General features: G+C 41.1%; 3 protein-coding genes across 4 annotated transcripts in view; all 3 read right to left on the reverse strand.

Annotated features, from left to right (window-relative positions):
• Window positions 1-11,263: 11,263 nt before the first annotated feature.
• Window positions 11,264-37,768, reverse strand: LOC125455755 (EEF1A lysine methyltransferase 3-like). 2 transcript variants are annotated; one of them, XM_048538169.2, is made up of 3 exons: window positions 37,725-37,768; window positions 16,793-16,904; window positions 11,264-11,723 (listed from the first exon to the last, which is right to left on the reverse strand). In XM_048538169.2, exons 1-3 carry the CDS (start codon window positions 37,764-37,766, stop codon window positions 11,338-11,340), a joined length of 540 nt encoding a protein of 179 aa, XP_048394126.1. In that variant the 5' UTR covers window positions 37,767-37,768; the 3' UTR covers window positions 11,264-11,337. The 2 variants fall into 2 exon arrangements, with proteins under 2 accessions (XP_048394126.1, XP_048394125.1); XM_048538168.2 differs by lacking the exon at window positions 37,725-37,768 and adding an exon at window positions 18,971-19,596.
• A 13,881-nt stretch (window positions 37,769-51,649) lies between these two features.
• LOC125455869 (EEF1A lysine methyltransferase 3-like) lies at window positions 51,650-59,298 on the reverse strand. Its single transcript, XM_048538396.1, has 3 exons — window positions 59,128-59,298; window positions 58,054-58,165; window positions 51,650-52,053 (listed from the first exon to the last, which is right to left on the reverse strand). The coding sequence occupies exons 1-3, from the start codon at window positions 59,296-59,298 to the stop codon at window positions 51,650-51,652; spliced, it is 687 nt and encodes a 228-aa protein (XP_048394353.1).
• An 8,849-nt stretch (window positions 59,299-68,147) lies between these two features.
• Window positions 68,148-72,089, reverse strand: part of LOC125455870 (EEF1A lysine methyltransferase 3-like) — a 7,403-nt gene continuing 3,461 nt past the window's right edge. The window contains exons 2-3 of the mRNA XM_048538397.1: window positions 71,203-71,314; window positions 68,148-68,560 (exon numbers count right to left, since the gene is read on the reverse strand). Coding sequence (XP_048394354.1) covers window positions 68,148-68,560; window positions 71,203-71,314 — 525 coding nt within the window. The remainder of the gene's footprint in view (window positions 68,561-71,202; window positions 71,315-72,089) is intronic.

The following is a 72,089-nucleotide window of genomic DNA, read 5'->3' on the forward strand; positions in this document are numbered from 1 at the left end:
TTACAATGTCCAAACCACCTAGCCTGCATATCTTTGTACTGTGGGAGGAAGCCAGAGCGCACAGAGGAAACACATGCAGACAGGGCTAGAACATGCAAACTCCACACAGTCACTAAAGGCTGCAATCAAAACTGGGTCCCTGGTGCTGTAAGGCAGTTGATCTTACCCTATCTAAAAAAAACAGCCAAACAGAAGAGAAACTCATCAAGCAGCCATGAACTAGCAAAAGTCTTCCATTCAATGAAATAATTTCTGCCATGTCTCAAGTAATGAAGCATATCACTTAATATTGATGGAAACAGTGAGACTGCCATGAAGGTTCTAGCCCCAAAGAACACACAGTAGTCACCTGGTGTCATCGTAGCCCTGCAGAACGCCACTGGTGCCCTCAGCTAACTGTAGGAGTGTGACCAGCAAGAGCAATGCACTCCAATGAATGAGAAGTAGAGCAGAGTCATGATGTACTAAAACACTGTCAGACTTGCAGCTTGACATCTCTGTGTTCTTCACATGGCACCCTAAGCATTGTTAGAAGCTCACAGCCCCTTTGACTAAATTCCCTCTGGCAGCAGTGGTCACAGAGAAATCTCCTACAGTGAGGCATCAGTCCTGAAAAAAGCAGTCGTTCCAGGCCTAAAGCTGGCAGACACCTACCACAGTAACCAAAGTAGGAAGAACAGCATTCTTTCCCCAGCACATTTGAAAATGATGAGAGACGCAGCATGCCACTGTTTCTAGTATGAGTGAAATTCCTCCCCACTTTACACACCCAGCCTTCTGGACTCTGCATCACTGTGAAAAAGTTTGATTTCATACAGTAATGTAGGTTTATAACATCAAACCAAAAAGACATTCTGCATATCACCCTAATGAATAATGCAGCATACAAATTTTAGTATCAGTCTCATACTAAGTATGCATGCTACTTGTCCCGGGCTTACAATAGTCCAAACTCAGTGTTCAAAATTAGATGTCAATTTACTGTTCGTAAAAAAATGCCAAATAATACTGAGGTGTGTGAGAAGTTATATTAAGAACCAACTTCAGATTGTCAGTCAGGCTTAGTGTGGTGAAGAAACTATATATATTAACTGACAAGGCTCTGTTCCTTCAGCCAGAGGGAGCATGGGCACATATGTCACCTCATTCCTTAACAAGTGTTTCCTACTCAGTATACTTCATAGCTAAGGTGAACTAACAATTATGTCTGTTACACTCCTGAGGTTTTTTTAAAAAGTCTCACCTTGTGTTGTGAAATTGTACCACCACAATTTTCGTATTTGTCCTGAAAAGATGGGGCAAATTTTCCAAATTTGCCTTATAAAAATGTCTACGTAAATCTGGTGACTGTATTGTGCTGCAAAATTTTATTTGCGGTCTCAAGACTGATGAAAATTGTTACATCAATTGCTTTCTATGTTTAAAGTATTTATCATGCAATAGAATTGGACCAGGTGAATCACTTCCTGGAAAAATAATATCACAAAAATAGGTGACTCCTGTGCTCTATTTTATTTGTCAGAAAATGCCATGATCAATCAGTCAAACTGCCTTGCTTGAAATTTAAACAAAATCTGGTAGTTAACTGCCATTATTAACTAACTGGCGCACTCTCTATAGTAAATATCGCTACCTGTCAGAGTCCACTTGTCAACCATCAGCGCTTTTTTCTTACACAGTATAATCAGCTTCTGTTCTACTAATTGATTATTCATATGGATGGTATTAATTAAAACTGAGTCACATGAAATGTCCTTGTACTTTATTCAGGCTTTTATATACACAAATGTGGATCTCATAATGTTTCATCTTCAGGGGTGCATGATATTTAACATGAAGTGATTAAGTGGCACTCACAGCTTGAGATGTGGAATTCTTTGTGTAGACCAAGGAGAAATGCACAGAAAACATATTTTAAATGATAAGGCACTGACACACAATCCTTAGAGAAACCGACTTTAAAACAATGAAAGCGGTATTGGTGACTTGGAGGTAAAAATTATAATTGAAGATACTGAAGAAATATCCACAAAATGTACAAAAGTGAAGGGGGAGCTGGAAAATCTTTTAAGTACATGCATTACCTGTTGCTAGTTAAGCATGAGCCAGTCTTAAGCTTTATCATCTGTGTAATCAACTTGCAACTTTTAAACAACACTTATCGGCTTATGTATGGTCTAACTCATCTCTTTTAAACATATCAAGGTGTGGAGTGCAGTGTTAGGCTTAAAAACAATATCTCCAAATCAGATTGTAATGGGTTAATTGTTAAGGGCAAATTAGACTTGGCAATAAGCAATTGAAAGAAAACACACGAAAACCAAGCTTAGTATAAAGTCAGCCTGTTTTGGCTGGAAAGTAATTGCAATGACTTTGCCTAGCCTTGGGAATAGGCTGTCATACAAAGAACAGAGACACGTGGACCTTTTTTTTGCCCAAAGGAATGCTTGGGAAATGTATTCAGAGATCAAAATACAGCATGTAATATCAGAATAATAACAAAACTGGGGACTTTGCCCTGCCAGAGGACCTTTCAACATTGGACTGGGCTCACAAGACTGACATGGTGGGAACTGTGATAGAACTCCAAGTGCCAGCCATCACCCAGGAGTGTCCGACCAGCAGCAGACAGTGTGACTCAAGTGAATATCTCTGAAGTAGTTTAGGCTAATAGATTCAATCATTAAATTACATATATCTAAAGTAGATTAAGCTAAAAAATTTGCTTTGTATCAAAGCACACATGTCTTCGTGTATTCATTTCTATCAGATCTTTTATCAGAATCCATTAGGCACTTTCAACTTAACAATGCAAACAGTCATGTGACAACAATTTTCCTTGAAGTGCTAATTACTTGTAATCTGTGCCCTCAGATTCTCAATCCTTCCACTACTGGGAACAGCTCATCTGCGGGATTCTGTCCAATTGTCCTTTAATTTTGGACACCTTTCCACTCATTCCCCTCTTTTCCAAGGAAAACTGTTTTAACATCTCCAATCTACAGATGTAGTAGAAGTTTCTGGAGAAATTCTACTGAATTTGTTCTGCACCATCTCTCTCGTGCCTTCAAATGAATCCTCCCCATCTTGATGACTTTGTAGTGTCAACACAAAGATTGGTAGGCAAGTATGATGTGGAAAGGATATGGGGAGTTTGCAGTTGGATATAGTTAGTTCAAATGAGTACGCTGAAATCTACAAAATGGATAATAATGCAGGAAATTGTGAAGTTGTTCTCTTTGGCAAGAAAAATCATAAAGAGGAGCACCATTTAAACTGGAAAAAGACTTCAGAATTGCAAGGTACAGAGGGATTTAGATGTTCTAGTGCATGAGTTACAAAATGATAATATGTAGGTACCGCAAATAATCAGGAAGGCTTGTTGGATGCTATATATTGTCAAGTGAAGAAATGAATGTGAGAACTGAGATACTGACCTTAAGTTGGACAGGAAAATGATGAAATTTCATTTCCAATGTTGTGTACAGTTTTGGTCTCCTTACTTAAGGAAGAGCATAAATGTGTTGAAGGTGTTTCAGAAGAGGTTTGCTATCATGACATCTGGAATGACTGATTGTCTTATGAGGAAAGATTGCACAGCATGGGTTTGCTTCCATTGGAGTTTAGAAGATTGAATGTTGTATAAAATCCTGAATGATCTGGACCAAATGGACATGGAAGAGATCTTTCCTCTTGTGGGTCAGTCTAAAACTGAGGATGGCTGATTTCAAAGTAGGTGTCACCATTTTAGGATGGAGAAGAGGAAATTACTTTTCTCTCAAAAGTGGTTTCGGAACTCTGATCTGAAGTGGTGGATGGGCTATATTAAGTATTTGGAACAGAGGCGTAGATTAATTCCTGCATTCAATGCAATCAAAGGTTATCAGGGTAGATAGATATTTGAAACATAAAATTGGAACATAAGTAGAGTGGCTTGATCTAATTGAGTGGCACAGTCAGCTTGAAGGGCCCACATTGTATACTTGCCTCTTTCTTTGCATTACTGAACTTGTTGTGGAATTTGAGATGTCCAAATTTGACGCTTGGGTTTATATTGTGTGATCAGCCTGGCTATTTTGTTATCCAGATTTGTATAGCAAATTAATGTAACTGAGTGGTTTGCAAGAGAATTTAAAAGGTAATTAACAGGCAACTACACTGTTGTGAGTTTTGGAGTAACTGAGCATGAAATGTAAGTGAACGAGATACATTTTTGCAGTGAACAGAGAGTTATATGGTGCAGCTGTACTTTCCAATGTCCTTTCCCTGACTGAATTTTGCTATGTGCTTGTGATTTGACCTCACAACTCAAGGATCATTAGTGCAGTGCTTACATTCTCGTCAAGTAACTATGGCTAACCCTTTCTTTTCATTAGATGTTTTAATCGGTTAATTCGGTGGAATGGATCACTATGAAGAGACACAGAATAGAACCCTTCAGAAACTTGCATAACTAAAGTATTTTGAAAGATCAGTGAAACGTTTTGGGTCAATAGTAACAGCTCAATGTGGTTCAAGTGTGGAATAGAATTTCATACAAATGGATGCATGTTAAAGTGCTGCTGCCTGACAGATTTACCTACATATCAAAAGTTGCATTTTGATTCAGGCTGTACTCCTTCCAATTCAAATCATGACTGCTAAACAATTATCACTTCTGCTTAATTCTCTTCTAGGTATACCCACCTTGAATAAGCTTTGTTGTTTGCCGTAAGGGGATTTCTGTTTTAATCTTTTAGCTTGTTCACTTTGATGGAGCTCCACTCCCAATAGTGTTTATAAAGTATTTGCTAAAACTCGCTTTCACAGCCACATCTCTTTCCTCAGTGATTGTCACTGGCTTGAAGAGTAATACTAAACTCAAAATGTTAACTTTACTTCTCTCCACTGATGTTGCCAGGTCTGCTGAGTTTCTCCAGCATTCTGTGTTGTTATCATTCATTCATGTTTACATAAGAACACCATTCATTTGGATTGGTGGAAGTAGGACACCAAATCATTGCCGTTTTCAAAGGATAGAATGACACAAATGCCGACTTTATTTGCTACATGTTTCCAAAATGATGACTGAGTTTCTACTGATACAACTATGTTTGGGAATATATTTCATGTAATAATCAATATTTGCAGAAGAAAACAAAACTTGATATCAGGACGCATTGCAAATTTCTTTAGCTCAGTCCACAATAAAAAAAAGACGTTATTTTCTTTTTCTTTCTTTCTCTTCCAACAACATTGGTTTATGGAAACTGACCTTTAGACTCCTTTCTATTGCTACACCTTACTTAGTTCCATTCTTCTTCTGATTACTATACGGGACATTCCCTTCCTTAATCACATATATCTCTGGGAAAGTATATTTCTCCGTTATGATTTAGGTACCCTCAAATATTGCAGCATGCATTCAAAACTTTGATTTGAAAAGAACAATACATCAATAATACCATGCACACAATGTTTTGTAAGGAATACCAATAGTCAAAGTACATGTACTACAATTGGGTTTGAAGCTACTGGTTGTCATGAAATTTCCTGTGAACGAAATAGCGGGAGGGGAGAATGTCAAAAACAGCATTGTGTTATGGTGATATGAGAATCAAATCCATCATATAATTCTAATGCTGCTGAACCAGTATGTAAATCCACATCACATTTAAGATGTCACCTATAACTGAATTGGTTCCATCGTTCCTTCAACATCACATGTGGCACTCTCTTCCCCAGTGAAAATTTAACTTTCCACACCTTTTTCATGCCAATTTAGGCTCTTGCCTCAAAGCATTATGTCAAAAAAGCACTGAAAGTAAAAACATTCTGTGGAAAACATCTAGCTCTATCTTGTGCGACTATCCCATTACAAAATTATTCTCTAGTCCAATCACAAAAACAATACAACATAAATTACCAGCATTCAACCACTACCCCTCATGTCCCAACTGCCACCTATTTTCTTAACTCATATTTCTTCATCCTGAATCCTCACCTCATTTGTAACATATATTAATGATTTAGACGAGGGAATGAAATATAGTATCTCTGCATGTGCAGATGACGCAAAGCAGAATGGGAGGGTAAATCAATAGGAGAATGCAGATATGCTTCAGTGTCACTTGGACAGGTTGACTATCTGGGCAAATACACAGCAGATGAAGTATAATGTGGATGATTGTGAAGGCATCCAATTTGGTACAAAAAGCAAGAAGGCTGCATTGATAGATCAGGAATGGGGGAGGTGAAAAGTGATTTGGTTTTCCACATATACTAGTGACTGAAAGTACGTATGCAGGTGCAACAGGCAATGAAGAAGGTACTTGGCATGTTGGCATTCATGGTGAGAGGATTTGAATACAGGAGCAGGATTGTGCTGCAATTGTACCAGGGGTTGGTGACTGCATCTGGAGTATTATGTGCAGTTTTGGTCTCGTTATAAGAAAATAGGAGCAAAATTAGCTACTCAGCTCCTCAAACCTGTTCCACCATTCAACATGATAATGGCTGATCTACGGCCGAACTTCATATATCTGACTTTGGCCCAAATCAGTTAATATCTTTTGTTATCCCCTCCTCCACCATGGTTGAAAATTTCATGATTGCCAAATTAGAATATAACAAAACTCCCTTTTATTAGTAACTCTTCAACTCTTACGAGGCACACAAGGAAGACATTGTGTAACTATTTGACTAGAGTCTACATACTAACCATGCATGGTCAGGTTCACTCCAATGAGTTATTGTCTTCTCATATTCTGGACTCAGCATCTCCATCTTGTGATGGTAGGTCTTGAGTTATCACTTTTGATGTCTACAATGTGGCTTATTTTATGTATTCTCCCCAGTGTTTTAGACTGTTTGATGTCATGCCTCCCTAGCACAAGGCCTTCATAATTCTAAGCTCATTTGGCTCAGGATCCTGTTCGCAGGAAACATTTGTTTCCATGTTCCTTTTATCAGCCTTATACTACCAAGATTGAAGAACCTTCAGCATTAGCCATTTTCCTCAGTCAGTTGTCTAGCTTCATGTCCCCATTTTCGAGCAAGCTGACTAAATGTCTTCGTGAAGTTAGTATTAGTTCCGATCATGCATCATAAGCTTTAATTGCTAGCCATGGAGCCACAGTTATCCATAAGAGCGCACGTAGCTTCACAAAAAATGATCTCACTTAAATTTAAACTTAATAACTGAGCTGGCGTCAACTACCATTTGTTGAAGCTAGTTCCAAATTTCTATCACCCTTCAAATGTAGATGTGCATTTCTCCTGAATTGTCTGCCCCTAACTGTCAGACTCTGCCCCCCGGTTGTAGAATCCCCAACCAGTGGAAATAACTTATCCTTATCTCTTCTCTTGTTGATATCTTGAAGACTTCAATCAGATTATTATTTCACCTTCTGGATTCTAGATAAAACAGACCTAATTTCTATAATTGCTCCTCATAACTCAACCCCTGAAATTCAGGTATCATTCTTATAAACTTAAGTTGCACTCATTCCCAAGACGAGCATATCCTTCCCAAGCTGTGGTGGCTGTATCTGCTTATAATAGTTCAAGTGGAGTCTAACCAGGGTTTTGCATAACTGCAACGTAACTTCTCCATCATTGTTATCCTGTCTTCTGGTTATAAAGGCCAGAATTCCACTAACTTTCTTGACTATTCTCTGAGGAAGGATGTTCTAGTTCTGGAGGAATTGCAGTAAAGGTTTACCAAGCTTTTGGATTTCAGCACTGGCATGTGAAGAGATATTGGATAAGTTAGGGTTGTATTCACTGGAATTTAGAAGAATGAGAAATCTATAAATTTCTAACAGGTCTAGACAGGGTAAATACAGGAAGGACTGCCCGTAATGATCTCAATGTCTAGAACCAGAAGGAAGACAATTTGTTTTCACCCAGCCAGTGGTGAGTCTATGGAATTCTCTATCACAGAAATTGGTTGAGACCAAAATATTGGATGGTTTGAAGAAAAAGTCTTAGGGATAAAGCAGTTAAAAGGTATGGGGTGAAAGGAAGAAAAGGGTACTGATCAGCCATGAACACTTTGAATGGAAGAGTAGGCTCAAAGGGCTGAATGGACTCCTCCAGTTCTTATTTTCCATATTTCTCCAAGAATAATTGTCATGCTTTGACAAATGTTTTGTTACTATGATGGACATTTGCTCATTGACATATCCAGAATTCCTCTTAGTTTTGTTAGCCAAACTTAGGATCCCTCAAGATTTCCTGAGCTTTGTCATCAAAGGTACATTTGTCAGTTATTTTATTACCTCCCTCTACCCCTTCTTCAAGCTTACTTTGTTCATGACACCAGTTTCCTACTCTTTCAATCATATTCCAACTAAACTGCATGCCACCCTTATTTTAAGCATCACCCACATGCTGGATAATATTAAAATGTAAATTATCAACTCAGAGTTTTCCTCTTTCCTTTCCTTAAAAATGTTAACTTTCATCTTTCTATTTTGGCACACTTCTGCCATCTTACCAATCTCCTTTCCAAAATCTGTATCACTCTTTCCTATGAATCAATCTTTGAGCATCACAATTACATTTTCACCACCATCTCACCATATGAATGATTTTAACCACCTCCACAAAGATGCTGAATGTGACTGCAATTAAATGGTTCTATCACTTATTATCTCTATGGCTCTTGACATTCTTTCCTTGTGCATATGTTGAAGCCCTTGCACCCCAAATGCTTGAGCACTAATACACAGCCAGAGGATTTGTGTAATAGTTCCTCATCCTTGCATGATTATCCCTAGAGTCCTATAAATTTATCATTGGACCCATACTCTTTCTCATCTATTCCAAAGCACTATCATTGACAAAATATCAGGTTCCACTTGCATATTGATCTTACCCAATGTTGCCCAGTTCTAATCCACCACTGTCACTCTCCTTCCTTCTGCTACCTCAGTTGTCAGTAGATCTGACTGTCACTAAAACTCAAATAATATGTAACTTCTTCTAATTAATTATTGAAAGAAAGAAGGAGGGTATTTTCCTCAGTCCCACTGTAAACTCTGATCCTACCATACCAAAGTCATTCTACTCAATTAATTTAAAACATTTTTGCAACCATATAGTCTTTCTTTCACAAAGGCCACCAAATATAGTTACTGTTAATGTTTTAGATACATGGGCCACTGGCTGTAATTCCTGATATCCAGGCAGCGAATAAGACAGTGAGGAAGGACGGAGACAAATTGAAGGATATGAGTGGATGCCAGATACGAGAGAGAGAGAGAGAGATAGATAGATACTAGATGCAAACATGTATAAATAGAAGTAGATGGTTCAGTAAAGTAGTTTGTAAGCATTATGTTTAGACGGTAAAGTACATAGTTTATTTAATAGTTGCAAAGTACTCTAAACTAAATAAAAGTTAAACTTATATCATTGTGGAAAAAATTGAAGGAAAAGCAAGAAATGAAGTGGTGCTGGGAAAGGTACTTGGTATCTGAAGCTTCTGATTTTATTATCAACTTGTTTCTTGGAGAATGGGGATTGTTTGAGGGATGGATCTTGATTGCAGTACGCTCAGTGGAAGAGCTTGATTTGAATTGTTCAATAAAATGGAAATCATTGGGTCACTAGGGGTGACAACGAACAGTTGGGGAAAATTAGGGAACGGGATTGGAAGAAAGTCGAGGGTAATAATTTCTTCGTAACCACAATGGAAATTCATCTTTTAGGTAGCTGTTTCCTTCAGAACAATATGCTAAAGCCACCCCACCTCCTCGAAAGTGAAAGCGGTTGGAGGCGGTTGTGGAGACCTTGGGCCGGGAAGGGTGCGGTGGTGGAGTAGGTGCAGATGTAGAAAAAGAAGGAAATTGGGGCAAAAAGAGCCGACAAAGAATAAAATAATCTTAAGACATTAGAGAAAGGTATTTCGTCAACTTTCGCAAGTGAACTGTCATGTTCAGTATTCCTTATGTCGGAAAAAAAATGGTAAACTTCTTGACAAAGGCTGTTTCGCTGGTAGAGAAAGCACGAGGCATCTCAAGCATGGGAAACTATCTGAAGTTTCTGAACTTCCCAAGTAAGAACCAGTAAAAGTGTCATTTTACTATACTGCACCTTCCTCTGCAAAGATGTCTTCAAGGCATTTGCGTACAGGATGCTTAATTTCATATCTTTAAACAGAAATAAGCGCAGTATTGATGGCACTTCATTGGAATTATCTGAATCCATGCTATATCCATACGTCACTTTGTGATGCCAGGATGCTGCAAAATTATTTTTATTAACTCTACTTATGGGCCATTACACTGTAGTTCTGTTTGAAGATGTGTTTCTTTCTTATTTATTCCAATACAAAGCCATCTTGTTTTAAGACATCATGATTATATAAAATATCTGCAATGTTTGGATCTTCCTGATCTTTGAGAAATAGCTGATTTATAAATAGGCGCCCAACCTAGATTCTTGGAATTTAACCGATTAGAAGCTGTAGTCGTGAAATGTACCTGCTGCCGGCAGATGCACATGTCCGAACCGTAGAAGAGAAAAGCCTCAAGAACGTTTGTTTTAATGGCGTTCCCAAAGACCTAATTTAAGTATTCAGATGGATTGCCTTTAAACAGCAAAGTGAAGCATGAGTTTAAATGTTGAGTTAGCCAATTACCGCAAAATCGTTCGTGTAGAGAGAGGCAGGGCCGTGCTGTGATTCAATAGCCTTAAACTTAAATGAGTACAAACAACAAGCTATAATTTAAAAGTCCCCCTGCAGTGGATTCGATAGTGACCAACTCTTAGTTGAGCACATAGATCGGGTTCCAACATTAAGAGGTGTGGAAAATAGCAGAGGGCTTAGTGGATGTTAGAGCAACAGGTGGAAATGGGAGAGCTGAATTTCTCGTGAGAGTGAAAAGCGAAGCGAAAATTGTATCCAGAATGGAGACTTCTATTTTTTTCTGCTGCATAGCGCAATTGAATTTGCATCTGACATACAATCCCCTTATGCACAAGATGCTGCAAGCGTCAACCCAATTACTTAATCCATCAATTAAATTTTTAAAAATGTAGCGCTCCGTTCCAATGTGTCTATCCGCTCATCGTTGCTATGGATCGAATAACAGAAACCCTTGGATCGGATGTCTTTGCTGTGATTTAATAGCGTTATCGTTTGTGGGCTTTTATTCGGGAGAGAGCTGGTTGTTAATTATTTTGCCTGCGTGAATCACGAATATTTGAGAGCGAGTAAACAGGCAGGAACCAAAGAAGTAAGGGGAAAACAGTAAAATAAGTTTATTCAAACCGACATTTGCAATTATTGCCAATCTATGACTCCAGAGTGATGCAAAATGAACAAATAGATGACCACTCCTCTCTTGCTTATCTCGCGCGTTTTTTGGTCACTTTGTAAATACAGATAATCCCGGTTGTATGAACGAGCTCACTGTCGAATTGCCTTGTTATAAGCTCTTTGTGGAAACTCTCGGTCCCCATTCTGGCAGGCATGTTAGTAGACAAGTAAATGGTGGTGTTTTCATTGCAGCAATGCACAAGTGTCTCTATAAGACCTGGGAAGAGTGAAGGGCTATACACAATATCCGATCCCAGAATGAAATCATAGTCGGACGGGAAGTTATCCTGATCGGTGCCCCAATGAAGGGCACGGACTTTTGAACGATGTTTGTACGCGTCTGGGATGTTAGCATCGACATTGTACTGTATTTGCTTCAAAGCATCGGGCACGTCCGTAATAGTGACTTGTCCACCTGGAGAAAAGAAAGCAATATCAGTAATACCATCTGATCCTACTGAGTACAGGGTCCAAAATACATTGTGATCAGCGGGAGTGAACAATAATAACACTATTGGAATGAATTGGATATTCGGTATGATGTGGACTGGACTTAAAGATCTAGGGACCAGCCTGCCTTATACTATGGCACAAATGGATCCCGGTAACCAACACTTTCCCGCCCTCCAAACACTGCCTGCAATATGCAATAAGGTTTGGTGTATGCGTCATAAAATGGGATCATTCGATGCACGGATAGCATGAGGGGAAGCAACACCGATTCTCTAACTCCATCTACCTTCTGTTGATCCTGGGTGTTGGAGTATTTATTGTCCTTACTTTTAAGTTAACCAATCTCTCTGATCAAATGGATATATTCAGGTTTGCGAAGCACTGCTGCAGATCGCCTTTTCGTTAGTTCTTGGGATGTGAGCGCGGCTATTCCCAAAACGGCGGCCAAGATATTTTCGGTGAACCATCTTCCTAAACTGTTGCATTCCTCGTGGTGTAGGTAAATCCGAGAGAGCAATCTGGAAGGAAGTTTTCAGGTTTTATTTTGGTTTGCGGGGTGAGGGGAGATCGTGATGCTGACTGGAAAGCAACAGAATTTCCAAGTCAGGATGGCGTAATTGTTTGCAAGTATTATGTAGCTCAGGTTCAGTTTCTGGATGTGAGTTTGCTGGCTGGGCTGGAAGGTTCGTTTTCAGACGTTTCGTCACCATTCTAGGTAACATCACCAGTGAGCCTCCGACGAAGCGCTGGTGCTATGTCCCGCTTTCTATTTATCTGCTTGTGTTTCCTTGGGTTGGTGATGTCTTTTCCTGCATTGGTGATGTTACATCACCAATGCAGGAAAAGACATCACCAACCCAAGGAAACACAAGCAGATAAATAGAAAGCGGGACATAACACCAGCGCTTCGTCGGAGGCTCACTGATGATGTTACCTAGAATGGTGACGAAACGTCTGAAAACGAACCTTCCAGCTCAGCCAGCAAACTCACATCCAGTATTATGTTGACGCTGATATCTCCACGCATCCACTACCCCTCTCCTTGTAAGTAACAGAGGATCTAGGGTTGCTGTTAGAGGAACCTTGGTGAGTTGCTGGAATGCATCTCTTGCAAATGGTAAACAAGGCTGACTCAGTGCCCCAGTGCTGAAGGGTGCGAATAGCATCTTGAGTTTTCTCGGAGACTCATTCATCCTGGAAAATGCAGAGTATTTATCGCCATTCTAGCTTGGGCCTTGTAAAAGGTAGAGAGTCATTGGGTAAGAGGAATCAGGAGGTGAATTACTCGCTAGAGATTTCTCAGCTTCAGACCTAATCTTGCAGCTATAGTTTTTTTTATCCAATGGTTCTAATTTAATTTCCGGTCAAGACCAACACCTTGTGGATTAGTGGTGGGAGATTAAGCAATGGTACCTAATTGGTCCTTATCACATTAAACGACAAAAATTACAGAGTGAATTAAGTGAATGTGATATTTACAAAATATATGTTCAACACTTTCTCCATTCCCTTATTTCGCATTATTAATTCTCCACTATCACTCCCCAGAAGATCAACGGTCACATTAGTTTTTCTTTTCCATTTTAAGTACTTACAGAAGATCTATCGTTTTTAAATGAATAATTTACTTTGATTGCCCTTTTTGAGCCGTCATTGCTGATTCTAAGTTCTATCTGCTCATTTGAAAGCAACCTGTCATGACAGACATGTTTTTGTCTTCAATTTGGCGATATTCTTAACTTTCTTACTTATGGACAGATGGTGAATCCTTCTTTCTTTCTCACTGAAATACATATTTACGAAGTGATATGAAGTGCCTCTTCCAATATTTGTCACTGCTTCTCGACTGTGGTATATTTTGACCTAATTTTCCAATTCACTTTAAGCAGCTCCGTCTTCTTCATACCCTTGTAATTGTTCTTATTTAAGTTTAAAACATACACACCCAAATGGAATATGAAATTCAGTCTTGTTGTGAGCATTGACACCCAGCCGTTCCTTTAATTTGATGTCATTAGGTAATTATTTATCGTTAATAATTAACACGTCATGAACAGCCAGCTCTCAGCTATGCTCGTGAGCCTGCTGCTCCTGGAATTTGTCCTGAATGTGTTCTCTTAATTTATTCCTTGCAGGCTATCTTTGGCAATCTGACTAGTATAACCTATATGTGGAATATATTGCTTTATGACTAGTCAAATGCACTGTGTATCTGCTGGAGGAGAAGTCATTTATAGAACTACATAGGTGTTAGACCAACATTTATTCTAATTCATATGTAACAGGCTAGTTCAACCTGAGCTGTCGATCCCTCTCCAAGTCTCTCTCATGGTTCAAGAAAGCCGACTACTGTGCCCATTAGAAATATCAATTAATTGTAAGGATTACAGAATCAGAATGTTGTGTTGACTCAAAAGACAAAAGATAGATACTTCTCAGCATAGGGGCAGAAATAGTGTGGAAAATGAAAAGTAATTCAGAGGCCAATGCATTACTTTATCTATAAAATGAGCATGTGAAAGCCTCCTGCTGGAACATGAATTAAAAGATTGTAGCTTTCATGGGGGTGTTGACTGCTTCCTTGGAGGATGATAAAATCTTCAAGAATGGTAGACAAGGCCATTGAAACTGTCAAGGGTTTGAGGATGTGGGGGTGTAGTTTAGTTGGGGTGAAGGTCCACTGGAACAGACTTAACTTCTGATCAAGAAATCTTTTAAAAACTCAGTAAAGTGTGTTGTAGATGTTAGGTGGAAGTCACTACAGTATCACTACTCTGCAGAATGGGTTGGAACCCAATGACATCTGCGAGCAGCTGTTGACTGTTTAGTATAAACACTGTGATTTGCCTGAAAGAGTACAAAAGGAGAACATTCACTTCAGTTGTTTGATGCACAAGGACCCTCCAGTCAGAAAAAATAAGTTGTTTATTAGACTATAGCTCTTGTCGCTTGCTGATGTAACAGGTTTAAAATGTGAAATCATGCCTTTTCGTACTATGAAGTACTAACTTATGGTTTTAGACTTTTTTTCATGTTATAGGCCTGTCCCGAGTTTGTCGCTGGCTCTGGAAACGCATACCAGAATCTTGCTAGCATGTTGGGTGCTTCCCAGTTTGAATGATAAAATGACATCTAAGATATATAATGTGCCAAATTTGCGGTAATCAAAATTGATCATAAGCATAGCTGTATTTACTGTAAACAGTGTCTTCACAATAGAAGATCAGTTACAGCAAATCAACTGAACAGAACAGCAACTGAAGGTTAGAAGTAACGCATAACTACTACCAAGTAGATCACAAGAAAGAATAAAAGAGATGCAAGTATTTTGAACAGTTGTGTTTGCCATATACGCTATATATGACTAGGAATATCATACTAATGATGATTTAAGAATATTCAATAATATTAGTATGCATTTGTAACTTTTGGGGGTGGGGGGTGTGTGGGGAACAGCATGATAGCAAGTACAAGGCTAAACACAAAGAAAAGCCATTAGCTGGAACCTTCCACCCCAACCTTCAGTTCACCTGGGCCATCTCCAGCACATCCCTCACCTTCCTGGACCTCTCAGTCTCCATCTCAGGCAACCAGCTTGTAACTGATGTCCATTTCAAGCCCACCGACTCCCACAGCTACCTAGAATACACCTCCTCCCACCCACCCTCCTGCAAAAATTCCATCCCCTATTCCCAATTCCTCCGCCTCTGCCGCATCTGCTCCCACGATAAGACATTCCACTCCTGCACATCCCAGATGTCCAAGTTCTTTAAGGACCGCAACTTTCCCCCCACAGTGATCAAGAACGCCCTTGACCGCGTCTCCCGTATTTCCCGCAACACATCCCTCACACCCCGCCCCCGCCACAACTGCCCTAAGAGGATCCCCCTCGTTCTCACACACCACCCTACCAACCTCCGGATACAACTCATCATCCTCCGACACTTCCGCCATTTACAATCCGACCCCACCACCCAAGACATTTTTCCATCCCCTCCCCTGTCTGCTTTCCGGAGAGACCACTCTCTTCGTGACTCCCTTGTTCGCTCCACACTGCCCTCCAACCCCACCACACCCGGCACCTTCCCCTGCAACCGCAGGAAATGCTACACTTGTCCCCACACCTCCTCCCTCACCCCTATCCCAGGCCCCAAGATGACATTCCACATTAAGCAGAGGTTCACCTGCACATCTGCCAATGTGGTATACTGCATCCACTGTACCCGGTGCAGCTTCCTCTACATTGGGGAAACCAAGCGGAGGCTTGGGGACCGCTTTGCAGAACACCTCCGCTCAGTTCGCAACAAGCAACTGCACCTCCCAGTCGCAAACCATTTCCACTCCCCCTCCCATTCTCTAGATGACATGTCCATCATGGGCCTCCTGCAGTGTCACAATGATGCCACCCGAAGGTTGCAGGAACAGCAACTCATATTCCGCCTGGGAACCCTGCAGCCATATGGTATCAATGTGGACTTCACCAGTTTCAAAATCTCCCCTTCCCCAACTGCATCCCTAAACCAGCCCAGTTCGTCCCCTCCCCCCACTGCACCACACAACCAGTCCAGCTCTTCCCCCCCACCCACTGCATCCCAAAACCAGTCCAACCTGTCTCTGCCTCCCTAACCGGTTCTTCCTCTCACCCATCCCTTCCTCCCACATCAAGCCACACCCCCAGCTACCTACTAACCTCATCCCACCTCCTTGACCTGTCCGTCTTCCCTGGACTGACCTATCCCCTCCCTACCTCCCCACCTATACTCTCTCCACCTATCTACTTTACTCTCCATCTTCGTCCGCCTCCCCCTCTCTCCCTATTTATTCCAGTTCCCTCTCCCCATCCCCCTCTCTGATGATGGGTCGAGGCCCGAAACGTCAGCTTTTGTGCTCCTGAGATGCTGCTTGGCCTGCTGTGTTCATCCAGCCTCACATTTTATTAGCAGGAACATATCAACCCTTATGATTTTGCTTTTTCACAATTATGTTGTTGTTGCAAAGGTTGTTCACAAAGGTGCAAGTGAGCTAACTTACCCAGAAGTGCTGCCAAAATTCCCACAATTCCAGTGCCAGAACCCAGTTCAAGCACCTTCTTCCCAGTAAAATCAAGCTTCTTATCCTGAAAGTACTGGCAGAGTACAAGTGCCTGGTAAAAGAAACACAAGTGTGCAAGTTAGAAGGACAGCATTGGAACAGGGAGCCATTGATGGGAGTAGACATTTTGGTAGAAAGATATGTAGACAATTTCCTGTAACGGGCAAAGCAGTTTCTACAGAGTCATACAGGAAATTTTAAAAAATTGATTTCAGCAGGGAGTGTTGGTTGTGGAGAAAAAAATCAATAAAAGGAAGAAATTAGGATGAAAAGGGAAGGATCCCCACCGAGATTTTTTGTCACCACTGTGCTTACTGCATTTCCACAAATTATTCATATTTCACGGCTAGTTTCGTTGTAATAGCAGTGTAGTGATTATTATGAAGATGTGTTATCCAAGATGAGAATTTATAGCTTTGACTGGATGTCTGTACTGTGCATGTATATTGAAATTTTCTGAATGAACACTTTATGAAGCAAACTGCGTTGATTACAGCAGAAACAATATTGCATTTATAAGGAACAGGCTGCCTGAATTTTCACGCAGATGACATGTGACCCAGTTTTCATGTGAAGAAAACGGTATTGGATTTGATCAAAGGCAGGGTCTGGAATAACTTACCTAGGAGCAATAGCCTCTGCCCTTCTTTCCTGACCCTCCACCCCATTAAAGTTTGTGAGTTGGAAACTCACTGGAACACTTTGCTTGCACGAGTGAGGGGGATTCCAAAATGGAAATTTAGAAGCTATACTACTGTCTTCAGTAACACAATGTCAACTAACCATAATGGATCCAACATGGTATCCAGACGCTAACCCTTTACGAGCTAAGTGAACATTCCTCCTGTCAATCTGTGATACCTTTTCCTGAAATTCACAAGTCATGGATAACTCTTCATTTTTTTTGTACATATCCGGTATTTCAAGATTATGTCCATGCATGTGATATGCATTGTCTGCCCGAAGTGAATAGCAGTTTACTCTGAATCAGGAGTAAGGAGTATTGTGGAAGCAACAGACTGCAGGCAGGTAGACACCTTTCACAGGAAGACGCTAAGAGAAGCAGACTGCACCAGTTGTTGATAGGATATTAAACTATCAGTACGATTGATTATAGGAGAGTACACGCTCAGTGGCAGCAATGGCATTCTATTTAGTTGCAAAAGTGGCTTTTCTGGCCAAACGACAGAGAACAATTAAAAGTTCATCAAACTTCTTTGGGGAGCGCTCAGATATAAATCAGGTGACTGTAAAAGTGAAATCGTTCCTTCCCTTTTTCAATTAAAACTGATCATATTTTTCTTAGACAGTCTGCATCTTTTCGTTTTGCCGTGAACACGTTATTTTGAGGATTCTTCCGGCAGTTTCTGTGTCCTAACCAGTAAACTGCAAGATCCACTTCGGGAGTAGCAGGGTTTGTGGAGACTCGGTCACTCTGCATCACAGTTTAAAGCGGTCTTGCACTTCGACAGGGACAAAAATGCGTTTGCATAGCGCCATGGGCGCAGAAAAACGCTTCACGGGAGCGTTCTCAAAACACCTTGCGGCGTTGTTGGCAGAAGTCACGGCCACCGCTCATAAAAAATATAAAAATTATGTTTGCGTAAGATGCCCAAATGGAGACGTGTTGCTGAGGGCTTGGTGAGAGAGAAAGAGAGGCAAGACCGTGATGGGGCGCGAACACAACGATGAGAAGCCTAGACGGAGAGTTGTAGTATCATTGGACTGATTGGCAAATATTTTTTGCTACTTTAGGGTTGACGTAAATGATTCCAGGAAACCATTCAGCTGTAAACACTGAACTTATCCTGAAAACATTTATGCTAAGGTCGGCTGCCCCTCAAATGAGGGAGTCAGTATAGAAATTTCAGGTCACTATAATGACAAGCAGTGTTCAGCAAAGCCACAGTAAGCATTCAAGTGGCTAAATAATCCGCTCCATTAGGCTACAGTGACATTGTCTCAGAATCAGACCGGGAACTGTCTCTGGAGGTATACGCGCACCGAAACCAGCTGCTCGTCCAGCGAAGGTAGGCAGCATTGCAACGATCATTTGCACAGGTCGAGAATTTACGTTTAGAATTATACAGTGAATTTGCACGAGGTCACTGGACTTACAGGTCCCCAGACATAAGCAGAAAGACCTAAGGAAGATCCTTTAAACATCGCGATCTTTAATGTGTGCCCACAATACCGATACACCTTCTCCTCTACCCCGGTGTTGTTATCTTCGGCGTTGCTCATCGTCTCTGATTTGAAATAGATTCTTGTCAAATTGCCCAGCAGTTTCCTATTCTTCCCAAAGTTGTATTTTTTTTGTTAAACCGGTTTCAACTCCAAGCAACCACGACAAAGCAAAGGTGTTATCTAGGAATAAAGAAAGAAATGAGGAAGATACGAATGCGGAGAGGCCTGGTAATAGTCAACGGAGCTTTAAATATCAGGACAACACAGCAAGATCCACAACAAATCAAAGGAGATGGATGAACTGTCAAATAAGACAATGTTTGCGCAATCCACATAATTCCAATATTGGCCGTTGATCCCAGGGTAGGACAACATTTCATTGCTATATTTAAAACCTTCGTGTCATCTACCATATGTCAATCTGAAAGACGTATGTCGAATATTTCAAATGAAGTATGCTACATTTTAAGTATGCGCGCCATTGGCAAATTTCAGCAAATTAATTGCAGAAAAGTAAATGTATTTTCTTCGCGTTTTGAATCCGTGAGTCGCTGCTGTTGACCTTAATGGGTTTGCACATATTTTCTAATCGACCTCTTTCAGCGATGTTATTACACACCACGGAACCAGGCGGGACTTCGAGCCCAGGCCTCCTGGGCCGATTGGTTAGCATGGCTATATGTATCCAAATTGTCTCCGTAAAGGTTCTAACGAGTTGAACACATGTCTGTGGTCGTAAAGATCACTGTTGGAAAGCAGAGCGAGCAGCTTCTTCAGCTGCTTTCCATCTTAACCCTAACCAAATCCTAACCTTTTGCTCTACTGATCATTGTTTTCAACCGCGTTAGTACTGCCAATCCCGAGCTTGCTGGTCACCTCAGCCTCTAATTATTGCCGCCCTTTTTTATACGCCGAAAATTATGATACTCCATATTACCCATTTAGGCTCAATAAAACGACAGCCGTATCAGTTAATCTGCGCTTCAAACCCCCAAGACAGCTCCTGTAAAATGGAGCACGAGCTCTGCTTTTAAAGCTTTTAATGAATTACAATCTCCCTGAGTGTTTGAATGCATATTCCCTCACTCCTTGTTGCTGCTCCATCATTCGTTTCCACGTTCCTTCTCCCTGTTTCTTTCCTGCGATTCCTGCTTGCTGTTTGGAACATTGGCTTTTCTTTCCCCTTCAGATTTGTTCAAGGGTAGCTCGGCCACCCGGGCATATTCAGTCAACTGTACTTGAGCATCACTGCTCTTGCCGCTGGCTGGAGCAAATGACATTCAACAGACAAAGAAGTAGATTTGGATTTGCAATTCTTTTGTTACCTGGTATTCTCGACAATACGAAAACCTTCTATGCAATCAGGTATGAGGCAAGATGTAATTGTGTTTCCTGGTCTGAATTGCTATTAGATATACAGCATTTCAATTGGTAGATGCTAGATTTTCAATTCATGCTTTTTCCTTTATTCTATTCAATAGAAATTGTGAGGTCTCAGGGGCCTTCAGTCTCTCACATGCAATTGTTATTAGTTGAGCAGCCCATATCATTGGAGCCAAAGCGTCGCTAGGGAGAATGAGCGAAAAAAAAGTACCCTTGTGAGACTCAGTAACAATACTGAAGGTGTACAGCGCACGTTAAGATATCTCATTGCCACCACAATGGTTTTGATCTATCTTTGTTTCCGGTCGGATATCTGCAACAGACTGGCCAGGGGCTCACCAGAGCATGTGCAGTTGTGGACCTTCGCCAGTCTGCAACCAGTCCAAATTATATAATCGTAGACTCCCCGACACTGTCGATGCAGGCTATTCGACCCATCAAGTCACGCCGACCCTCCGAAGGGCATCCGACCCAGACCTATCCCGCAAACCTATTCCCGTAACTGTGCATTTTCCGTGCTAATCCACCTAGCTATTACATCCCTGGACGCAATGAGCAATTTGGTATGGTAATCCAACCAACATGCGCATCTTTGGACGTCTCCAGGCCTCACCACACCAAATCTCGCCAGAATTTAAAAGAACAAGTTTTGTGCTCATGGTAGTAAGATCATTCGTGATGGCTACTGAGAAAGAAAGAAGTGTGAATTGGAGCTCGCAAATCAACTGAATCCTCTTTCTTTTTACGACTGTGGGCATTGAGTAGTTTAAATATTCGTTATTAATAACCTAGGAGCAATGCACTATTATGCAATGTTATCTACCAGTCGCTTCAGAACTCACCCAATTGTCAACTGATCTAAGAGATAGCAGGAACTGCAGGTGCTGGAGTCAAAGTCAGCACAGCATGAAGCTGGAGGAACACAGCAAGCCAGGCAGCATCAGAGGAGCAGGAAAGTTGACGTTTCGGGTCGGGACCCTCTGAATAAGGGTCCATACCCTGTTGTCAACTGATCTAACTAACGTTAACCCGCAAAGCCATTTCTTTCCCGCAGCTTTTTTTTTGAGAAAACAACTTCAAATTTCTCGGACAGTACTCAGGACTGACTGTTAAGTTGGAGACACTACACTCTATAACGAAACAAAAATATTTTTATTTCAGTTGACTGCACAGTCCTTTTCTCGCTCTGATTTGTTTTTAAATATCCACTCGAGGGATATGGATGTTCCTGTCTAGGCCGGCATTTATTGCCCATCACTAACTGTTGTTGAAAAGGTTGTGGCAAGCTGTCTTATTGATTCATTGCAGTCCTTGCAATGTAAGGGCGCCCACACTACTGTTAGGAAGGGAGTTCCGAGGTTGTGACCTGGACAGTTGTCGAAACTGCAATCATCAGCAAACCACTCCATCTCGGACAGTTTCCTGAAAACAAAAAGTCTTGCAGCCATGCCCTGTGATTTGAACATCAGACCTGAAATAATCACATTGGGTACAGATGTAACCAGTGGAGAAATTTCCTCATGATTCCCATTTGGTCTGAAAAAGAATCACATTGGACTCGAAATGTTACCCTTGTTTTTCTCTCTATTGATGCTGCCAGAACGGCTGAGTTTCTCCAGCACTTCGTGTTTTTTTAGTTATTATTATCTCATTGACTCTAGTTTTGCTGGACAGTCTTGATGCCTCAGACAATGAAATTTTGCCTTAATGTCAAGGATTGCCACCTTCAGTTCCCCTCTTGAGTTCATCACTTTTGCCCAAGGTTTTGACCAAGGTTGCGTTAAAGTTCGAAGCTTAGTGGACCTTGTGCGATCAGAATTTAGCACAACTGAGCAGGTTATAAGTGATGCTTGATACCAATCTCTACAACTTCAATTACTTTACTGATGGGACATCGTATGTCAGGTATGATTTATCGAGTATTAGTATAATCGGCTGCTCTCTAACTAGAATGTGGGAGACTCGTTCTAACTTTGGTGCAATCATCCTGATGTTAGCAAAGAGGACTATGCAGGATGACAGGGCCGTGTACGCCAGAGTCATGACATTTTTCTGACATTTCCTAATTAATGTTACTTCAGCTAGTTTTGTTCCTTGTAGCCATTAAATACAACTGACCTGTTAGGCCATTTCAGAGCCAACTACATTGTTCTAGAGTCACATGTAGGCAATACTAAACGAAGACAGCAGATTTTCATTCCCAAAAGGCATTAGTGTGTCAGAAGTCCGTTTTTTACGGCAACAGTCTCATGTTAAAAGTTAAAATAACGTTTAATTTCAGATATACTTCACGGTCTGCAGTGGTGGGATTTGAACCAAGGTTCCCAGTGTACTAGCATGGGTTTCTGCATTATTTATTCCACTACCAGTACAACAACTCTATCCCTTCCCAGCTGCCAATTTCTCTGGAACCACAATTGGCGGTTCAGATATTGTGAGGAGACTGCCATCTTGTTTACCAAATTGATGATAGCCAGTGTCTCTATAAGGATAAAATGCATTTACTGCCTCTTAATTTAAAATCTGTCGACCCCTCATGGTGGTGCACCTCGTTGATTTTCCTTCTTCACAGCAGAAGGACTTGTGGGAAAGGTGAATAAAGTTCAAGGTGGGCTGGGGCCAGAAGGTGCTCGTAGGTGGAGGGGGTGTGTGGTAGTACTTGTTGGTGGTTAGACGAACGGCATTGCCGAGAAGCGTTTGACTCTCTAGCAGTTATGGTAAAATTGTTTGCAGTCTGGACTATGACGATAAGCAAAAGTATGAAAGTATCCTGCATCGGACTTCAGCTGCAGTTGCACCTTAATGTGTTGAATCCTCGTCACATCTGCATAAACCAGCATGAGGAATATTGAAGTAGCAGCACATATCGCTGGAATTGTGCAGACTGAACAAATTACATGCGATTTCCAGTCACAGTCATTGGATGTGGCAACTCTTTAAGTTCCTGAGACTGTTTAATTAACGGTTCCATGAAAATCTCCTTCATTAAGTGCATTATCCCTTCCATGGATAAAAATAACCTGAGAAGTCAAGTGTCTGCATCAGCTGTCTTGCATTTTAATAAAACATAGATGCCCATAAAGTTACTTAAAGTAAATACTTTTCGCTATCCCTGTAAAGAAGAGAACGAGGGGCTAAGCTCTTGACATCGAATATCTGACACATTAGTCACGTTTGCTTGATCATGAATTCAGATGTAGCCTATACCAGTGCTTTTGCTAACTAACATGAGGAATAGACATGTCGTAAAGCACATGATCTCAAATATAGGCATTCACACACAAATACACCTTTTTCCTTCTACACTTCTTCTATGTTCCTTGGTGACTGATATGGAAAGGCTCAAACTCAAACAAATTAAGTAGTCATTTTATACACTATACTTTGGTTGTTGAATGGCGAAGCTATAAATGATTTTGATGTAAATGAGCATAGGTGAAGCACATTCTTAAAGCAGAAAAACAATTTACTCGAAAATGTAACTCGATCATTGTTTTTAGTCAGCTACACTTGTTTTTAGTCAGCGATTATAGTGAACTCTACAAATGAGATAATTAAAGTTCTTAAGATTAAAGTGAACTGTCTGCTGCAGTTTACCTACTGCCCAAACAGCCAGATCTCATTGGGTTTCTGAATAATTTTCACGTTTTATGAGTTAAGCATTTACTTTCAAGAATTTATAACAACGTGAGTTGACGTGATTGAAATAAGTAAAACACTTGGAAGAAAGCAAGATAGTAGTTGCCTGGGTGGAGTAATCTAGATTGCAATCACATAATAAGGACTGAGTCCAATTAGAACTGAGATTAGGAGAAGGTTCTTCACTCAAAAATTCGTACAGCTAGGGAGTTTTCTACCCAGACGGCTGTGGATGTTCTGACATTGAATATGTTCAAAACAGTGGCCAACAGATGTGAATGAAAAGGGAATGGAGAGAGAAGGGATAATGTTGGAAATGGAGTGCAAGCAATAGATCGGGCTTTATCTGGTTAAATGGTGAACCAGGACTGAAGGGCCAAATGTCCACATCAGCTCTGTTTTCTATGTTCTTTCAGACTAATTTAATGCTCAGAATATTTGGTACAGATAGATTGTAGCTTCACAAAGCACGTTCTGTTTTATAAGATTACAAGAAGTGAATGTTGCCCCAAAGTATCCTACGACAGAAAACTGGGTACATTCACATGATTTTAGCTGAAGAATCGCACGTGATATTAAAAACACCCTGAGCTGCGAACATTCAGTCCAGTTGATACAGTGCCATTGAGATTCTGTAATCACACTTTGCATTCAATTTCGGACGATACCATAAGCGGATAAATGCATAGTTGTGACGAAGTAAAGCAAACACAACTTTTCCTACAGCTATATTAAGCTAAGAAAATACCTAATAAAAGTTGAATATCGGCTATTATAAAATCTCAGTGCTGATCTCATAGTGCTACCATAACTTATTCTATTGTAAATAACAAAAAAGGACATTTTTTCTTTTTTTTCCTCCAATACTATACGTAGATTTTTTCACTTCTGCGTGTTGTTGATTTCACCGAGATCAATTTAAACTTAAGATTCAGCATACATCAAGCACAGAAGCAATAGCATTCAATACCGAATCGGTGAATAAATGCTGTTATGGGCAATTCTTGCTGTTGGGTTAAAACCAGTTTCATACCAATGCACCTCTAATATTCTGGCATGTTTCAAATCACATAGATGCACATTGTCTTCAAATAACCGTTAATAATTGTTTAAATGCAAGAAAACGGTATTCTAAAACAATGAAAGACATGAGTGTTTTCTGGGAAAAGAAACGTGATGTCAAGTGCTTTTATTTCATTTTGCACTGATCGGGATAAATGCAAGATGCCGTATTTCAAAGGGAACAACAATTTATACACCATTAGAAAAGTGCTTAGTCTACCTCAAATTGCGACAAAAGAATGAGGCATCTCGGTAGATTTGATCAATAGGTTAAGCTGTCACTGTTTAGAAACAGCATGATTAATACTTTCAACTGAAAGGGTAAGTCAATCACTTCAGAAGGTCTTTCCGTTTACGACACAAATAAGTGATCCTGTGCCAGAATGATGCAGTATATGAAGGCTATACATCTGCGTATCTCAGGTAAATTGTACCAAACGCCATGTCCCTTCTTAGCCCAGTCAGGCTACCAACTGTTCTTAGTTAGCCCATGTTTACGAGACGCATTGCATTGTATCCAACATTAAATGTGATTCTGTCATTGTATATCACACACTGAACGGCACCAAGTATGGTATGAATTTTACTGCCAATTTGACGTTCAATCAGGCTCGTAATCTGACTTCCTGATAGACGCTGCATACAGCAGGACGCATATTAGTGTCTTCTGAAGCAAATACAATATTGTGCCTTCTTCGACTAAACAATGGCATCATAATGAAGTGCTCCCTGTGCACTCCCCTACAACAAGGCCTCAGTAAATCCAAACCAAATAATATTTTGGAATTTGCCAGAAGTCACATGACGCCAGGTTATAGTACAAAAGGTCTATTTGAAATCAGAAGTTTTCGGAGCGCTGTTCCAGGAACAGCACTCGGAAAGCTTGTAGTTTCAAGTAAACCTGTTGGGCTACAATCTGGCATCGTGTGACTTCTGACTTTATCCACCTCAGCCCAACACCGGTGCCTCCACACCTTGGAAGTTAACTAAGAGTTTGGAGCGATTCCCCCTTGGTGCATTGATCATGGTATGACTCAAACAGTCACAGTAAGTTTTCCTATGAATCAGTCCTCTTTTAGCATGTCTCATAAATGATTATTTCCTTTGACCTTCAGTATTCTTGCATCTATCCTGAAAAATGCATGAAACAAAGCATTGGCAGCCTGTCTCCTTTTTTAACAATGCCCAAGTTCTACAAACTAAAGACTTGCATTTATGTGAGGCTGGATGAACACAGCAGGCCCAGCAGCATCTCAGGAGCACAAACGCTGACGTTTCGGGCCTAGACCCTTCATCAGAGAGGGGGATGGGGTGAGGGTTCTGGAATAAATAGGGAGAGAGGGGGAGGCGGACCCAAGATGGAGAGAAAAGAAGATAGGTGGAGAGGAGAGTATAGGTGGGGAGGTAGGGAGGGGATAGGTCAGTCCAGGGAAGACGGACAGGTCAAGGAGGTGGGATGAGGTTAGTAGGTAGGAGATGGAGGTGCTCCTTGGGGTGGGAGGAAGGGATGGGTGAGAGGAAGAACAGGTTAGGGAGGCAGAGTCAGGTTGGACTGGGTTTGGGATGCAGTGGGTGGGGGGGAAGAGCTGGGCTGGTTGTGTGGTGCAGTGGGGGAAGGGGACGAACTAGGCTGGTTTTGGGGTGCGGTGGGGGAAGGGGAGATTTTGAAGCTGGTGAAGTCCACATTGATACCATTGGGCTGCAGCATTCCCAAGCAGAATATGAGTTGCTGTTCTTGCAACCTTCGGGTGGCATCATTGTGGCACTGCAGGAGTCCCATGATGGACATGTCATCTAAAGAATGGGAGGGGGAGTGGAAATGGTTTGCGACTGGGAGGTGCAGTTGTTTATTGCGAACTGAGTGGAGGTGTTCTGCAAAGCGGTCCCCAAGCCTCTGCTTGGTTTCCCCAATGTAGAGGAAGCCACACCGGGTACAGTGGATGCAGTATACCCCATTGGCAGATGTGCAGGTGAACCTCTGCTTAATGTGGAAAGTCATCTGGGGGCCTCGGATAGGGGTGAGGGAGGAGGTGTGGGGGCAAGTGTAGTATTTCCTGCGGTTGCAGGGGAAGGTGCCGGGTGTGGTGGGGTTAGAGGGCAGTGTGGAGCGAACAAGGGAGTCACGGAGAGAGTGGTCTCTCCGGAAAGCAGACAGGGGTGGAGATGGAAAAATGTCTTGGGTGGTGGGGTCGGATTCTTCCTCTCACGCATCCCTTCCTCCCAACCCAAGCAGCACCTCCATCTCCTACCTACTAACCTCATCCCACCTCCTTGACCTGTCCGTCATCCCTGGACTGACCTATCCCCTCCCGACCTCCCCACCTATACTCTCCTCTCCACCTATCTTCTTTTCTCTCCATCTTCGGTCCGCCTCCCCCCCTCTCCCTATTTATTCCAGAACCCTCACCCCATCCCCCTCTCTGATGAAGGGTCTAGGCCCGAAACGTCAGCTTTTGTTCTCCTGAGATGCTGCTGGGCCTGCTGTGTTCATCCAGCCTCACATTTCGTTATCTTGGATTCTCCAGCATCTGCAGTTCCCATTATCACTTGCATTTATGTGACGGTTTTCACTATTGCAGAATATCACAGTATTCTCTGCAGTCAAATAATTACCTCTGAAGAAACGCATGTAGGAAACACGGGCAGACATTTTGCAAGCAGCAAAGTTTGGCATATGGGACAAATGGCCTAATATTCCGTTCGATCATTTTTGTTGAGCCTAAAGTGCTATTTTCAATCTCATACATTCTTCTTGTATGGAGTCAGATGACACCAGGTCATACTCCAACTGGTTACAGACACGCCGCCTGATGAAGGGGCAGCACTACAAACACTTGTGATTTCAAATAAACATGTTGGACTATGACCTGGTGTGCGTAACTTTTGGTATTGTTCACTCCACTTCAACACTGGCACCTCTACATCAATCTTTTACTTTCACAGAAAGAACAGGTTAGTGTTTGATTTAATGTCAAGAGGTACCTCTGACAGTGTACCACTGTCTCAAAACTTCCCTGGAGTGTTGTTAGCTTTCTGAGGACAAAATTAATGGCCAATTTCTACGTTAGATGAATCTGGTTTACTATAATATTTGCATGTGGTACCCACGGAAAATATCATTAATTCACTAAAATGATTGACCAAATATCTGATGGTTGATCCTATTGTTCAGCATATAGTTTCCCATTGATAATTCATTTCCTCATACAGCTAGTGGTGGGTGTTAAAGTGTACGCATCAAAAAATGTAACAGCTTGTCATCATCCCTAATTCATTTAAGAATAATGAAATCTGTTGTGCTGTAATGACAATGTCTACATGCGTCATGCAATTATTGATCGGCTATATAATATGTCCACATGGATTCACACACTTCTCGTATGCAATTCCAGCAGAGCGTCATCTTTTATTATTTTAGCTACGACTTTATTTTATGAAATTAGCATTCCTGCACCTAAAATAGCTTTTAGCTTTCAAATTTCTCTGTTGGTATGATCATCTAAAGTTATAATGTGCCTTCCTCCTCATTTGCTGGTATCTTCATTTTTGCTCTTATCAATTACCCAGTGCCAGTACTTTCTGTCAGTTCTGTATTTCCGCACCCAGAGCACAGGCCTGGGCACTTCTGTTCTTGCATATCAATTGCTTAAAAACAAGCTGGCCCATTCATCAGGAAAGCATCATATTCTGCGCGTTTCAATTGGTTAGTTACAAATGTTTCGGCTGTAATCAGCAAAGCGAGATATTCCGCCCAAGGGACATTTTTGTGATCTAGCATGCTGAGTGTTTGAGTATTTCAGCTCTGATGGAAGTTGGCAGGGAAAGGTCGACAAGGACGATGAAGGATAGACTACTACAGCCTGCAAAATGATCTATGCTATGTCCGAATCCTGAAATCGAATACTAGAGGATCATGCCAGCCGCGTGTTAAACTTAGGGGCGTGATTAAGAGCATAAGACGTAGGAGCAGAACTCGGCTATTCAACTCATCGAGTGTACTGCGTTTCGATGAGATCAACGCAGATCTGCTCATCCTCGACAAAACTCTCGCACCTTATCCCAATAAGTCTTGAACATAATCAAACCTTCAATCTGGTCAGCCCTCTGTGGTATACAGTTCCTCAGAATCACCACCCTATAAAACAGAAATGTTTATCATTATTGACTGAAGTTGACTATCCCTTAATCGGACACTGCGCCCTCTGGTCCTAATCAAGGAGAAACAACATTTCTCTGTCTACCCTGTCAAGCCTTCTTAGAAGCTCTTATGTTTGGGGAAGGTTTGCTCTTATTCTTTTTAACACCAACGGGTATAACCTCAACAGACTCAACCGCTCCTCGTAAGAAACTCTTTCCATGTGGTGTCAGCCTAGTGAACTTTCGCTAGATTGCCTCTAATGGCAGAATATCTTTCCTTAGATAAGGGGACCACAACTGTTCACAGTATTCCGTGTGTGATCTCAGTAGTGCATTGCATATTTTCAGCAACTTTTTTTAATATTTACGTTCCACGCCCTTTGAAATAACCGCCAACAGTCCATTTGCCTCCTTTTTTACCCACTAAACTTGGATGTAAGCTGTTTGTGATTCATGCGCCAGCGCCCCCAAAATTGCTGTCTGCTGCAGCCCCCTGTAGTAAGGAGCAGATTTTCGCAGTGAATGGACACTTCTAGTTTTGCTGCCCTTGTCTGGATTTGAATACACTCCTCAGCGTCGTCATTCTGAGAAGACGTCAAATCGGCGTCAAACCCAACGCTCATGTCTCAAACGTAAAGATTGTCCTGTAGTAGTCCCTGGTAATGGCTTCAGTGCAGCATTCCTAATGTAGTTGAGCGGGTATCTCTCCAGTACTTCTCGACCAGGAGCTATCAAATACAAGAAGCAGGCAAAGGCGGGGTGGGGGGCAGGGATTTTGGGCACGCTGGTGATGGGGTACTGTCACCCTCTTCTATCAGACACCATCAAAAGTTGGAAAAACTGCTGTTTTTAATCTTCTCCAACTTGACCAAGTTATAATATTGTGGCTGGGCAACCTAAATACCTTATTCGTTCAGCAGAGGGGTTGCGGAGGTTGCGGGCGGACGGAGATGGGGATGGGGGATGTTGCTGTTCAGAAGCTGCTGCTTCCCCAGGCCTACTCAGTGTAATACCACTTTGGCAATGACAAGTTAATGCAAGCTGTGAAGTTATGGCATGCAAAGAATTGCTGAGGCCAGTGGGCCTTCGGAACGTGTGTAACAGCAGCTGAACTGGGAGTTGCTTGCTAATGATCACTGAAAGTGGTGAAAATACCAAGCTTAGTTAAGTTCGCGATTCCCACACAGCAGAATATGTCAGCAGAGCTGACTTTACAACCAACTAAAATTACAAGGTCAAGCAGCCTTGACCTTCGGACTTAGTATAATTAGATTGTTTTATTTATTGAAACGCGAGCTGCTGCCTTGTTTATTTCTCTCTAATCTCAGAAATATACTTCCCTCTACAGCTGGGCTATCTCTTCATTTCCATGTGTTTTAATCTTTTAACATTGCACTTGCTTATGTTTTTTTCAAACTGAGAATTAGGAAATTAGTGAACTGAAATGAGGGAATTGAGGAAGCTGAAGCAACAATAATGTTAGAGTGAAAACATCAGAAACAGTTGGAGGCGGGGCCAGTAGCTGGGTAAATCGAGACACACGTTAATCACTACATCACTCAGAGATGTCCTTCAGCGGACGTGGCGAGAGACGCCTAAGTTACACTCACTAACCATAAGACCATAAGACATAGGAGTGGAAGTAAGGCCATTCGGCCCATCGAGTCCACACCGCTATTTAATCATGGCTGATGGGCATTTCAACTCCACTTACTCGCACTCTCCTCCCAGCCCTTAATTCTTTGCGAGATCAAGAATTTATCAATCTCTGCCTTGAAGACATTTAACGTCCCGGCCTCCACGACCTCTCACAATTCATGCTTGGTATATTTAAGGCAGAAATCAATAAACTTGTAAAACATAAAGAGAAATGAAAATAATGTGGGGGGCGGGGATGAAGACGTTGAGGAAGAAGGCCAGCTATGATTTAGTTAAATGGCAAAAGAGGCTTGGGGTACCAAATAGTTAACTCCTACGCCTCCCTTTCCTTGTTTCTACGTTCGTACGAATGAACAGTGAGCCTCTAGCAGAGCGCATCACACTGTTTTTGCTACATTGGTCGCAGCTGGCAACCCAAGTCTTCGTGTTCGCAGTTCATTATCCATATTCACTTGACCACGCGCTGTCATAATATAGATTCCACAGTTTCATTGCCCCTTAATTATTACACTGCATTGTTAATGGACCATTGTCTACAACTTAACATTCACACTCAACATTCGACTGTGCGTTCACATTGCACTGATAACTACTCACTCCTGTGAACGTAGGAAGTAGGAAAAGGTGTAGGCCACTTGCCCCTTGAGTTTCCTTTACCATTTAACTAATTCATGCTGGCCTTCTTCTTATATAATATTTTCCTGCATTATATCCATTTCTCCTGATATTTTAAATTCTAAATATTTGTCAATTTTTCTCTTCAGTATAGCAAATAACTGGACATCCACTTATCTTTGGAATAGAGAATTCTAAAGATTTATAACACAGAGATCAATAAATTCCTCCTCATGTCAGCCTATGTATGTATATATTGTCCAGCAATTATTCTGAGATTGTGTCCCTCTCCCCTAGGCAAGAAAGCATCCTGCATCTATCCCCTCGAGCCTTATAAAAATGTTTTTGCTTCAAAGATATTACCTCTCATTCTTTGAAACTCGAGAGAATACAGGCTCAGTCTCCTTAATATTTTCTCATGCATTAATCCACCATTCATGACAAATGACAACACCTTCCAGTTACGAACCACTTCAATCTCTGCCCCCCCCCCACCCCCAAATCCCTGGACGACATGTCCATCCTGGGCCTCCGAAATTTTCACAATGACACCACCCAGAAACTGAAGGAGCTGTACCTCTCTCAATGTGGACTTTACTAGCTTCAAAATCTCCCTACCCCCCGACCTCTTCCCAAGACCAACCCTCCCCCATCCCTGCCTCCCTGACATGTCTATCTTCTCTCCCACCTACCTGCTCCTCCCACCGCACTGACCAATCCCCATACTCTGTAGTGTGCATTCACCTATCACCATCCCACCTTCCTTCCCCAGCCCAACCCCCCCATTTATTTCATACCCCTCTTCCACTCCCCCCTTTTCTAAAGAAGGGTCCCAACCCAAATGGCAACTTTCCTGCTCTTCTGATGCTGCCTGGCCTGTTGTGTTCCTCTAGCTACACACTGTGTTATCTCATATTCCAGCATCAGCAGTTCTTATGATCTCTCCAGAAGAGTCATAGAAGTTTCGCAGCATAGAAAGATGCCCTTTGGCCCATTGTATCTTCGTCAGTCATCAAATATCCAATCCCATTTTTGAGCATAGCCTTATATGTTCTGGTATTTCAAGTGTTCATCTAAATGTTCTGAAAATTAATGAGGATTTCTGTGGCTATTACCCTTTTTGGCACTGCAAATACAAGTCTGGGGGATTTTTTCTCCCTCAAATTCCCTCTAATACTCTTGCTTCTTATCTTGGCATATTGGAGTTCAGAAATGAATAATACATCATCTAGAAGAAGCCTTGCCACAATATTGTACAGAATGATCAGGATTATGTATATGTATTGAATAGACTCTGTCTCCACTTGTCTTTTATTCCTTACCCCATCTCCCCAACCTCAGTTCTGCAGAAAAAGCAATGTTTTCCTAACTATTATCAGCTCTGAAGAAGGGTCACTGGACCCGAAATTTTAATTCTGGTTTCTCTCCACAGGTGAGGCCAGGCCTGCTGAAATTTTCCATTAATTTATGTTTTTGCTTCTGGTTTCTAGCATCCACAGGTTCTTTCAGGTTACTTTGAGTAGGCCTCACATTTTTTCCATCGCATTTTCTATTGCCTTTCAGCAATTGCCAAAAAACTTTATGTACTCAAGCCCTGCACCGTGGACAGTCAATAATCTTTCATTGAACACTGAAGCTCAAAATTGTCCCTATCCCATGCATTAAATTAAAACATCATCATATGTTAAAAGGCTTTTTCATTCTTTGCATCTAGATACACTTTTTTTGTTATATCCAGAATCTAAAACTGTAACAGATCTCCCTCCCATCAAAAAATGGTGGGGATTGAACATGGAAGGAGGGGAACACAAAATGCCTCCAACATATCATTATCATATGCACCATTCCTATCATATCTTTCTGGAACACAACAGAACTTTCTTTCAGTGTATTTTTCTTTTAATATTTTGCAAAGACCATGTATGTGCCACCTTTGCAACCCAAACTTTCTTCATCAAATTAGTAAAGTCTTAGGTGAAATGAAACAAGTTGATGTGACAGGAGTTATTTTGCAGGAGTTATACTGCATTGCCAATCTTCAACTCTTGCCTACAGCTTCCATCAAGTAAATAAGGCTATCATTGTGAATATTAGTCGACCACAGTCTTCCCTCCAATCAACAGAATAATCTCAGACTTCATCATACTATTTGATATACAAACAAGATGATCCCTTGGCACAGGTCGAATTGTATTGGGTTGCCTAAGTGGACACCATCTGGAGCTACAACTGAACTGAACTTTGCTCTTTGATATTGGCATCTTCAATGTCATCAAGGTATTGAACACAAAATAAGTACAATTGGTTCAAGGTGCTCCTTTCAGCCATGCCTCGCCCCAGGAATCTATCCTAACTATCTTGAGGAATGCTTTGATAGCCCATGTCATGCCTTTGTTAGTTATGAGAGTTTGAAAATAAAATTCTCTAATGCAACTACAGTTGTCCACAACTTTCTTTCTATTGACTGTTTAATCTTTCTAATGACAGCTCTTGTTGACTTTGATGATCATATGCCTGCTTGCATTTCATTGGTGAATGGTGGGTCGGGGAAAGATATTTTACCCTAGTTGCACAAAACAAATTCTGATCACATCTGAGTAAATTTTATATACGAACAAGTAGCCTTTTCACCTGGTTCTTTCTTGGGAATTTCCTCTGCATTGGGGCGTGCAGTGGTCCCCACCTTATGAACAGTTATGGGTAATATCAACCTTCGGTAGAACGTTGATTGGTCAATCGTCTTGTCCAATCTTTTTTAATGTAACTTATGGAAGTTTATTTTGTATAGAGATGAAAACTTGAGTAAAATGTAACATTCTGAGTGTATCATTGCAACCAAAAAGTACAGTGCATCCACCTTTGCAAAATATATTTCAGAGGAAACATTCAACTACTTGGGGAAAGTGGATATTGAACCATAGAGCACACTGTTACAATGAGAACGGATCTACATATAGCTATTTATAGGGCTTCCATGCAAAAAGCTCCATTTGTTTCTTGTTAAAGGCTTATTGTTTGCTTAATGCTACAACTGATTAGACATAGATTGCAAAAGCAAAATACACAAGATTGTATGAGATTGAATTCTGCTAAAGCTTTAAACTGACCTCAGTGTCATTGTCATTGTCATTGTAATACCGAAACAGGTGAGAAGACGAATTGAAACAAAGTAACACAGTACCAGTGTTTTATCCGGTACGTATTCTCTTTAGAGTCAAAAAATAGATAATGTTATTGCAGCACAGCAGTTTACTCACACGGACATATGAGCTTGTACAGTTTTTTTTAGGCAGTTTATTTATGGCTACCTCAAGGCCAAATTAGGCATCACAACGCACGCAAGGAGACAGCACACACTTCAAAGCGATTTCTGCCTCAAAGCAAATATATTGCAAGTATTAAGAGAAATTAAAATAAATAATTCTGCTTCTCACCGACGTGTATGACTGTTAACACGTAAATAATTGGATTTGTTTTTGTTTTTGAATGCACACTATCTGCACTTTTGTGAATGGGTTTATCCAACTTCACGCAAAGGAAATTATCCAACGTTTGATGAACAACAGGCACAAGGTAGGCAAGCTTTCTCCCCCGCAATCAGAGCCACATAATTTATAACTGCTCGTGAATGCCCACTGCGTATGTCATTTAAGTTATTAAGGAGGTAGACAAGGATTATTTCAGGCACTGACGGATAGCTAAGTTGTTTGAAGGTGAACTTGTTAGTCCTGTTTCAAAACATATATTAACCACTCATAAGTAAGCAACACGCAATTCAATCTGAGCAGAGATATAAGAGACATAATGTATAGCCATTGACCTATTAGCTTAATTTGTTCCTTAATGTGGATAATTCATAGGATAGCAATTTTATTCCAATTGTACTAAAATGTGTACCAGTTGGCTTAATGTCAAATAGAAATATAGTAAAGTTGGGCCACGGAAGGAGTCTATTCATCCCATTGTGTCCATACCGGTGGAGGATTTATCTAACTTATTCCACCCTCTCTTGGGTCAAGCCCTGTAGGCCTCCGCACACTAAAAATGAATCTAAGGCTTTATTTACAAATGTGTTAAGGGTTTCTGCCTCCATCGATCTCTCTGACACTGAGCTTACAACTACCACCCCACCCTAAGAGTACCATCCTCTAATCTTTCTCCCCATCAGTACCAGTCTATGGGATCTGTTAATTTGACACTTTGCTGAGGGAAACATATCCCTCTTATTGAGACTGCACCTCAGTTAACCTTCCCTATTCTCCTGCATTCCAAAAAGAGTAAACCAAACAATCGTTCCTAAAAGCTAATATTCACCATTCTTTCCTGTATCCTTGCAAATTTCCTCCACGCTCTCTCTCGTGAAATCGTATTTTCCAACAATGAGTTGAGCACATATTTTCACAGTACATTAGCTATTGTCTAACTAGTATTTAACATGATTCTAGCATAACCTCTCTGCTCTTATGGCCTAGGCTTCACCCAATAAAACGAAGTCTGCAGTATAAATTCCCAATCACCGAATTACCTTATCTTCTATTGCAAAAATCTATTGGCATGGACTCCACCATTCCACATCCCTGTAATTCTCATAATCCTACCAGTTATTCTATATTGGCAGTCTTGATGGTCTCTCCCAAGTGCATTGTCACATATTTTTCTCGATGAATTCCTTCTGACACATTTTTGCCAAACTGACTGCTCCATTGCTAGCTCTCTTCAGTCTACAACATGTTTTTTTTATTAGCCCCAAAGAGACAACTTTCATATCATCTGCAAACTTCCTACTCACTCCCTCTACATTAAAGTCTCAAGCAATGACTAGAATTGAGTCCAGTAGTACAGTACATGAAACTCTAGCACAAGAATATTTGCTGTGACAATAGGAGGGCTTTGAGCAATTCTAAATTTGCACGGGTGTCCCCATGAGGAGGTGGAGGCATGAAATGTTGGGTGAATGGAATCTAGTTACAGTTATCTATCAAGGCAACCGCAAAATTAGTTGGGTGAGTGGTTTGGTTATTCAATGGGCCAGAAAGTACTTTCTGCTTCTTGATTGGGACCTTGAGAGCTTCTATCATAAACAAAGAGAAGTGGAGATTAAAATCCAAAATAACAACAGATGCTGCAAATCAGAAACAAAGGTAGAGATTGCTGGAAAATCTCAGTAGGTCTGGCAGTATCTGTGAAGTGGATTCAGAGTTAATGTTTCGAGTCCAGTGACTCTTTCCCCGTTCTTATGACGGGTCATTGGAGCCGAAATGTTATCTCCGATTTCTCCACACGGTGGAGATTAACTGCGACTTCAACCCCAAAGTCAGTTTTCTAAACTTGGAAGATTTTCTCATGGGCAGTTTTAGTTTGGATGCCCAAATTATCTCAACCAGCATTCAAACTACTTCTTCATTTGGTAGAGTTGCTTCTGCAGTTACTTGTTTATCCAATCGCCTTTGTCCACAGCAAAACCAGAACTTCTTCTCACACAGGTTATATCACAGACAAATGGCAAAGGCACAACAGTCTTCCTTTATATCTGTGCCACATAGACGTGAACACATATGGCACACTATGGATTTAGTTATTCAATGCCAGATATGGATGGATAGCTTCTGTTAAACTCTTGCTCCTTTGTTCTTACGCTTTGTAATAAAAAAAACTTTCATACTGTGAGTGCCACTAGCAAGCCCAGTATTTTCTGTCAACCCACTCGCTAACCTATAAAATATTTCATCCTTGCAATTTCTGCCCGTGTGGGAATGTTGGGACGCTTCACTTACCTTGACGGACCGTGTATGCAGGAAGTGTCACCAGCTACTTCAAATTGAGTTCAGCATTTCGCTAGCCATAGTCAGACAGCATGGAAACAAGCGCTTTGATCCAATTAGACACCAAAAATGTTCCCAAACTAAACTTGTCCCACTTGCCCGTATCTCGCTCAAATCCCTCCAAGCTTTTTCTATTCATATACTTATCCAAATGTTTATAAAGGCTGTAACGGCATTTACATCTCTCACTTCCTCTGTCAGTTCATTCCACGCATGAACCACTCTCTGCGTAAAAACTTTGCGCTACGTATCCTTTTTAAAACTTTCACCTCTCATCTTAAAAATATGCCCCCAGTTATGAGCTCCCCCACACTAGAGAAAAGACCCTTGATATTCACTTTTTCATTACTTCTCATGATTTTACAAACCTCTAAAAGGTCACCCCTCGACATCCTATGCTCCAATGTCATTATGAAGCATGCAGGAGGACGTGTGCTTCCTGGATCACATGTTCTAGGAGACTGAAATCCCACAGGCAGTAAGAATTAAGGTTCATAGATGTTTAGACATCAGGAAGAATAGGAAGAGACTGGGAGTATAAGAATTATCAAAGTATGGACTACTTTGAAATACGTATTCAAATTGGAGACTGATAGAAGTGACAACAACTTGAAGTGCACTACAGAGCATGACGCTAATGGTCAAAGGTCTATACAGAAGTGAACAAAAAAATCGAAATGTGCAGTTCTTATCTGGCAACTGGAAATTAAGGGGACATGAAATCATTGATATAAGTATCGTTGTGAGTCCTTCACAGTAGCTGTTTCCTGGTACAAGTCTAACGAATGTTTGGAAGTTATTACAGAATAGTTTGCAGGAGAAGGCACTGTACCGGAAGTAATGATACACTGTGACAAAGATATGATAAGTATTGTGATCCTAGTCAAGTTTTTTTTGAACTGGAGGATATTGAAAAAGCTGCAAATTGAAGAGTGCAATCTCTTAGGTCATTTCCACAGCATTTTGCTAACAAGATGTGGAGACACAAATTCTACCTTAACACATGGTGTAAGAGGGACATTGTCAGATTGGAGTCACCAAAAAGGCCCTTCAGCCCATCAATATTCTTGGGGACTAGGGTAAATTCTGGGGTAAGAAGATCCAATCGAAAAGGGGTAAGATATATTCTTGTGTGGTGAACATCAAAATGTGAAGGTACACATAGTACATATAAGAAGAATAAGAAGGTATGAGGGCCAATAGATTACAGTGCACATATGTAAATTTAGAAAATCTGGTAAATAATGTGAGTGATGGACAAGGTAGTGAATATGATGCAGTGGAAATAATGGCTCTACGGTTGTAGCTCTGGAATATTCAGATTCAAGACATAAAGTGTTCAAGAAATATTGAAAAGCAAAACAGAACAGTCATTGCAGTAGAGATAGTGGTCAGAAAGCCATTCGATGTTAAAAGAGGGGATTTCATTAAACAGAGAAAAACAGAATCTATTTGGTCACAGTTGAGAGGTTTAAAAGAGAATCTCTCTCCTGGTGCTGTTTAATATGCCCCAGATGGAGAGAGAGAGGAAGAGGGGCAAAACTGCAAGGACTTCACTGAGACATGTGAAAATTTTAGTTAAGATATTGGACGACTATTGGAAGATACCCGAATAGGACTAAGATAGCTGTATATGGATATTCATAATGCAAAGACATAACACGGAAAGAATTTCTGAAAGGTATTCAGGAGAAATTCCAGGATCCTTGTTCTCAGCCCAATTCGAGAGTAAGTATTGCTGGATCTATTACTAAGAAACCAACTGGCTTCATGAAGCAAGTATTGGTTAGGAAGGGGAATCTTGGCTAAGAGTGGCCATCATGTTAAAAAGTTAAAATTGGAGATGCAAAAGACATAGGAAATATCTAAACAAAAGATCTAAATTAAAAGGAGTTAATTTTCTTGGGTGAGACGGAATCCGGTTTTGGGAAAACAGAATCAAAAACTGTCAGGAAAAGCTAATCGAGTAGTTGTAGTTCATTGGGGAAGACATGCTTCAGGGAGAAGTTTGGATCATTAACAGCAGGGGCAGAATGTATGGAATACAAAACTAGGGCTTCAAAATGACAAGGAAGATACAGAATGTGAGAAGGCAAAAGAAAGAGGGCTTTTGCCGGAGAGCACTTGAAAATATTAAGTTGTGGTGAACAATATTTTTCCAGACATGTAACTGTACTGTTTTAATTCATTCACTCGTTTGTAATAATAATGACATTTATATTGGAATACAGAGTGTCATTTTAAATGTTACCAATCATACTAAATTTGAAGAAGTGGCAAATATTGACAGTGATAACAAATGACTACGACAGCACATTGATTGGTTTGTAACATGGAAAGACAAATGGCACCTGGAACTTAATAACCGTACCATGAATTGTTTTAACGCAAGGGATGGGAAAGGTATCACAGACTTAATTATGGTGACCTAAATGGTGTGCAAAGGCAGAGGGACCGTGGGCTCATGTGTATTGAGTTTGAAGGTGGCAGGGCCTGCTGAAAGTGTGGTTGGTGAAGCAATGAGTCATCAGCTTCATACATAGAGGCATTGAACAGGAAAGCAGAGAGGTTTTTGCAGAACTTAAGTGAAAGAGTACTGTGTACTTGTACGCAACACACCTAAAGAAGGATGTGGTTTTCCATGAGACAGTGCAGAAGTGATTGACTAGAATAGTTCCAGGAATGGAAGTTTTAGACATGTGTTCAGGTCAGAGGTGCTGAGGTTGTTATCTTTGGGACAAATAGAGACCCAGGGAGATATAATAGAGGTGCACAGGATTATGATAGATTGGATAATGTAGGCAAGGAAAGCTGTTACAATTAGTTAATAGCGCGAAGCCTGTGGGGCACAAATGTAAAGTTATGATCGAGACATGGGAGGGTGTGAAAGAATGCTAAATTCACTGGATGAGTAAAAGAAAAAGTTGATGAATGGTTTAAAACATGATTTCTACATGGACTTTTTAAAGCATTTGACAAAGTAACCCTTAAAAGACTGATAATTGAAGTTGAGACTTGTGGAATAAAGGGGTCAATATCAATGTGAATCCAAAGAATTACACTTCAAAGCTCAAAACATCATATTATGGTGAGTGGTATTTTGTCAGACAGGTAAACCAGGAACTCAATGTGTATGAGAGTAGTTGAAGCAGAGTCAATAGCTAGTTACAAAAGAAATTTGGATAGACATTTGTGGAACTTGAACGTGCAAGGCATGGGGCTTAGAGAGAGGAATAGGGCTGATGGGATTGAACCGCACAGTACTTGCATAAACGCAATGGGTCTAATAGTGCTGTGGAACTCGATGCCTGTGACTGTACATTGTCCTGTCTCCTTGCCCCTCTGTTGGTTTAAGATCTGACTAAATATCACCTTCTTTGATGTTTCATGCAGTTGTTTTTTGGTATGCTTCTTCATATGGCTCAGAGTCAAAGTGCAGTGAATTATATGAGGCGAATCTACATTAATGGAGCGACATACATGTAGGATGCTGTTGCTGATTAGAAAAACATGCATTGATGATGTTCACTTGCACTATGCAAAAATTTGCTGATCCCAATGAACCCATGGAATGTATATGTAACTTTAGTTGTGTTGGGAATTGCTTGTTGCCGACCACCACAAATAGCAGAAATTCCAAGCCCAGAACTGGAGCCAACAAAGGTTGCCAACACAACTGTCTTTGCAGTTATCTAACCTCATCTAACATTGCAAACATAAGTTGATTTGAAATGATAACATTATTTCATTGAATGTCAAATATATTTCGATTATTGATTTTTTTTCAAACCATTCTGACATTCTTATCTGGACGCTTCATTAAGTGTTGTATCCATTATGGTTTCAATGTTGAAGTAGTGCCCTAATATTGAGCCCTTGTTTTTGATTTTCTAGATCAGTCTATTTAAGGTATGTGGAATGTCAAAAACAAGAGAACCTGGAGGTTCAACAAATCAAGCTGAATGTGAGATGGCAGACTCTCATCATGAAAGCATCATCGCATGGGCGTACGTTCAACATTATTGTCAAAGGAACTTGCCAGAGGAGCAGTATTTTGTGAAGACCATGACTGGCCAGGCTTTATAGACAGTTTATCAGTCACACAGCGATAATACCCCATCACCCACATATTCTGTCATCATCTCATTGTTTTCTCACCATTGTCTGCATTCCATAAGTGCACTGTCCATATCCTGTTGTCTAGACCCTATAATCTCTGCAGTCCTGCCACATCCATTGATGAATGGTGGTGCACAATTGAACACAGACTGGAGGCGGAGTGTTGGCAAACATAACAATTCACAAGCATAGTGGTGCCTAGCGTGTCAGGACAATGAAGCATTTGCAATAATGTTCAGTCAGAAGTGCTGAGTGGATAACTCATCATGGCTTCCTCTAGAGGCTGCTGACATCACTGGTACCAGTCTTCAGCCAAATGGGTTCATTCCACATGAAATCAAGAAACAGCTGGAATCATTGGATACTGCAAAATCTATGGACGCTGACAGCATTTAGTTCACATTATGAAAACTTGCACCTCACAATTTGTCATGTCCTTAGCCAAATACAGCATGAATACTAACATCAATCTGACAATGTGGAAAATTGCACAATAAGCTAGAACAAGTACAACCCGGCCAGTTACCAGCCCATCAATCTGCCATGGCTCATCATTAAAACATTGGAAAGTGTCATCTACAGTGCCATCAAGTACCCTTTCTGAGCAATAGCTTGTTTACAGTAGCTTAGTGTTGATTCTGTCAGAACCACATAGATCTTAGACTCATTACAGATTTACTCCAACCATGGATGAAACATTTGAATTCCAGAAATGATGTGAGAATGACAGCCCTTGACATCAAATGCTGCATTTGACCCAATTGTAATAGAAGGGATACTAAACAGAATTAGAGTCAAAGTAATATCATGGGTGAAGTCATACTGAGCACAAAGTAGCATGGTTGTTGATGTAGTTTATCTGAATTCTAGGATGCCTCTGCAGTTTGTGAGAATAGTTACCTAGACCTAACCCTCTTCAGTACTTCCAACATAAGATCAGAAATAGGGATGTTTGGTCATCTCTACAAGGCCAGTGGGAAATCATTAATTAATCTCCGTGTAGAGCTCAAAGGATATGAGTTGCATTTATGGCAGCTGATGGCTGGTCCAGCTAGAACTCATCACCTGAACCCTTTACGAAGACTCTTGTGGTGCAGTTGTAGTCCTTACATCTAAGTCAGGATGTTCGAGTTCAAGTCCCAATTGCTCCAGGGGAGTGTCACAACAGCTCTGAACACATTGATTAGAAAATAGTTTCCATCCCAGCCTGGATCTAGCTCATGTATGGCACACATAATGGCTCTATTTTGATGTTCAGCAATAAATAATGCTCCTTTCCAGTTGGGCTTCCTGAGTTGTTCCACGGTGTTTGCTAATTAATGAATAATTTCATCATCAGTCATGGCTCCTGAGATATTGAAGCAGTCCATGTCCAAGCGTTACATGATCTGGACAATATCCAGGATTGAGTTGAAAAATGCCACACAAGTACGAGGCACTGGCCATCTCTATCATGAGAGAACATGCCATCATCCCTTGACATTCAATGGTGTTGCCATCACTGCTTCACCACTGCCAACACCATGCAAGTTTCATTGATCAGGAAATGATCCAGCCATAAATGTCCGATGGTTACAAGAGCATTATAGAGGCGAGGAATACTACAGTGAGTGACTCATCTCCTGAATCTTCAAATACTGTCCATAATATACAATGGACAAATCAGGAGTATGATGGAATGCTCCCCACTTGACTGGATGAGAGCAGTTCCAACAATACTAAAGAAGCTTGACACCATCCTTGACAGGTTGGTTGATTGGAACAACATTCACAAATATGCATTCCCTCTACTACTGACACCCACTGGAAACAATATGAGCCATACACAAGGTGCTGAACAGAAATTCACCTCTACTCCTTAGACAGCACCTTACAATTCAGGATCACCCCGACACACAATGTAATCATCCTTTCCACCCAATACCAACCCCTCTAATACAGTCTCACACACATTCACTACAGTTAGTCCTAAAAGCGTATGTGAAAATTGGCAGCAGCATATCAAACCATGACAGAATAAAAGAGAAATATGCCCATGAGAAAATAGCAGCAATGCTGTCAGTGATAGTTGGTTCCCTTGTTTCTAAATCCGGCTGTATTCCAATCAATTTATTTACAACAATATTTAATAATGGAAAAGCTAAAGAAATTTGCTCGGACGACCTTGTTCTTGATCAGTCAATTAAGCACAATTTTTGCCTTCTGCACTAAAATATGAAGTAAGGATATTGGCAGCCAATGTGGGCTTCAAGTTAATGGTACTATAATTCAGAGTACTGTTAACAACTAATTGAACTGATCGGGCCAAGGGTATATGTAATGATGCCTTGTTGGTCACAGGGTGGTTGGGGATGGAAGGATTATAAGTGGGATCACTTTGTTAATCACTCAGTTTTATCCTGGAAGCTAAATCCCGTTGGTTCCCTATGCCTGGTACCTTCAAAAATCTAGAAAGAGAAGAGCAGTAGATATGTGGCAACACCACCATCTGCAAGTTCCTGTCCAAACCACTCATTATCCAGATTTGGAAATATGTCACTGTCTCTTCAGTGTTGTGGATCAAAATCCTGGAACCCCTTCCCTAATAATACTGGGAGTCTACCTACATTAAATGGACTGTAGCTGCTCAAGAAAGCAACTCACAACCAACTTCTCAAGGGTAGCCAGGGATGGGCAATGAATGCTATCCCAGACAATGATATTCATATCACATAAATGATTTTAAAAGAAAAATATCCTCTTGCAAAATTCATGAACTGTACCAGGAAGGCCCTGTCCACTCCATTTCTTCCTTGACCACCATTCAAAACCCATGAAATGTGCCAAGAAAAATTGCTGTCTAAACTATACCCTCATCAGTCACTGGATGTATTAAATTAACTCACAGATTACATTCTACCGTCCGCATTCTAGGGTTTATGCTGCACTGTTCAATTTCCATATTTTTCCCCCTCTTTCCTGTTCTGGGCTCCCGGGTGGGGTTGGGTGCAATCCAACAGGGCAAGGAGGGTTTCTAATTGTCAGGTCCAGCAGCAAATGGGATTTGATATGCAGGAGGTTGCTTTGGGTACAGAAAGGGATTGGGTAGATAAGACCACAGAGAGGTCCAGTCATGTCCAAAAATGGGGTGGGGTGGGGTAGGCTGGGTATCAGTTTGCTGGCTTCAGGGATGTTGCCACTATAATATTGTATCTGTGGCAGGATGGGAGATGGAGCAGGTGTCGGCTCCCAAAGTGGAGATCTCGCTGGAAAAGTGAGTCTCTGTTCAGTGGAATATCTGCTCCAGATATGTTTGAATGCACAAGGGAATAGGCAATTCCTTCAGAGTCTGGTTTAATAACATTCCACAGAGACAGCTTCCATCTATGCTGGTATCACAGTTTGGTTAGCGGAAGTTCAAAAGGTGGTTTGTTCATTAATGAGTGCTATTCAATCAATTACCTCAGTGCTTGCAAAGATGTGCTTGGCATTGAGTCAGGTATGTCTTTCAAGATTCTACTTCCAATGACTGCGTGACATAGAATATTATTTTGACAGTCTAAACATATACAATTTCAAGTGTGTGTGTGTGTTTAAAGCTTCGTTCCACCGCAGTACATCCCAAATTAACCTTTGGTGTGGCTACATTTTAATAAGGTTAATGTGATCGCAAAATAGCAACATAAACAAAATTTGTGTTTATGAAAATAAAAACATTCAGCAAACATTTGTGTCTGCTGACCGTAGATCAACATTCAGTTCGCTATAAAACAGCGCATTAGTGTGTAAAATGTGCTTTTATATCTTTTTAAAACAAAAATATTATTTTGTTCACTCACCAGTTCGTTATTTCATCTGAGTTTTTCCATCTGATGACCTGGTTTGGAAATAGTGATTATATTGTTAATCATCTTTGCACTCAACTTCACTGATATATAGCAACATTGTAGCAAGATTTTCTCAAGTTCATCCTGACATCATGGATTTGATTGTAAGATTAGTCAAATAAACATTTAATTTTCCATTGGATTTCAGTCATTCTGCCCACACAGAAACACAATACAATGTACCTCTCTTCATTCCAACCCACCCCGACACACAATGTAATCATCCTTTCCACCCAATACCAACCCCTCTAATACAGTCTCACACACATTCACTACAGTTAGTCCTAAAAGCGTATGTGAAAATTGGCAGCAGCATATCAAACCATGACAGAATAAAAGAGAAATATGCCCATGAGAAAATAGCAGCAATGCTGTCAGTGATAGTTGGTTCCCTTGTTTCTAAATCCGGCTGTATTCCAATCAATTTATTTACAACAATATTTAATAATGGAAAAGCTAAAGAAATTTGCTCGGACGACCTTGTTCTTGATCAGTCAATTAAGCACAATTTTTGCCTTCTGCACTAAAATATGAAGTAAGGATATTGGCAGCCAATGTGGGCTTCAAGTTAATGGTACTATAATTCAGAGTACTGTTAACAACTAATTGAACTGATCGGGCCAAGGGTATATGTAATGATGCCTTGTTGGTCACAGGGTGGTTGGGGATGGAAGGATTATAAGTGGGATCACTTTGTTAATCACTCAGTTTTATCCTGGAAGCTAAATCCCGTTGGTTCCCTATGCCTGGTAGCTTCCAAAATCTCAATTTATATTTGACAACTCAGAAGATTCTGATAAAATTGAGTAAAATAACTACTCAGGAAAATTTACATTATTGAACACTTAGTCTAACCCCAAAGTAATTTTTTAACAAACGCCATACTTATTTCATGTGCACTCTAACTACACCACCCCCGGATTTCTTCTGTCCTCCAGAACACAAGGATGCAACCTTCATTCTAAGTTGTGCCCCCCCCCCCCCCCCCCCCAGCTCCGTCACTTGCCACTAGATTCAATCCCCACCAGACCTCCTCAAATACCTCCCTCACTGTTGCTGGACCCAAGACGAATTTGTGGTCACCAGAATTGAATTCCCAGATCTGACAAAAGAAAAAGATGATGTAAGCCTAGAAATCAGGGAGGAAGGTAATGATAATGATATACTTGCACAAATTAGCATTGAGGGAGTCGAGGTATTAGTGGTTTTAGAGAATCTTGAATTGAAATTAAATCCTTCCAACGATGCTGTAGTGGGAAAGGAAACAAATTGCAGAGGCTCTGATGTTAATTTCTAAATCCTGTCTGACTATTAGAGGAGCCCACAGTTTGGGAGGGTACCTAATGTGGAATTATTGCTCAGGAAGGTGGTAGGTATACACTAAGACATGGCAGATCTAATGTCTGTGAGAGGCAAGCTATAGAAACCAAAGTATCAGTGGCATGGCACGGTAGCTCAGTGGTTAACACTGCTGTTTCACAGCGCCAGGGACCTGGGTTTGGTTCCACCCTCGGGCAACTCTCTGTGTGGAGTGTGGATGTTCTCCCAATGTCTGTGTGGGTTTCCTCTGGGTGCTCTGGTTTCCTCCCACAGTCCGACGAAGTGCAGGTTAGGTAGATTGGGTATGCTAAATCACCTGTAATGTTCAGGGTGTGTAAATTTGATCGATTAGCTGTAGGAAATGTAGGATTATGCTGAAGGTATGGGGGATGGGTCTGAGTGGGATGCTCTTCAGAGTGGCAGTGTGGAGTTTTTGGGCCAATGGGTCGGTTTCCATACTGTAGTGGATTCTATGAATTGACCACCACTTACAAAGGCAAGGGTAGTCATCATGGCTTTAAAAGGGGGAGATCTCGACTAACAGACATAATTGAATGTTTTGAGGTGATGACTAGGTGTGTAGATGAAGTTAGTGCGGTTGTCGTAGCCTACATTGATTTCAGTCACACTTTTAACAAGATTTGGCATTGTACACTAGTTAAGCAGCTAAGACCCGAGGGGGTCCAGTCAAATTTACCAATCTGGATCCAAAATTGGCTTAGTGGTCAGAAACAGAGAGAGATGGCCGAAGAGTTTTTTTATAAGTAGAGAGATGGAAAAGTGAGATGTGAAGAGACAGAAAGAGCTTACAAATGGATATCACAAATTGACCACAATGTGTGAAAATGTGAAATGGTCCATTTTGGACAAAAAAAATTCTAAATGGTGCGAAGGTCTGCAGCTGTGACATACAGCGTGTTCGAGGTATCCCAGTACATGAATAACAAGGTTTATTATTCAGGTAGCAGCAAGTAATCAGGAAAGCAACTAGTAACTTATGATTTATTGTAAGAGAAATTGAATGCAAGAGCAGGGAGATTATAATTCTGTTATACAAGGCATTGGTGAGACTGCATCTGAGTACAGTGTACATAATTAATCACTTAGTGTACAGTACACTGTACTGATGTTAATGCAAATAAAGCAGTTCAGAGAATAGGACGTTACAGAGTACAAAGGATCACATGGACTTGATGTGCCTGCTATTGGATTCCTTGAAGGCAGCAGGATAAATAAATAATGTGATTAAGAAGGTATATGGGATATTTGGTTTTATTAATCAATGCATTGAAAACAATAGGAAATAGATGGCATAAAATGTAAGTTCGGTTGCAGCAGGAATACAGAGTGCCATTTTGGTTATCTTTCGATAGGAAGGATGAAATTGCACTTGTTTTTATTATTATTCACTCATGGGATGTGAGCATTGCTGGCTGACCAACATTAGATGCCCATCCCTAGCTGCCTTTGAACGGATTGTCTTGCTAGGTCTTTTCAGAAGAGAATTGAGAATGGATTTGTACATGTTTAGGAAAGATTTAGTGGTATATGGACCAAATGCAGGCAAGTAGAACTAATTTAGTTTGGGAAACTTGGTGCCTATGGAGGGGTGGAGCCAAAGTGTCTGTTTCTGTGTTGTATGACTCTATAACCACATTGCTGTGGGCCTGGAGTCACATGGAGGCAATATCGAGTGAGGATAGCAGATTTTCTTCCTGAGGGCCATTCGTTTTTATGACAATCCACAATGGTTTCATGGTCATCATTGGATTCTTAATTGCAGATTTTTTTGGATTCATTGAATTCAAATTCTACCACCTGCCACAGTGGGATTCAAATTCTGGTCCTCAGAACATTAGCTATGTTTCAGGATTAAGAATCAACTGATAATATCACAAAGCCATGGCCTCTCCCCAGGGGGATTCATCATGATGTTGTCTGGACTGGAGTAATTCACCAGTGAAGAGAGACTAAGTAAGTTTTGGGGTTGTTTTTCTTACAGACAAGAAGTTAGGAGGGGATGGATCTGATTGAGGTGCAGGCAAGGTAGAGAAGGAGAAATTTTCTCACTTAGTAGTGAGGTGAATGATTGGGGACACCATTTTTAAACAGAGAAGAAGAACATTTTGATTTGATTGTTTTTATTTGATTTGAGTGAACTCTTTTTGCTTCTGCGAGTCGTCAGTATCTGTAAGCTACTGCCTGAAAATATGATAGAGGCAGGAACTCTCAAAATATTTAAGATACATTTAGATCAGCTCTTGAGACGTCACTGCATATAGGGCTACCAACCAATTTCTACAAAATGGAATTAAAATAGATGGATACTTAATGGACATAATGGGCTGAAGGGCCTCTTTCTGTGCTGTCAAAATTCCATGACTTTATGGCTGTATATCACCTATACTTCCCACATCCTAACCCAACCTCCTGCTATTGCACTCGATTTTTGATACTCACTCAAAACCTCTAAAACATTCTGAGTTACTTTACCAATTTATTAACCTTGTACTCTTAGCAACCTGGCTTCTTCTTACTTTGCATGTGACCCACCTGGCACACTGCTCACACCCAGCTGGCACTATATCCAGCTGTCAACTTATCTCGCACCCAATATAGCTGGTATCCTATTCCCTCCACATTTATCTCAGGCAGATGATACCTTACTTTCCTGGCATTTTACCCCCTGCACATCTGACACTTTAGCCTCTCAACATGCTAACATCGCACTTACCATATGTACTAACAGTTTGACAGCAGCTGTCAGAATGTTTACATTTCACAAAATGGCAACAAAAGCTTTGATACAGCGTTTGTGAACTTTGTGAAATACCATGATTTGTGCTCACTGAAATTGCCATTTTTCTGCAGGACTTGGATATTCAGTAGACTGAAGGTCAGGTTATAGTGTTTTGCACCTTCACACTATGTGAATCGTTTTGTAGTATTTTGCACACAAATAAACATCGAGCTCAGTGTATACCATCTACAAGAAAGACCCAGTAGCGCGTCAAACTTCCTTCCGGAGCACATATTGTGGACAAGTGTTATACAGAGATCGCGCTGTTATACCCCCCGTAGCAAATATATTTACATTCTTCTCAGTTCCGTTATGCAGGGTGCTACGTAGAGGTCCAACTTCGCAAAGTAGCTCTTAACTCCGCTCGAGCGTAATTTTCGTTCAGGTTTAGGTTTCTTGTTGGCCAAATTGGCCAGATTGACTGTGTCCACTACAGCTCGAAGTCACGTTGTGAAGCACCCAGAATTTTCGGGAAGTTGGCCGCTCTAGTCTGTCTTGTGAGCTGCGCTCATTCTCTCTCAAAAATAAGAAATCCTTAGGTGTGCATGGAGAGCAGAGCAAAACAATCGCCTTGCCCACCTAAAGTTATTCTATCATTCTATTCCTATATGTTGATGTTTGCAATATAAATCAGTTGAAAGTTAGTGGGCGCCTTTTTTCTCTCTATGTTATGCAGTTTGATCCTGCGGTAGGTAATTCTTAGAGACATATAGATACTCTTTTATGAATAAAGCAGCATTTATTATTTTTTGCGAGCCATTACCGATTTCCTCAACTTAATGGAAGCACGTACTTCAGAGAACCAGTTCACTGCTTAATTGTATCTATGCACCCATTCGTCAACTCAATCGTCAGCAACAGATCAATAAACTGCACTTTTTAAATGACAAGACATAGCATTGCCAAGTTAAATCACCCAAGTTCATTCGACATTGCAACACCTTATCAAATCGAATCAGATTTATGTAGCCCCATTTTTGCCACAGTACCTAGAAGAAATTATGCTGATTTCCACCTCGCAGGACAGTAAATACGTAGGAAAATTAGCTTTCACAGCCTATACTTGGAAAACCAATTAAGTAACTGGAGAATGTAACGTAGAAGTGAACGGCATCATTAGCAGGCGATTGCAGAGTTTACATAGAATGCAAGTAGACGAGTGTGTACAGTTTGCAATATGATACCGGTTAATTCTATGCTACCCTCTTTACACAACTGAAACAGTTAGTTAGCCCAAGGATCCGACACTTGTGTACCAAAGATAATCTTTTATGGAGTGCTCGAGTTGGGATGCGCTCTCATGACCATCAAAGAAAAGCTATCAAGACATTCTGAAAGCTTCGTCTAGATGTTGTGGTATTAACTTCGAATCCTGGAAGAAGATCGCTGCACCTGCCCTAACTAAATTGGAAAGTGTGCAGCCTCTTTTGAAAGTAAGTGCATTATCAAGGAGCAGAGAGACATTGTAAGGAAAAGAAATTGAAAACTAGCAACTGGTCTTAAACTGCGTTCTCCGTGTCCCCCTGTCCTATTTACAACAGAAACTTACAGTTGCAAATCGATCTTATTTACCACCGAACCCCTGTCAAACACTCCAAAAAGGTGAAAATGGTCATCGCCATATTCCTGACTGACCAAGAATAGCAGTTTGCTGCCACTGAGATGAAGTAAAACTATACTTCCTTTAACTTGGTTTTGTACATTTCTTTCCAAATGGTTTTAGAGTTATGCAAACACAAATAACATCTATTTCACTTGCGATTTAGCATAGAAACATAGGGTTTAAATTGACAAAGCTATAAGCAATTTCTTAAACACTTAAATTTGTGAATCACTTCAATATTTGCTAATTTGATTAGTCAGCCTCGAGCAATGTATGCATACTAATTAAATTTAGATATTCAGAAAAGTTAATATGTTTCTCGATCCTCTTGATCTGTTTGTCACATTCATAAGATCTACAACTTGCTTAAGAAAGCAGTCTCAATAATTAGTTACCGTTATTCTTAAAGGACAGGAACTGACGTGACGGAAGGTTGAACCTGTCTGGTTTCATTCGACACTGTCTAGAGCGTTTAAAATTCAAACCTTCCTTTGAATGACTAAATTGCGTTTTAAAACATGTAGCCATGTCTTGATTGATTTATTACACGTTACTACTGCTAACGGTAGCAATGTGGAGCTCCTCCTATTTCTTACAGTCGACAGAATCAAGTTTGGTCAATTTGTAGACAGCTATGTATTTAGTCTCTAATCTGTCCACAACCTGGCAATTAAAATAGCCAGGCAGAGTCACTTCATGGAAAGAAAGAGATCCATTCCCATTTCGGAATTCGGAAGCCAGGTAAATCGTTGTCCGTTGGCTGCAGAGATGCCTCAGTGTATCTACAAGTGCAGTGTAAGAAGATGAAGAATAGACAATATCCGAACCCAAGACGACATCGTAGTCAGTATTAAAGTTATTTTGATCTTCACCCCAGGTCAGTGCACAGACTTTCAAACGGTGCCTGCAGGCAAAAGGGACGTTAATTGAGATGTTGTTGTTTATTTGCCTCAGAATTGCTGGTTGGTCTGTCATGGTAACGTTTCCACCTGAGAACAAAAACATACAAGGATGTTTTATTCATGATTTGCACTTGATTTCATTTTGATCCCGTATGAGATTCACCGAACCAAAACATAACCACCTTCAACGAATAAAACACGTCTGGGAGAGGGTATCATCCCATAAGACCAAGCTTTTTGACCCACTTTTAAACTGATCCTCTGACAAGCTCCCCAAAAGTTAGTGACATCAGTATCATAAAAGCAATCACCATGAGGCATAAATAATGCTAGCTATCAGATATCCAGAAGTGAGATAGATTTAAAACAAACATTTTAACGACACATTTGCTTATAAGTATTTAAGGGCATGGTGATAGAGGGGGAAATTCCTACACTAGACTGTTTCAAAATTAATACCATGACGTTTTCAATATGTCGGTTTTAAATTTGACAAGGAGTTGGGACAAGATGAAATACATCAAAAGGTACGAAAGAAGTGAGTGAAAATTTTGGAGTCTTCCTGAGACTCACGGGAGGTACCATTTGTTCTGGGAAATTGCAAATAAAAAGAGTGCAAAAATAAGCAAAGTAACTACAGGTCAGTCGGTTTAACTTCTAGATTGAGAAAATGTCTAGAAACAATACAATGAGATACGATTAGCGAGTTTGATTTGAGATTGATTTATTTTTGTCACATGCTGAAATAGAGTGTAAAGTGTTGTTTTGAGTGCTGTACAAGCAGATCATGCCGTACAAAGTGCATCAGGGTAGCAGAAGAGACTGTAGAGTACAGTGTTACAGCCGCAGAGAAGGTGCAGAGAGAGAGATCAACACCAACATTTGAGGTGTCCATTCAATCAACTGACAACCGGAGGGAAGAAGCTGTTCTTAAATCTGTTCATACGTATATTCAAACTGTTACATCTTTCACCCAAAGGAAGAGAGTGGGAGAGAGCATTTCCAGGATGGGAGAGGTCTTTGATTATGTTGGCTGGTTTTCAAAGGTAGCAAGAAGTGTAGATGGAATCAATGGATGGAAGGCTGGGTTAAGTGATGAACTGGACTTTAATCACGACTCTGTAGTTACTTGCAATCTTAGAAAGAGCAGTTGCCATATAATGCAGTGATGCATGCAGAAAGGAGGCTGTCTATGGTGCATCTATAAAAATTGGTACGAGTTTTTGTAGACATGTCGAATTTCCTTAATCTCCAGAGGAGGTAGAGGCTGATTGTGCTTTCTTGACCATTGCATAAAGGTGGATGAACCAGGACAGATTGTTGGTGACCATCACTTCCAGGAATTTAATGCTCTCGACCATTGCCACCTCAGGGCCATTGATGCAGATAGTGGCATGCACTCCACACTGATTCCTGAATTCAATGACCAGCACCTTTCCTGTGCTGACATTTTCATACCATGCCACTATGCACTCAATATCTTTCCTGTACTCTGCCTTGTCATTGTTTGAGATCTGACCTAGAACGGTGATGTCATCAGCAAACTTGTAAAGGGAATTAGGGTGTAATTTAGCCAAACAGTCACGAGTGTATACGGCGTATAATAGCAGGCTGAGAATGGAGCCATGCAAAGCACTAGTGTTGAGGATTATCATAGAGGAGGTGCCATTGAGTATTATAACTGATTGCAGTCTATGGGCAAGGAAATTAAGGATCTAGTTACAGAGTCTCAGGATTTGGGGATAAGTTTGTTTGGAATTCTGTTGTTGAGGGCAAAGCTATAGTCAATGAGTAGAAGCTGACATAGGTAGCCTTATTATCTAGATGTTCCATGTCTAGGACCAGAGAGAGATGGCATCTGCCATGGACCTGTTAGAATGTCAGGAGAATTACACAGCGTCTAGGCAAACTTGCACGCTAGAGTTGATGTGAACCATGACTAATCTCTTGAAGCACTTCATAATTATGGAGATCAGTAACACTGGGCAGTAGTCAGTGAGGCATGCTGAATGATTTTTCTTTGGCACTAGGATAATGGTGGTCTTTGTAAGTCAGGTGGATACTTCAGAGTGTAACAAGGAGAGGTTAAAGATGTTAGCAAATGTTGATAGAAGCCAGTCCAATAATACTCATGTAGATAAATCTGGACTAATTAAAGAGGGGCAAAATGGAATTATTAAAGGAAATTGTGATTAACTAAATTGTTTGACCTTTCTGAGGAGGAAAAAGAAAGGGTTGATAAGGGTAATGCTGGCAATTGAGTGTACATTAACTTCAAAAGTAGTTTGATACAGTGGGATACACGCAGTAATACCTGTAAACAGAAGCTGAAGTGTAGAATGGAAGCAATAATAGGAATGGGGATACAATATAGACTGAATGATTGGAAATATTCCTGCAATTTGGCTAAAGACTTGTGCTGCAGAACCTGCCACCAACTACAACCACCTCTCCCCCTCCCCCAACCAAGCAGTTCCAGTACAGCTGCATCATTAACATCTGCTTGACAATATGCAAAAATGCCCAGTAATGTCTTGTGCCCAAAAAAAATGCAGCATATGTCCAACCAATAATAGTCACTCCATCGTTCTAATTTCGATCATCAGTAAAGCAATAACCTGCTCACCGTCGCTAAACTTGAAGTCTGTTAAGGCTACTCAGTTCCCAACCTCTTTGCAGCCTTTGTTCAATCATGGACAAAACAGCTGAATTCCAGAAGTGAGTGCACATAATTTCTCTTGATATTAAAGCATGAAATAATGAGAAGTGGCATCAAGTAGCCCTGGAAAAAAAGTGGAGTCAATAGGATATAGAGGGAAGTCTCTCTCCTGTTTTGAGTCATACCTGGTGCAACGGAAGATGGTTATGTTTGTTGGAGGACCACTACCTCAGTTCTAGGACATCTGGCAAAAGTTCCTCAAGATTAAGCCCTCGGCCCAAACATCTTCAGCTGTTTGATAAATGACATTTCCTCCATCATTAGATCAGAACTAGGGATGGCCAATAACGATTGCACAATATTCAGCACCATTCGTGGCCCTGCAAATACTGAAGCAGTCCATGTCCAACATGAGCAAAACTTGGATATTTAAACCATGCAAATGTCAGTGGATGACAATTTCCAACAAGAGAGAATCTAACCATTGCCCCTTTACATTCAATTACATTGCAAAATCTGAATCCCCCACTATCAACATCCTGAAGAACACCATTGACCAGAAAAATAATTGGATTAGCTATTAGATTACAGTAGGTACAAGAGCTGGTATCTTGCAGTGAACAAATAACCTTATTCGAAAAAGCCTGTACTCCACCTCTGATACACAAGTTTGTAATTTGATGGAGTTCTCCCAACTTGCTTGGATAAATACAGTCCGAACAATACGCAAGAAGCTTGACACCATACTCCATTAAAAAAACGTGCTTGAGTAGAGCTATATCTTCAGATAACGACTCCCTCCGACATTTAGCAGCAGTATTGAGTTTGCAAGATCACTGCAGAAGTTCACCAAAGCCCTTTTGACTTCATTATAGGCTGCACCTTTCCTAGCCATCACCACTTCTTGCATTAAATACCTGGGAAAACCACTACCTACAAGTTCTTTCCACACTCCTCACAATCCAATTTGAAATATTTTGCCATTGCTTTGGTGTTGCTAGGTCAAAATTCTGGAATTCCCTTCCTAATATAAATATGGATCCAGCTAAAATAGACTGCAGTAGATCCAGAAGGATGATTACTATCACCATCTCCAGGGTGATAAACGATGGACAATAAGTAACAGCCCAACCAAAGGGTGGATGCATTCCATGAATGAGTAGACAAAAAAAACACAAGTTCACATTCTGAAATCCCAAATGACAATTAATTAAGTGCCAGTGTAAGTCTTCATTAGATTTATCATAATCATATTCTGGATTATCCGTACACTGGATAACTGCTCAATTGTAGAATCTCATCTCACATTGTCCTTTGCAAGCTTGAGCTCATTGAAAAATATCAGTATCAGATAACGACTCCCTCCGACATTTAGCAGCAGTATTGAGTCATAAATGGCTAAATTGGTATGGTGATTGATATGATCAACGAGTCTTTGGGATGTGTGACCTATATACCCGGCAGCAGTATTAATGGGGATGTTCTCCATCTTAACACATCTGCTAAGTAGAGTCAACTTGCCAGCAAGTCAGCACTCTCCTTTCATGCAGTTGGTTTTGACCTGTATTTTGTATTCAATGTCCAGTTGTGTGCAAAACAAAAACATTGAATAAAATGTTTTTATTTGTCTTTCAGCAATTCCCAAATATTTAGTTGGAGGAACTTTCCGCTCATGCAGTAAATCAATGTTCTTTTTCCAAAAAACATCCAAATAATTATGCACCAACAGAGGAGCCAAGAGAGTGGTGGTAAGGTGCAGCTGGGTGTCATCAGCATGCTGCAAGTTAATGCTGTATTTTGGGGAATGTCAGCAAGGCTGTATGTCAATAGAAAATAGAAGGAACTGGTAGACCCTCGGGGGCACTACGGTAAATGTTGCTGGACCTGGAAGAAAACTCATTGTAAATGATAAATGAAATGAAAATATTGTATATGCTACAAATCTGAAATCAAAACAGGCTCAGCTTGAGAAACCAACCAGCTCAAGGATTTTGTGCAGTTGAAAGGGGGCAGAAACATAAGTTCTGGAAAATGTTAAAGGGTGATTAGAGGTTAAGATTGTAGAATAAAAGGCAAAGGGAGTGGGAATTGTTGGAGAGGAAGCAAGGATTAGATCCATTGTAGGCGCCAATAACAGAATAAAATCCAGACTTTTTCTGCCTGTCTCCAGTTCCAAAGTATGGTCAAGACTTTCATAACACATTATTGTAACATGTACACTGCCTACCATATGACAGTTAAGAATCAAACTAGGTAAGAGCATGGCAGTTGGAATGGTCATGTGTATTCAGTGCTGAAAAACAAGGAAGGATATTTTACATTTTCTGCAGCCAGTAGTTTGTTGCTTGGTCAGAACCATTTTGGTAACTGACAACAGCGAACAACTTGATAGGAGGAATTCAAACATGGAAGTCTTGAAAGAAAGGCATGAATTAGGGAGACAAAAACAAGATACCAAATGTTTGGAGAAAAAAGGGAAATTGGCAATGGGTGAGTGTATATTTCTGGGGCGGGGAAGAGAGATGAGGTTAACAGATGTAAAAGAGTAGAGAAATGTACTAGCATCATCCTCTAACATGGGAAATGCTGAGTGAGTTTTGATGATAAGCAGTTTAATGGGAAATAATGTCGAGCGAGCAAGAGGTAGGTCTCCTCACAAGCGAAACTGGGAGACGAAATTACTGTAAATAGGAAAGGAACTTAAGACCTCAATTCTTGGGAAGGGGCATCATTAGAGGAGGTTTAACTTAGTAGGCCCATAGACAAGAAGGACATGGCAGAGGCAGCCAGTGGGTATTGATCTCTGTGGCAAATAAAGCCTTAAATTCCTGGCACAACTTGTTATAAATGAGAATGGAAGAGACAGGGAAGAGGACATGATGCAGATGATTAAGGAAGCTAAGCTACATCATTAGACATCAGAAGAATAAGGGTTGACTTCATTAAATCTCTCAAATTGCAAAGGATTTTGAGCCAGTAAGTGTTGAGAAATGTGTTTCCTGTCTGGTTAATGTAGAAGACCGAGTTAAGGACTGACCATATAGGACTGAGAAGAAGCGCAATTACCGTAGTCGGTTCCATGCTGAATCTTTGAAATTCTGTACACTGAAAAGCTGCAGGTTTTCAGTCATTGAGTATATTCAAGAGTGAACGAGATGGATAAATGTGATGGTCTTTAAGGGATATTGGGTTAATGAGGACAAGGGAGTTGAGGTAGAACGTCATCCATGATCTGGTTCACTGGCGTAGCATACTCGAAGAATCAATTGGTTTCCGCCTCCCCGTTTCTAATATTCTTAGGTTCATCACACAATAATGTATATCACTAGCACTCAGACCACTTCTTGACTGATATTGACGTTCCTTTATGTTTCTCCACTCGCCAGTAGAATGGCCTATTTTTGATTCAATACCAGGATATAACTCACCTAGCAAGGTTGCTAGGATCCCTACGATTCCAGTGCCTGATCCCAACTCAATCACTTTCTTCCCAGTAAAACTGACGTTCTCTTTTTCGAAGTACCGGCAGAGCACGACCCCCTGAAAATAAGAGAAACATGTTGCTCATGAACTTCTGACTGAAATTTAACAGGACGCCGCTTCCAAACAAAATTGCGGACGAACTTAGTCTCGTCGAATAGGTCAAAGGAAGGTTCAATGCACGTTTCATGAAACACGCCCATTAGTTGCAAAAGCATTATGATTATTTGAGCACCGTCTTAAGACTCCCGAAAGAGTCATGCGGCCGTTTCAATTCATTTGATTTGTTCCCCATGTCAATTCGCGCAGAGCAAAATGTTTGAGAGAGACAAACAGGTATGTAAATGGAAATTGTTGGAAAAGCTCAGCAGGTCTGACAGCATCTGTGGACAGAAATCAGAGTTAACGCTTCGGGTTCCTCAGATCGGTACCCAGGTGATCGGTATCTATTACGGCTCAACATTCCTCGGTGCGTCTACTCTAGATTATATGATTAATAGTCTCCGGTAGAGATTGGCTCCACTTGATTCTGTCATAGCAGTCACAATACTATCACTGAGTTATGGTTAACAATAAATGAAAAGTATCAGAAATTTCACCTTGCATTCAACAAATGATTTTCAGTCCTGAGGAGTGAACTTAATTCGAAAATATAACACTCTTTCTAAACTTCATCCTAAAAGTACGGCAGGCAATTGGAACTTGCAACTCATGTTTATTTCATCATTTAAACATCTGAGTTATTTTAAGAAAAGATACGTTAGTGTGCGCAAGGCATTGGTGTGTGAACACAGTACAATTCACATTGATAGAATGAACTACTTTTAAACTATACCTGACATCTGAAAACTGTACTCATCTTCCTAAGATGTCAAATGAAATGCAACGTGTTCCTGTGCCTCCGCACTGTAATCTCTGACTCCAGCATCGGCAGTTCTTACTATCTCTAAGAGCGGCTTTCTGTTCTAATTTAGTCAAACGCGGTTGTCTTTTACTCTATCCGACTAACGCAGTTGACTCACAGCCTCCCAGACATAAGAGGAGACGCCCATCTCAGCATCCATGTATCGAACGATCTTTAAATTAAATCCGCAAAATTCGAAGTTGCTCTTGCGAATTGCAGGAGTCGAGATGCGATTCTCGCTCTCGCGAGCCTCGGAGCTACCTTGCTCCCGCTGCTGGGTCGTCGTCATGTTTTCTATTCGAACTCCTGAACCCGAGCGCAAAGGTTTCCAATCAAGTTGACGAGGGGTACAGATTTGCGGCAATGGTTGGAATTGCAATTATATATCGAGTTTGTGTCGTCATGGCGTCTCGGATCGCGTCACAGCCAATTATGTGTCATCAGTCCTTAAAGATTTGTGCATAGCAGCCAATTTTGCAACAAGGATTTGAATAATAAGTATGGGTCGTCGTTCTTTCTTGATTTTACGTTCAATTAGCAATACAACTAGGCGCCAGTGTCTCCACTGGCGAATTGTCCCATACCCCAGACACCTCAGAGTTAGAATACTTGGTGTCTCGTTCCAATTCTTGGGGCACAATTTCTATTCTTAACGCAGTACCGAGCGAATGCTGTTCGGCTCACAGCGCACTAACACGAAAGGGAAAGGGCCTCTCGTTGCCAGTGAACGTTCACGATTATGTGGCACCATTTTGAAGCAATGCTTGGGAGCTGGCAAGTGCCTTGATCAATCACTAGCTCTCAATTACCACCGAAAACAGAAGCCCTTCTTGCTAGCTTGCTCTGAGCAAATTCGTCAGTCGTCTCCTGCATGCAAACAAATATTGTTCTTCAAAATACTTCAGAAACGTTCAGTAGTGAATCTATGAGGTTCACCTACATTTCGAGCAGAGACATTCCTGGCCATTGCGGAACCTAAAAGCAATTTTCGAACTATTTCTTCCGCAAATAGAATTATCTACTCTTAAGTTCCTGTGTAGAATCATATTGATCTGGAAACGTCAACTCCCTTTCTGTCTCTACAGATATTGCAGAATTAGAGTATCACCAACCAGCACTTTCTGTTATTGCTGCGGATCTCCAGCATCAATGATACTCTAAATCTTTTTTTTGCGCTTTTGGTGCAGAAGTTGGTAAAACGTCGTTTCTGTTGTCTATTCCCTTTTATTGATCATGAAAACTCCAATAGCATTTCCAAACGCAGGGCAGGGATACCTCTTTTGCTGGTGAGAAAGCCTCCAAATGTGAAAACGGGACACAGTTTCAGGGGTTGTCGGAACCTGAAGACTTCGTTATTTACGTGTGAAATTCCCGAGGAAAAAAAAATTCCGTTCGATTTTTGAATCATACACAAATCTCCAACTTTTCACATGCTGGCCCTTTACCATTTTGAAACTGAATGACAGCACCAAGTCAATAAGCCAAACATCCTCCTGGGTTACTACTATATGATCGTTCATTTTCATTGGGACAAAAACTCCGAATTACCTAACAGCACCCCGGCTGTCTTCAACCGAAATTGGCGGCTCTGATCACGATTGGAGCTTGATATATCCTTCTCATTCAATATTACAAATCTTCAACTAATACAGGTCTCATCAGACAGCCTTGTCTTCAGTGAAATATTCACTTTACCATTCTGCGGTCATGTCTGATTTTACAATAATTGAATAACTAATACAGCAGAGATTTGGGGCGGCGTAAGGCAGAAGTTCGGTTATGTTAATCTCAGTGAACGAAGTTTACACCATAATAAAGATAAACATCCGTTTTTTCAGAAGGGGCCTGGAGGATAAACAGCAGCGCCGATGGATAATAGTGGCAAATCGACTTCAGAACATTAGATGTTGAAGCACTGGGATATATAAAACGCCAGGAGAGAGACCAAAGGGCACAACGTGGCAACTATTAGATTTTCATGTTGATAGAAAATTTTCCACACTCGCATGAAAGGGTATGGAATACACTGAAGCATTGTGCTTTCCAGCACGAAATTCCTTTAATTAATGTCAGTGTTGAGCTACATTTCTTACAGTGACTACAGAACAGAACATAAAAGTACGCGCCCTTGAATAAACTATTACATTTCATGACATTGTTTCCCGACCTTTTTAGGTCTAGATTATCTTAATTGCTTGTCTTCACGTTACTAATGCATTGATGAAAAAACAAATTAGTGCTGTTTTAGGCCCAAAGAGGAATTTTTGTTTTTAAGATTTGGTCAGATCAGTCAGCAACTGTACTCCCAAGAGAAGGTAGCGTGTGGCGATGATATCAATTGAATCTCCGCCCCAACAACCCCTCAGCCCTATCTCGAGTACATTCTGTGCTCTAGCCACCCTCAATGTTTCTCGAAAACGGTGTTCAACTCAGCTGAGATGTCAGTTGAGTACCTGGTTTTACCGTAGGGCAGGGAGAGTTAGGGGTGCTCAGGTGATAGATTGTAGACAGCAGTTGACTCCCTTATCCATGTTTAACTTGTTGTCATGGTACTTTCATGGACTCTGAATCATTGCTGAGAACTCCCAAGACAACCTTATGCCAGGATGTACCCAGATTTGTAATAGTGGTGCCGGGCTCATTAGTTGTAAACTGTAATTCTGCGAATATTTCTATGTCAGTTGTTGTTTTAATAGCCTACGGAACGTTCCTTCATATTTTGGCATAAAACCCTGGGTTTTACTAAGATGGAGTTTGCTGGTCGTTTGATCTAAGTGTGTAATTGTTTCTCCCACTGTTTAAGTTAAAGCCGGGTGGTCCATCCACCTTGGCTATGTTTTTGTGGTTCCCCACTACTTGAATGACTTTCTACAGTCTTTCGGAGGACAATTACGACTCAGCTACATTTATGTGGCCCTGAATGCACATGCTGGCCAGATCATGTAAAAACAGCAGGTTTCCTTCTCCGAAGGAGGTTATTGAGACTCATTCGTCTACCTCCTCCTCCAAGCGCACTCATTTCCTCCGCGCCGCTCAGTTATTGGCAAGTTGTGCAAGTTACAGTGTACAATTCAAGAAACATCAAAACGTCGTTTTGCTGGATTATATCATTTTTCAAAACACTAACTCTCGATTTCGGGTGCTCAATACCAGCTTGATTGCTGTCCTAAATAAAAACCGAAAGAACTGAGGACGCTGTAAATCAGAAACAAAAGCAGAAATTACTGGAAACGCTCAGGCAGCATCTGTGAAGAGAAATCAGAGTTACCGTTTCGGGCCCGGTGACCCTTCCTCGCATTTCTCTCCTATTGGAGACGTAGTAGTTACTGACATTCCAGCGCCTCCGTTACTAACTTATTTCCTGAATGCCAAAACTTCTGGATAGCCAATGTCGCCCAACAATTACAAATTAAGGTTTTCTTATGGCCTGAACATTTGAGGCACTTGCGGCTGTGTCAGTCTCATCATTGCAATTACGAGAGAACGCAACATATTTGGATGAAACTCCACCGTATTTTGACGCTCTTCCCATTGACGAGTACCACAGGCTACTCTGACATGGCCACATCGGTATAATCCATCACCCACAGCACCTGCTAAAATCCTTCCAAGGTAAAAATGTACGTGACCCCCTTTGGTTGACAGAAGGTTTTTGCGGCAAAAGTGATATTTAGTTATTTCATTTTGGTAAGAAACTGATTATTTATTGATGTACTGTAGCTGCTAATGATTCTTTTGACTCCTGCCCTTCAGCGACAACCTATGTGGAACTCTCTTGTATGTAATTGTGTCCGTTCCTGCTCTGCTGCTTCTTGGTCCGTTGTGTCATTTTATACAGTGGCCTGTGCAACCCAGTTGGGCTGGCAGTTAACATCGTACAGTATCCCCTGACATGCGCACTTAAGTAGTGTTGCAGAACGGCAATTCCTCAGTACCGGTTATTTGTCTAATGCAAGGAATTATCTTAGCTCTCTTCAACTCTTGTGCTGCTCACTGCATGTCAACGCTATTGTCCTCTTAGCAAATATGAAAATAGCAAACTAATGTGCGCAAATATCAGGAGATTTTTACCATCATGAGATTTCTAAGTACATTTCCAGAGCTGTTCTTTAAAAAGGAGTTTAAGCAGACATGAAGCAGCATAATCATAAAAACTAATAATTATCGCTAAGATACAAAGTACAGTGACAGCTGTAACAACAGAAAAATCGAGGGAAAGAGTCCATCATACCATAAACAAAAACCCTTCCTGAGAACTCCAGTCACCGGATCCGAAACGTTAACTTTGATTTCTCATCACAGATGCTGCCACACCTGCTGAGCTTTTCTACCAACTCCTGTTTTTCTTTCTGATTTACAGCATCCGCCGTTCTTTCGACTTTTAAGAAAATCGAAAGATTTGGAGGCAATGAAGGAAAGTGTATCTGAGGTGCGAAACCAGACAGTCGCATTCAATGCTGGAGTATTCCCGTGGCATTGTAAGGGCTATGTTTGTTCCTGTTTCTCAACTCTTTTAACTTGAGGCTATGGGCATTTTAGAATCGCCAACAGAGGAAGCAGTGCCTTGACATCTTTCATGTAAAGAGCTACTCTCTGAATGTTGTGATTAGGTCTCCTATTATTCCAGAGAGGAACTTACCATTTTAGGAAATACTCCAGTGAAACATTGTTGAACCTCAGTTAAGGAAAATATAACGTGCTTTTAAGTAAGGGAGTCAATAATCAATATTGTACTCCAAATGGGATTTCACCCATTCCAAATCCATTCACCTGAAGGTTACCATAGAATGTACACTTGTAATTGATTTTATGTTAACTTTTCTGTAATTCATGGAAAAGGCCCCGCAAATTCCATTGAGTAGTACTGCTACTTTTTTGCTTAATTTTTCTTGACCATGCTGCTTTCTCATTGATCCCACCAAATGGATAATTGCAAAATTTCCTATATTATGCTCAATCTGTATCTTCATACCCAATCACTTAACCATTTTCAGTTCTTCGTGGCCACCTCACAACTTTATTTCACCAAGCTTTGTACATTATAAGCATGGAAATTGGACGTACAGATAGTAACAACTGCTGATGCTGGAGTCTGAAATAACACAGTGTGGAGTTGGAGGAACACTGCAGGCCAGGCAGCATCAGAGGAGTGGGAAAGCTGACGTTTCGAGTCGGGACCCTTCTTCAGAAATGGGGGAGGGGAATGGCGCTCTGAAATAAATGGTGGGGGGCGATGTTATCAGGTCGATAGTAGAGCGGATGGGTGGGAGAGAACGACACATCAAGGAGGTGAGGATGAAGTTAGGAAAGGTGATTGTAGGTAGATAGTGGCGGCGATTGGTCAGTGAGGTGGGAGGACCGGATAGGTGGGAGAGTAAATGGACAGGTCAACGAGGCGGCGATGGGGGTGTGGTGTGTCTGGTCTTGGGATAAGGTTGGGGGCGGGCAGATTTTGAAGCTAGTAAAGTCCACATTGAGACCATTGGGTTGTAGAGTTCGAAGGCAGAACATGAGATCTGTCCCTCTCCGAGGCGGAATATGAGCTGCTGTTCCTCTCCAAAGCGGACTATGAGGTACTGTTTGTCATATTCCACATTGAAAGCCTACAACCCAATGGTCTCACAGTGGACTTCACTAGCTTCAAAGTCTCCCCACCTTCGACCTCATCCCAAGATCAGAACCCCCCAAACCCCGCCTCATTGACCTGTCCGTCTTTTCTCGCACCCAGCCGCTCCTCCTACCTCACTGACTAATCCCCACCACTCCCTGTCTACACTCACCTTTACTAGGTTCATCCCCGCCTCCTTGACCTGCCTGTCTTCTCTCCCATCTATCCGCTTCACTATCTATCTGCTATCACCGTCTCCCATCTCTATTTATTTCAGAGCCTCCTTCCCCTAAGTCCTTCGTGCAGAGACATGGTCTCTAATGCATTTCTTCAATTTCATAGCTCTGATATTTCGATATTGCCGTTGTTTCATTCTCCAACCTTGTTTGTAAATGATTTTTATTCAATCATAACACTTATTTTCATTGCTCTGAAAGAATTTGAAGTAGACATAACCTTGTGTATTTAAGAATGTCCTAGTTTAAGCAAGCTCTCCCAATAATCAAACTCCTGGAACCCGCTAACATTCTGCCGAATCGGTAGTGCATTCCTTCCAAGGATCTTTCCAATAAATACTTTAAAGCATTTTACTCTAAAATATGCAGAATACTCTAAATATGGCCTAGTCAGGTTTCTGTATCCTTGCAATAAGCGTCGTCCCTCTTGCCCCGCCCAACATTTGGCTACAAAGTCCGTCGTCGATCAGCTTTAATTTCTGACCATTTTGCACGCTACCACAGTGTTTTAGGCATGTGTGCACGTGAATCCTCAAATCTCTTTGGAGCTCAGCTCTTTCGTTGATGTAAAAATCCGTGTATCTATGTGTTACTGCAAAATAGATTAACTTATATTCACTTGAATTGAATTCAGCTACTCCGCACTTCAATGTTGACAGCCCCTCCTAATATCATCTTTGCTGTAATTCATTGGTGAGGGGTCTTCATGTCAAGCGGATAGAAAGTTGACGCCAGAAAACAAGGTCGTAGAAGCTTGGATGGAAGTCACAAAAGAAGTCTGCTCCCTTGAGGTCAATGAAGGTAGCTGAAAGCAGTGTAATAAAAGGCTGAATGGTCTCTTGCGATCGGAAAGCGTGAGTATGGAATAATTCTAGCGATGGAATTCCATTCAGGGTGTATGGGTGTGAAAAGTACATATAATGGTGAGACAACGCCCAGACTTAAAACAAATACACCACGTTTAACGGTGCTGGGTAATTTTAGAGATAGACAGAGACTGGGCTCCGAGAACAGCAAAATTTGTCAATTTCGAAATACCATAAGAAAATGGTTGCAGCAAGAATGGATATGTTGGCTACCAGAGTGAACGCATAACACTTCCTCTAAAAAAACAGGGTCATAAAGCCGATAAGAGAGCAAGGCCTGGAGGAGCAGCTCAAACCCTGGTCATTCAACTTCACCACACTGAATGAGGAAGCTCTACAGCGAAGGAACAACTAACGCTATATGGCCATTGGTCACCGAGACGCTGCGTGATACCTTCGAGGTGATGAAAATGTGGAGCCACAGACGTCTCCGGGAAAGATTGCACTGCGTAGGTGGATCGAAATTGGGAAACGGAGAGTGGATAGGAGCGTTGATGGATTGATTTTTTTTATTTTAGCATTCGGAGAGGGATGAATGTCTCAAGTTTGAAGAGATTGGTGTTTAAGTTCCAGGCAGCATTGGTTTGTGCGTATAGGTGTATAGGTTCATGTATGCGTTTTTGAGGGCTGAGTGGTGTAGCAATGGTGCATCTCTAAATGAATTTCTCTTAGTACGGAGACATTTAGAGCCACATTATTTAAGATTAGAGGAAGAGCATTCTTTGTAAACGTTCAGTAGTTATATGGGCACTTACGTAAACAGGTCTAATTTGCAGGACAAAATAAACTAGGTTCTGAGATTACAGCGGACAATTTAAGCAAAGAATGACCACAGACGAGATGGTGCGAATGACCTCTTTCTGCGTTGCAGAATTTTCTGATGTATTGATTTTTTCACGTCGGCGAGTAAAAATGGATGCTTTTTTATGGCGCATAAATACTTCTGAGTTTTGTACCTTTCCAGTGCTTTTCCGGTGCATCATCAGGTCGCAGGAGAGCGCGAGAATGAGACAGAAAGTCGCAGTCACTCTCAGATCCACGGGCGAATAAATTGCAACGTTACAATTTTAATTCTTCGAGGCTTATTATCCATTTTCGCGCGTTGAAAGTAACATGCAGTTATCAGAAGATAATTGAGTCCGTTGTACACGATATATTTGTTTTATTCTATCTGTGCATTCATTTGTCACTCAGAAATAGAATAATTGTTTCACGGCCACAATAACACATTATTGACCAGGCTCAGCTTAACCTTAATTCCGAAATTCAATACAACATTTCAACCGTTCGGCGTCAGATGCAGATGTTCTATGCATTCACACTTTGTAGTAGAATGTACGACAGAGACGTGAATTGTTTCGAACCACATACTTGTCAAAACTCTTACATTCTATGTCTAGGCAATTTGCAGTTTAGGGGCTATTTGTAGGAGCTGACCGATATGAATGAACATTGACCAATGGTGTCCCTGGCTCTTTTGCTATCTGTTCTGCGTTAGTCGACAACTTTGCGGCCAAAGTTTTCAGTTGGCTGACGTAATTGTTGCAATGAGCATCTACGGTGGCTTCAACTGATCTCTGTGCGGCGAGTATACAATCACACTATTGCACGCGAACGGTATTTGACGGCAAATTTCGCCAATTAAATATGAATACTAAGTGCACAAACAGTCCAATTACTTCTGCACCAAGTCGACGGTTCCCAGCAGTGCGAATATATCCATTAAATTCAACTGTCGGGCAATGTCAGCGTTCAATGGTTTTCACAGGGAGAAACAGCAGGTTATGTGTCAACTCGTCTCCAGGATTTAAACCGATATCTCTTATCATGACATATATTTACCTGTTTATGTTGTGTTCCTAAATATTGTTTGAAAACTATTTCAAATAGAAGTCATACGTCACAGTGTGGAAAATGGTTCATCGAATCCACACCGACTCTTTGAAGAGCATCCGACCCTAACCCAATAACCCTGCATTTCCCATGGCTAACCCACCTGGCCTGCACATCCCTGGACACTGTGGGCAATTACGCATGACCAATTCACCTAATCTGCACACGTTTGGGTTGTGGAAGGAAAGCGGAGCACCCAGAGAAAATCCACGCAGACACGGGGAGGATGAGCAAACTCCGCACAGATAGTCGTTCGAGGCTCGAAACGAACCCGGGCCTCTGGCGCTGTGCGGCAGCTGTGCTAACTAGGAAGAACGAGCAACAAGCAACTTAATTGTTGGTTCACTACATTAATTTAGTTATTTAGATACACCATCATGACAAACGGAGCTTCTTAGGGAAGATTATGAACCACGTGATAGAATGAGGCGATCCTAAAACAAAGCCTTGAAGATTCTGGATTTTGAATTTATAGAACGAATAGAGAAAATGATCCCCTTATCATGAATTCCAACGTCAGCTAAAGTTTCCACATTTATGTTAGGAACCAGTCCTCAGGACCTCTACCAATTTTGGTCATTTTGTACACAGTAATATCCTTGTCTGCTAACCTGTCAACAACTATGCATTTAAAATACACGGGTAGAAGTACGTCATGAAAAGATAGGGAGCCATTTCCTTTCCGGAATGCGGAAGCCAGAAAAATGGTAGTATCTGGATGAGCGAGATAATGTAATGTTCTGATTAGTGAAGAGTAAGAAGCTGAACTATAAACAAGATCCGAACCCAGAATGAAGTCATACTCGTTGGTAAATCTAATGTGGTCTTCACCCCAGATCAGGGGGCGGATATTTATGCGGTGTCTGCAGGCAGCAGGGATGTTGGTAGCGATGTTGTGTTCTATCTGCTGCAGTGCGTTCGGCTGATCTGTCAAGGTAACATTTCCACCTGACAAGAAGAAGAGAGAAATTATTCACCCACGTTGACGGTTGACCCTGATAGCACGCTGGTAAGCTATTTGACCACGGCACTAAGCGAGCTCCAGCTGAAATCCGGGATTCGCTCACATTGAGCGTTAGGATAACTATGTGTCGAAAAGGCACTAACACAAATGGTCTGACATTGATCAAAATGACCTGGAACGTTAAATGCGAACTTATAAACAAGGAAGTCTGTTCTGTTTTAAAGCTCGCGGGGAAGAAAGTTCATCTCATTTTCCTCCAACCACCTTTCACAAAAAAGAATGAACACCGGGAAGTTGCTTTTCAACTTGAGTAGATGGCAACGCCACTGAGTCAAAAGAAGTCCCTCTCTGCTACTAGATATTACGAAATGGTGATTATCGTCGGGATTTGAACAATCATAGTTGCGCGGAAAGGGATAAGAAATCGTTCATTCCACGAAAAAAATGTAGAATTTCAAACTGTGATCAGAGATAATGGGAACTGCAGATGCTGGAGAATCCAAGATAACAAAATGTGTAGCTGGATGAACACAGCAGGCCGAGCAGCATCTCAGGAGCACAAAAGCTGACGTTTCGGGCCTACATGAAGGGTCTAGGCCCGAAACGTCAGCTTTTGTGCTCCTGAGACGCTGCTTGGCCTGCTGTGTTCATCCATCTACACACTTTGTTATCTAGAATTTCAAACTTGCGCGTTAGTAGGGAATAGTATTAAATAAAATCACTAGTCACCCATCGATTAACCTCACCACAAAGAACAATAGTTGCCTTATAATTCGTAGACTGAAATGACGCAGGAGCCCGGTTGATTTGAAGGACCGACTTTTTGGGCCAGTGGGGTTGCCACTTGCTCATGTGTAAAACCAGCTTTCCGGCGTTCAATCCTTTCGAGAATAGTTTTTGGAGCTGATCAAGACAGATTTTCTTGTCTCTGCTCTTTAAAATAAACCAGAATTACTTTTATTAATCGATCTAATGTTACGTTCCCTTGAAGAGTTCCTGATTTGAAGCAATTTCTGCGCATTTATGCCACTCTGGGTGCCTTGATGGTGCGTTATGTTTTCCAATTCCCTTGACAGAACTACACAGTTAATTCCATCTCACTGCTACTGCTTCGGAGTCCTTAAAAAATTGACTGTTTCAAACATATATTCTGTAGTGCAAGTGCACACTGAAGTCACCATTCAATCTGTGATTACCAGCTTTTCAAGTGATATACTATGGAAAGGGAGTGAATTAAAATGCTCCTAATATCTCTTAAATGATTTTGTCAATTTTTCCTGAAGATGCGTCTTTTTGTTGACAACGGTTCTGCTGGAAGAAGCAGCTCATCCCAATCTACTCGATCAAGACATGTGCATGATTTTAAAGATGGTAGGAACTGCAGATGCTGGACAATCTGAGATAGCAAGGTCCTAACCCTTGATCTAGGCCCGAAACATCAGCTTTCCTGCTCCTCTGATGCTGCTTCGCCTGCTGTGTTCATCCAGCTCTACAACTTGTTATCTCTTATGCTTGATTTTAAAGACGTTTTTGGATCTCGTAATGTTCACGGCTGTAGGGAAAACTGTTACTCTTTATCTAACCTTTCTGAAGTTTGTCATCTCTGATAACCTCACCCTGCACTATCTAACGCCATGATATTTTGTTGCTAAAACGCAGGACACGGAAATAGACAAAATCCTCGAACTGTGTGAATAATGTGTGAATTAAAAACGTTTACCTTAGCTCCTTTCCTACTGTACCTAATGCCTCTATTCCCAAAACCAATCATCCCGTGTGGATCTTATTCCATTAGCTTCACAAATTGTTTGGCCTGAATCGCATATTATTTGAATATATAGTTACATGCCTGTGCGATCCGCGGACCTCTCCCCTGAAAATTCTAAATTTAGCTAATATCACCTGAGATTTCAATTGACTGGAGTAATTCATTTTCATAGAAAGGCCCCAAATGTTAAGACTTTGGTTTGAGTGTTCAGATATTCTGGGTACATTGAGTGGATGTTATCAAGAATGCAAGATCAGTAAAACATCAGTTTCTGACGGGACACGGATTTTTCCAATGATGATCATTATAAATCAGCATTCCCTGTGAATGGGCATCACGCAGTTACAACCATTAAAACCTTTGGCTATCATCTGCATTGAGAATGCATTGCTTTACTACCATTCTTAACTCCAATTTACAGGCTCAACGCGTTCGATGACCCGAAAAAACAACGTAGCTGCTGATATTTGGAATTTATTTTATATTCTGCATCAGTGTTGTTCTTGTGGTGTCACTTATATGCGTGTGTTACAAAGTCAGGAACTGTCATCTATCAAATGGGGCAATTAGCCAGGGTCAATGTTAAATACGTAGAAGCGAATGGGCAGGTTGTTTGACGTTAGTGTGATGAAAATGCCACTCTGAAACTTGCCATGGGTGAGGGGAGGAGCGGGGTAAGGAGGTTCACTGCCATTAAATGATCAGCTATAAAATTCTTCTTCATCAGCACCCTCCAACACACACACGCACACAAGCGCGCGCACGCCTCTCTAACATATCTCCCCTCGTTCACAGAACTTTCGTTTATTGCCTGCATTCAACAAAATCTTAAATCGTTACAAGCCATCTTTCACTCACCTAGTAATGTTGCTAGAATTCCCACAATTCCAGTGCCCGATCCCAGTTCAATCACTTTCTTCCCAGTGAAACTAATGTTCTCCTTCTCAAAGTAGCGGCAAAGCGCAACACCCTGAAAATATTGAACAGATACACACGAGTTTTTTTTATAGGATTAACCTATTTCTCGCATTTGTGATTCACTATTTACCCCAAATCAGTACGGGTCGTGGATGAGAACGATGCTCTTTGGAGCTAGAGGGACGCTGGTAATATTTGTCGTCAATAACAACAACAAAAACAGAAGTTGCTGGAAAAGCTCAGCAGGTCTGGCACAATAATTGTTGTCACCCGGCAACTTTCATTGACTACGGTCTAACGTGTTGACTTGATGTCTCGCTTGCTGCGGTACTGAGTCAGGAACGACATGCTTTCAATTAATTTGCGATTTCTTTTTAAATAATTAACTTATTTTTTTCCAATCAACCTATTCAGAGATGTTATTACACACCTCTGGAACAGGTGGCAGTTTCTCTACCACTTGTATACTTATATATATTATGTATACTTGACCCAAATCCGGTGAGCTGTACCCAGATGATCCCTACAATGTGGAAACAGGTCATTTGGCCCAACAGGTCCATACCGTTCTCTGAAGAGCATCCAGCCTGACCCATCCCCCTACCCTTTCCCTGCAACCCCCCATTTCCCTTGTCTAATCTAACCAAATTGCACACGGCTTGACAGTATGGGAAATGTTGCATGGCCAATCCACCTAACCAGCACATCTTTGGACTATGGGAGGTAACATAGGAGATTGTGCCCACTCCGTGCAGACAGTTGCCCGCAAGTGGAATTGGACACGGGTCCCTGGTGCTGTGAGGTAGCACTGCTAACCAGTGAGCCAC

This window comes from Stegostoma tigrinum, chromosome 10 (genome assembly GCF_030684315.1).
Source record: "Stegostoma tigrinum isolate sSteTig4 chromosome 10, sSteTig4.hap1, whole genome shotgun sequence".
NCBI lineage: Eukaryota > Metazoa > Chordata > Chondrichthyes > Orectolobiformes > Stegostomatidae > Stegostoma > Stegostoma tigrinum.

Excerpts from the sequence above, each read along its gene's own strand:
- LOC125455869 (XM_048538396.1), bottom strand. The coding sequence starts at position 59,298 with ATGACGACGACCCAGCAGCGGGAGCAAGGTAGCTCCGAGGCTCGCGAG. Across the intron at positions 58,166-59,127 it reads CCTCTTATGTCTGGGAGGCT|GGGGTCGTGCTCTGCCGGTA; the intron begins GTGAGTCAACTG and ends TCTTATTTTCAG. Across the intron at positions 52,054-58,053 it reads GATCCTAGCAACCTTGCTAG|GTGGAAACGTTACCATGACA; the intron begins GTGAGTTATATC and ends TTTTGTTCTCAG.
- LOC125455755 (XM_048538168.2), bottom strand. The coding sequence starts at position 19,096 with ATGAGCAACGCCGAAGATAACAACACCGGGGTAGAGGAGAAGGTGTAT. Across the intron at positions 16,905-18,970 it reads CTGCTTATGTCTGGGGACCT|GCACTTGTACTCTGCCAGTA; the intron begins GTAAGTCCAGTG and ends TTCTTTTACCAG. Across the intron at positions 11,724-16,792 it reads AATTTTGGCAGCACTTCTGG|GTGGACAAGTCACTATTACG; the intron begins GTAAGTTAGCTC and ends TCTTTTCTCCAG.